General features: G+C 44.0%; 1 protein-coding gene across 1 annotated transcript; it reads left to right on the forward strand.

The window, feature by feature from the left end:
- Nucleotides 1–13,733: 13,733 nt before the first annotated feature.
- On the forward strand, nucleotides 13,734–53,493 carry SLC15A2 (solute carrier family 15 member 2). Its single transcript, XM_075029361.1, has 22 exons — nucleotides 13,734–13,865; nucleotides 17,207–17,294; nucleotides 17,920–18,061; nucleotides 19,933–20,025; nucleotides 21,123–21,222; nucleotides 26,372–26,462; nucleotides 28,603–28,680; nucleotides 31,298–31,380; nucleotides 32,622–32,708; nucleotides 33,040–33,129; nucleotides 33,473–33,517; nucleotides 35,699–35,731; nucleotides 36,808–36,896; nucleotides 38,914–38,995; nucleotides 40,967–41,092; nucleotides 41,890–42,054; nucleotides 44,717–44,763; nucleotides 46,422–46,532; nucleotides 47,943–48,039; nucleotides 50,507–50,653; nucleotides 51,695–51,799; nucleotides 52,674–53,493. The coding sequence occupies exons 1-22, from the start codon at nucleotides 13,734–13,736 to the stop codon at nucleotides 52,848–52,850; spliced, it is 2,208 nt and encodes a 735-aa protein (XP_074885462.1). The 3' UTR covers nucleotides 52,851–53,493.
- The last annotated feature ends 377 nt before the right edge of the window (nucleotides 53,494–53,870 follow it).

A 53,870-nucleotide genomic window follows, 5' to 3' on the forward strand; every position in this document is an offset into this window, starting at 1 on the left:
CATAACATGTTTTTTAAGTTATGCCCTTCTGTTGATCCCCTGTCTGAACAATTTCCAGTGGTGCTTGCTCTGAGCTCAAAGGTATCTGCAGTCAACCCCATAATGGTATTTGAGGAGAGCACTATTTCAAAAGGCTGCCTCTCCCAAAGCGTGCTGTATGTTTAAATGTGACAGGCTACATGAGAGGACCTGAGACATTTGAGAAAGCTTGGGAACTTTTAATCCTTGAGCCTGAGCCCAGCCATACTTTCTGACTTTGGTTTGGGAGCCTCTGATTCAAACACACCCTCTTCACCTGGCATCCAAGCCTGGAGCAGACTGTGTCCCCTCTCCTGTCCAGAGGAGGCTAGAAGTCTTAAAAAATCAAATTCTGTCAGAAGCTTTTACCTCAAAATGAGTTCTCCAACATGGTAAGAATGACTGATCTTGTGAGATTTCATAATGGTGGAAATCTTGTGAGACTGTCCCCTACCTTTCTTTGAAATGCTCCCCCACCGCTGCCCTCCCCCGTCCCTGGGTTCCTCCTGTGCACCCAAATCCCAGCCTCAGTCTAAACTAAGCATGAAGTTGCAGCCACTGCTTTGAGCCACAGATAAAACCTTTCATACCCCTCTGTATGTTAAGGGCATTTCAAAAAGAGAGGATAAAAATATCTACAGAATCAAGCATGGGAAGAACTCAATTTGAGATAAGGAAGAGTGTGAGTTCATGAGGTTTGGGTCTTCACCAAGTAATTATGGGATAATTAATGAGATACATCTGTGGACCCAGCTGAGCTGTACTTCGGTGGTGATGGTGAAAGGCAGTTTAAAAGGCAGCATGTCCCACTAGTCTGTCTGGGCAGTGTTACTGTGGTGGTTGGAGTTTGCTGAATGCTCCTCAAGGGTGAAGTCATCGGCTTTATGGTATAAGGGTTAGTAGTTGTTTCTCAGAAGCACAACAGTGCTGTTGTAGTGTGATTGCAACATGCATAAGAGCTGCTTGCTCTCTAGCTGCTTCTAATTATCCTGTTGCCCTCCTGGTTGTATTTGCTATGCTGCCCTTGAATGCAAATACTGTGAGTTATCAGTAGACAGGGAGTCCAGAGGTCTTTGCTAGGTTTTTTGGCTTATGAGCACAACTGAAGCATGTTTGAAGGACTGGTTTGTATGATAAAGAGGGAGAGAATATAGGTTTCTAAGTTCCCCTTGTATCACAGCTTGACAACCTCTCCTTGCCTTGTAGTCCCTCTGAGAGATAAAAGAGTTAATGGATTCTCCAGCATCTTTATCATTCCTGCAGAATAATCACCGTTTTAAAGATGCCTGCCTTGATATTACAATGTAATAATCTGCCTGACTAAACCCTAAAAATCTGGTGGGTGGTAGATAAAAATCATTGAGAATGATCGTTTCATCTGAGGCATCAATAACTTCAGCAGAGCTGTTAGGACAACAGCTCAGCTGCTCAGAAAATGGCAATGAAATTTTTTTGTGTGTGTGTTAAGTAGCTTACTTTGCTTGCCTTGCAGACTCCAGCTGAGGCTCCTGGGGGTCAGATTTTCTGGAAGTGGAAATCCAGTATTGAATGTCTGATGGGGCATCAGGGCTAACAATCCTGCTTGTGAGACTGTGTGAAAAGATAATATGTGTGTTGAGAAGTAAAAGCACTGACTGAATGATCGTTCGATTGTGGAGTTGTGGGCCCAGTTCTTGTATCTGTGGCTAGTTTTCTGCACAACCTTGCGATGGTTGCTTTTTCTCCTTGTCCTTACATTGTCCCAATTGCTGGACCAGTCTTGCAGTAGGTGGAAGAGAGCAGGAGAGGTTGGACCTCCCATCTGCTTCTTCAAGCGGTCTGGACAGCCCACAGCTGGCAGGGTTTCTGCCTGGAGTGACTTGAGTCAACCAAGAGCCGAGGCAGCAGGGCAGTATGATCCCTATCTCCATGTGGGCTGTCACTGTGCTCCTGAGCAGCTGTAGCACCAAACTGGGCTTGTGGAGCCATATGCCATGCTGGAGATGGGACTTGCAGGGACTATCCTCAAAGCACTGGTTTTCCTTCAGAGCTTTTCTTTTAGAAGGTGGATAGTCCTCTGTCACTTCTTCCCTGCCTGGTGGCAAAGTTACTTGAACTAACAGCCCTCAATTTGGAGGCTGATGCAGGAAGACAGGTTGGAGTGAGCCTGTGTTTGAAGGGGTCTCTGTGCTGGTTAGGGTCAGATGCTGTTACCATAGGGGCAGTTAACTGAGGGGGTATCAATAGACAGCAGACCATCTCTCCCTCTAATTTTCCTTTCCTGCCTGTTACTTAATAAAACTACTGAGAAGGTGGCTGCATTAACTTTACTTTTATGTTTAATTCTGTGACTGCAGTAAAAGCCAGTATTTGAGAAGTCACTGAATACAGGATAGAATTGGTTCTGTAATAATAATAATAACAACTTGTTTTCCCTCTTTGAAAATAAATATGGTCCTTAGTAGAAAGATTTACCCGTTGCTGGCAGTCAATCAGCCAGGACAATTTGGGCTCCGAGTACTTGATTAGAATAACTTTAAGGAAAATTGCCTTCCTGAATCAAGTAAGGATCCATTAACCTGATGAAACAGGGGTTTGCTTATCTGAGAGGTTAAGACTCAAAACACAGCCTGGGCTGCATTAGATGACGCCTCTTTTAGAATGGCATAAAGACGGAAAGTAATAAAAACACCATCTGTCATGTCTAGTCAATCAGATCTAGTATAAGAGAGGAATTATTCCTCTGACTCTACCGTTATAAGATTGTCTGTTTGTTAACAATGGGAAGTGTCAGGAATGCTGAAAACTGGTCTTATTCCCTCAAATTTTTTCTAGCTGTCTTTATCTTGGAGAGAATGAATATTAATCTGAGTTTATACAGCAGAGAAATATTTCTAGATGAGTACAGCGCTAAGGCATTCCATGTTGAGTCTCTTTAGTGATTTATTGTTAGAGGTGAAACTGAATGGGAGATGGAGAAAAAGTGCCATGTACACTTTGCTTCTGAAAGTGATTATTTCTATAAACAAATCTCTTGCAAGTTGCTGAGCTCTCAAAGGTTCTTTGAAATCAATTGAATATATACCTCTCGAGTGGCCCTCTGCATCTGAAAGGACTGGCATGGCTAGATCTTCCCATGTAGCCTAGGCATTGCTGGGGGTCATGGAAAAGGTGATTGCAATTTTTGGCATGGATTTATTAAAGCTAATAAACGTTGGCACTAATGGATTTCTGTCAGTGAATACCAGTGTGCTCTCCTCTGTATACTAAGGGCTATACAGGAGCACTTGGAGACGTCTACAGGCTGAATGCCAAACAAGCAAAGACATGCCAGCTGTGGGTACAGGAGATGGAAGGGGTGGTGGAAAGTCTACACCAGCCTATCCCCAGCACCGCTGCTCATCACCTGGGTGGAAATGCCATCTCCCCTTGTCATGCACCACAGATGAGACTGCAGTGGATATATTAACTGACCTGAATGGGCACATCTTCATCATCTGTCAACTCTTACCGTAGCTGGCACATGCCTGTGCTATGTCACAATGCATGTGCACCATTCCCATCCTGCTATTGCAGCTGATGAGCTTTTCCTCGTTTGCCAGGCAGATGTGCTCTCCAGAGAAACAGGTTTAAGAGAGCAAGTGCTGGCACTAGTGAAACCTCTGCTAGGTCTGGACATTTTGCTTTGCTCAGGTACAGATGGGATTGGCTGCTGGTGAGTAATAAATGTAAAGAAGGACCAGATCAATAGCTGATAGCTCACCACCAGGAAGTCTGCAGAGGGTTTGTATCCTTATAGTGTACACATGAGGAACTGATTAGAAATAGATTAGGAAAGCAGAAGGGCTGGAGGTGAGTGTAGTAACCTGAAGAGTGAATGTGCCTTAATCTGACTTCATTAAACCTCCTGCTGTTGTATAGGACTCATGCTCCGAGTCTGTGTCTGCAGTCACTCAAAATGCATGGGCCGACTCTGCTCCTGGTGAAGCCAGCAAGGCTCTGGTGGCCTGCAGGTGCAATAAGAGCAACATCCATCATTGCCTGCTGCTTGGGCAGCTGCCCTGCATGTTCAGCACTGCTCTGTAGATTCTGGGTGGCCACAAACTGGAAGACACCAGAGGTGGTTTATGTGTGCCCATGGGAAAAACATTTCTGTGTTCAGGGTTGCTGTTTGCACAAATGAAGCAAGTAGAGTGTTTGCAGGTATGTGATGCAGGACTCAGCTGTTGTGTGATGGGCACAACCCCATGCAAGATCCCAGGAGGGAGACAGGCTGGGGATAGAAGAGGAGGGTTAAAGCAAGTGCCTGATACAGTATTCAGCCATAGCCAGATGTGCTTCAGTTAAGCTACTGAGACAGGAGAGGTTATTTCTGGGAGAAAGGCATGTTGAGCAGAGGGAAGTTAACATGTGCTGGGTGGGTGGCATCTGGGAAAGGCTGAGCACCCCTGGTTCCGCTGATAGCAGGTAGATCAGATGCCACTCAGCTCCTAGGAAAAGTGGACCTCTTTGGGGGAATTAGCCTAAGGAGAAAGAGGCACAGATGAATTTTTCCTCCTATATGAGTGTAAACTTTCTCCCCACCAAACTCAGAGGGGACTTGCCACGAGTGCCAGTGGAGAGCAGACTGCCCTGGGCACAGGATGGCCAGGACAAAATGAATTGTGCTACAAAGTGTCAGAGTCCCTGGAGACCCAAAAGCTGTATGTTTGGATCAATGTTTTAAAAAAAAAAAAGGCAAAAAAGGTCTCTAATTTTGTGCCAGTCCCTCTGGGACCTGATGCAGGGAAAACCCACGTGACTGCACTTCCTGCTGGAGCTGGTGAGAGGTACTCACGCTCACCATATTAACAAATTGATCCCCATGGTCGCTGCGGGGGGAGGCTGAAAAGAATGGATGGCACTGCAAGCTCGTTATGAAAATGCAGAGAACCAGAGTTAATGAATCTTGGATGAGCCCCTGATCCGCCTGGCCCTTGGTGTGGCAGTGGAGAGAGCTGGTCAGGGAGGATCTGATTAACATCTCAGTGGAAATGACAGTCCCTAGAATGCAGGTCATATCATATCTGTCTGTGCTTGCATCTGGGAGAGGTCACTGTCGGAGAGCTGAGATCTCTCTGGATTAGATCTGCAGGGTTTTTTATCAGAACAGAGGTATTTGGGGGATTTACATGTTCTCTGTCCCTGGCAGCTTGCCCTGATGAAATACTGATTACACAATTGCAATCTAACTTAAACTGTTGTCAAAAAATCAGCTGTGTGCTGGGATATGGTGAGAATACACTCTCCATGGTGGAAAAGATTTAAAATTGTGCAGTCCATTATGTCTCCTGACACAGAGAAGCTTGCAAAGAATAAAACAATCAAGCTGTTTACTGTGGGTGCATGGAAAAAATCGAAAAAGCTGAAATTAATGCCTTCTCTGAGATTCTCCTAGTCCTGTAGCCGGATTAATGAGTGAAACCATTTGCCCTAGATGTACAGGAGATTAGTGCTGCTTGACTCTCATTTTACAGCCAGTGGAGTTAAGGTTAGGAAACTTGAAATATGTGCTCAAGGTGCTTGACAAGTAGCATAGTCAGAACTGAAGCCGGGGGTCCTGCTGCCACATCCTCTAGCTGTGCCCTCTCCTTCACTGCGCGATAGACCCCCGGTGCCGGGCATCCCTGTGAGCTGGCTGTGATGAATAGAGTAGTTAGAGGATTCCTGCTTTCTCATTACCAGCTGCCACTCGCTGAAGGAGAGGCTAGTAGTGAGTAAAAGCAGCTTTCTACTCTGGGGCTGGGTGGGAGCGGGTGCAGGTCTTACCACCAGAGAGGAGCTACTGGCCAGCTGAGGGGTCAGTGCAAATAGGGAAATTCCCAAGGCAGTATCTGTCCCACAGGCTGGAATTGAGCATGGAGAGGAGGGCAATGCACCCAAGGGACGACTGAGACACTGGATGCCACTGTCTTTCATCATTCCTCCAGACCCAAGGCTGCTGCAAGCTGCAACGTCTTCAGTAGCTGAGCTATCCCTCAGACCCTGTGTCAGAATAAATCAGTAGCTGGTTTTTCTTTGCTGTGATAATACTACTGGCAGGGCAGCTTAATGGATAGACTGCTGGGCTGGCATGCAAGAGGTTTCAGCGGAGTCTGCCTTCATCAGGATGTTTTTTTCCCTCTTTTGCTCATCTCTGAAATGGAGATACTGATATCTGCTCAGTGAAATGCCCCCAGACCTGCTGCTGAAAGGCACTATCTAAGATCCTGCTTCTGATACCACCAGGAAGAAAACGTTCTTGGGACACCAAACAGTCCTCAAGTGCTTTTCCAAAGTCCTGCCATACCACATCCATCTTTCTTCCAGCTGCAGGGACCTCCCACCTTCTCACTCCATGAAGGAGACAAGCCAGCCTCAGCCCCAGGCAAGTGGACAGGGTAAACCTTCAGTTCTTAATGTTTCCATGCTCTCCCTGTTATTTGGAAGTTTTGGACAGAGAGCCTGAGTTATGCCTCAGACAGACAACTGTGGTGTTGGGTGTGTGAGGGGCTAGCACACTAGTTTGTTAGGGCCATAAAAAAGGCATTCAGAATTGATCATTTACACCCTCGCAAATCAAACAGCACTGACTAGTGTGTTAGAAACTGAGCTCATGTTCCCTTTTACACCTATCTTGGCTCTCCTTTTCTTGATTTGTTTTTTTCAGAGCACTGTCTCTGTTGCTGACTTTATATACCTTTGTGCACAGTAAAACTATCTATTGTATTAACTAGGGACTGTCTCTAAGAAGCGGACAACATTCCTAAAATTCTTTAAATCACTGTAATGGGAAAACAAAGGCCAAGAAGGAATGGCAGAACATAGAAATATCCCAGGGACTGGACATGTTCCCATGGGTCCATGTTCCCTGGGGCACCTGGATGTCCATTTTCTCTGTGTCTTGAACGTACTAAAATCTGTGCCAGCAGTCAGCTCTGAGTTGGGGGCATGGTACCTTATCCCACAGCATCAAGTACAACTTAGAACTGGAGGGGAAAATAGCTGGAAAGGAATTTAAGAGGTCACTTAGCCTGTCTTCTTACTGACAGCCTAAATAGTTAAATTATTCCTGATTTTCTATGCAAAATACAGATTCCTTGGTATTTGCTTACTGTTAATCAGTGGTCTGTTCTGAAAGAGCACAAGTCTTATTCTGGAGCCAACTTCCAATTTTTTGCAGTAGTTTTGTGATACATCTTGAGAGCCTTGACAGTAATTTAAATGTGTGGTTGTGTTTTGTTTGTGCTGGGTTTTCTTCATTTCCTGCTTCAGCTGATCAGCTCTATCTTTTCCTGTGTTTTGCTTGGACATTCCCTCCAATGAAGAGAAAAATCCTAATTTTCCCATGCTATGATAGTCTCTTAAAAAGTTGTTCAGAAAGAAAAGCCCTTTCCTGCTGTGTTCCTCCCCCCCCCAATCTTCTAACAGGAGTCACAAGCATTACCAAGTAAAGCTTTTTATTCTCCCCCAAAACTATTCTCCCTCCAGCTTTTCTTCTCTATTGCATTGTCTGGCCTGTAGTGCTCATACTTCTTTTCTGCTTGTTTTTCACAGTGCTTGCCCAGAGTCTCGTACTGCTAGGTTTGCCATGCTGTGCTTTGTACTTATCTATGGTACATCTTCCTAAAATATGACTAACACTCCCTGGATCCTGGCCATACATCCTACATTCTGGATTTAAATCCTTCTTACCATCTATCTTTACTTTAATATATCTTGTGTGAATAGCCCGCTCTTTTGTAGCCATAATTAAAGTTTTGCTTTGTTCCTCCTTTCACAAGCCACTTAGAATTTACCATCATCTTTTTATGAGTTGTTTGTGCTGTTCTTCTTCCTTTCGCTTCAGCCTATGCATCCCTTGTTGCTCTATCAAATGACTCAACACCTGTAGGATTTTATTCCTCATTTCATTTTGAAATTTGATCTGCGATCGGCTTAGGCTGCTTGCTATTGCACATATATGTAGCTATTGCTGCATGTTTCTCTTCACTGTAAAGTTTGGATGTCTCTCACTGTTTCCCTAGTGCATCTTTCTAGTCCTCCTGCCCAGTTCCACTGGGTCAACTTTTGTTCAGCTAATAGCAGAGTTCATTAGGAACTACGTATCTGTTTGTAGCCTTGACTGTATTTTGTGTGTTGAGCCTTAAGGTATTTTGTGTGTGAGAGACATGGGGCCATGAAGCAGGTTGGACTGGGATTTCAGTGCAATGAAGAGGGGAAGGATGCAGGTGGCTTCAGGGGCATGATGTGTGATAATGGAGACCCCATTTTGCTCTACTGCTGAACATACAGAATTTCACTGTGAGCCATTTCTGTATCTGCAGAAAATATCTAGGGTTTTCCACCGCAGAGGAGAGCCTCTCTGAAAGGTAGTCACAGCAGTTTAGAGGTGGTTATGGGGAGAAATCAGGAAGAAATAAACAGCAGAAGTGTGGTAGAAAAAATGTTGATCCTCCTTCAGGAAGGTCATGGCTTTAAGGTGTAAAAGGGTCTGGGAGAATGGCATGCCGATGTTATGTTTGCATTCCTGTGTGACACATGAAGAACTGGGAACTGAAGTCAGTCTGTCAAAAGGTGATGAAACCCTGTGTCTTCTCACAACCTTAAGTACTAAAAGACATGTATAGTTAAGGACAGCTCTGTAGCTGGTGTACAGTGTCAAAAGTTTGGATTTACGGCCAGCTGTAAATCCTGTCGAGTCACAGGTCCAGTCCCTGTTCTCATCCAGAAGTAGTAATTTTAATGAAAGATAGTGTAGCTGCAGCACAAAGTGATTGATCATGAGCATCCTTGAAAGATGCCATACAGCCTTAGTTACAAGCTGTATTCAAGGAGAAAGGCAGATTCCCTATGACATCTGGGAGCTGAGCCGAAATGACTTCAGTTTCACTTCAAGATCAAAAATAAACGAAAGTTTAACTATTTTATTGGTGACCAAAGGACTGCTGTTGTGAAGTGAAACATTAACAACAGGGTGAGAGCAAGCCAGGATTGCTCAACAAGGTTCATCTTCAGGTGCAACAGACCTGGCATCGTTCAATGCGCAGAAAGCAGCAGACATGGCAGAGGGGGAAGGCATGCTGCAGGCTGCAAAGGAAGCCCAAGCTGGTGAGAGAATTTTTTAAAGATTTCTTCTTGCTAATCATACAAGAAGCTGAAGGCAAAAAGGCACCAGGAGGGGATGAGAAGTTTCTCTGATTGTTACAGGTTGACTAGTGGCCAGATGACAGGCTCTTAAATACAGATTCAGTACTTGATATTGTTAGTGATATTAATCTAAATACCTTTACAATTCTGAGTCTCCAAGGGCTGGTGAATAGAGCAGAGATGCAGGTCTGAAAAATTCTGGCATATTTTCCTTGTTGTTCAAGTGATTTGGTACATCATTTTCTTAAATTACTTTGAAGTTTGAGAGAAGTCTGCAGGCAATGGAAACCAGTCTTGATCAGTATAAATCAGTTAAGCCATGCTCTTTCTTGTAATCAAAGAATTGGAGAAAATAAGCCAGAAGAGACCTGGAGAGGTTATCTCGTCCATCCAGGGCCAGGTCATTAAGCCCAAAGTGTTGCTGGCACAGATTCACCTAGCTTCTTATAACCTGACCTTGGAAAGAGAGAAAGAGGAGAGAAACACTGATATGGTAAAAGGGCTATAAAAATATGGCGAGTGTATATGAATTCAAAACAAGACTCATTATTAAGAGACCAGTGGGGCTGAGCTGAAAATCAAGAAGGGATTGTACCACAAGATGAATGCAGATAAAAATGAGGAGATCAGTTGAGTATAAACAGATTAACGTGCACAGTACTGCAGCAGGAAGCAGTGAGAATCTGAGGATTGTAAATGCAAAGGGAAAATGCAGATTGTCTTCCTGTGGATTTGGAAACCAGAAAAAATTAAATGATGAAATGAAAGTCATAGAAAAATGTATTCATGGGAACTTCTGGCTATGCAAGGCATCTGGTAGCTGAACATTACATTTAAGCATGAATCATCCTGCAGATTCCCCACTTGCATAAAGGATAACTCAGAAAAGAGGAAATTTTACAGAAAGCAGTCCTTGCTTTTGTGCTTACCAGTTGAAGTTGTTTAGCACATGATTTTCATAGAAATTCAGGAGGGCACCTCATCCACCTGCCTTCTCTGGGACAGGACCCGATATTTAGCCAGTCCCTAATACGTTCTTACATCACAGGCATTAGGGATTGCCTGAATCCTGCAGCCCCAGCCGCACCGTCTCTGTTCCACTGCTCACCTGCCCTTGCAGAAAGGGAATTTGGCCAAAAGCAGCCCCAAATCTTTTTTACTGAAAATAAAGTCAGTTGTTTTTTCTCACCTTACCCTCAACAAAAATGGAGAATAGTTGGTCTCTGTGGCTGCTTTTCCTGTCAATGGGTAAGGGTAGCATTTGGTAGTCTTCTTCCCTGAATTTAATCTTTTTCATTCCAGAGCCACAAAGTGGTTTCTCGCATTTAGCAACATTATTTTGAGTTCATACCCTGTTCTCCTCTAGGCTTGCTCCATCCTGGTTTCAGACACAAACATGAGCAGCACGCTGGCTGTGCTGATGTTCTCTTTGCTCATGGAAAAGCTGAGGACCTGCGTGTTTCATAGCCTCCTAATCTGATGGAAAATCATTGACAGCTACTCTGAGAGGGATTTCGCAGTTGCCCACTATATGGGTATTTCATATGGACCCTCTTTTCCTTGTGAGGCATTAGAGACACTAGAGGTAGGATACATCACATCCACAGCTGCTCTAGCAGTTACACCACTTACCCTGTCACCCAAGAATAAAACAGTCTGGCTCGAGAGCATTTCTTCCAATCCAAAATGGTTGTTTGTAATCCTTATTCTCCTTTTGGTGTTTAGAAGGGATTATCTGATAAAGTATCTCTCTGGTTATGGAGGAACAAGCCTGGGTTGTCCTTACCTGCCTTTTTGAAGGCAGTGGTGATGCTTGTCCTGCTTCTGCCCTTCACGAGGGAAGTAGTTCAATACTACATTCAGCACTTGAAGGTGAACTTCATCAGGCTCTAATGATTTGAGCACATTTGAGATATCCAAATATTCTTTAAGCGTTTTTTGTCTCATTTCACCCATATTCCTACTAGTTCATTTTAATGGTGTTACATATCTTGTTGCAATTTATTTTTTTTAGTGAAGACAAAACGGACACAACTTTTCTGGCTTCTCTGGATGAGCTTTTATTTGCTCATTTTCTAGTTTAAATAACAGACTTCCATTTTCCTTCCTCTTTCTCCAATACTGACAGCATTTCTAACATCTTTTCTTATTGCCTTTTGTGTCCCCCTGCTAGCTGTAATTCGTTTTGTGCCTTAGCTTTGCAGCTTCTGTCACTCCATGCTTGATCTGTTTGTTTATACTTGTCTTCAGAAATGCCACCTTATTTCCATTTGTGGTACAATTCCTTCCTGATTTTCAGCCCAGCCTCACAGGTCCCCTTCTATCAAGTGTTATTCTGAATTCATTTGTATCTGAGGTGCTTGCAGATTTATTCTCTTTAACTTGTTCTTGCCGATTGCCATGACTTACCGTTTATTACCAGCCATTTGAATTCCTTTTCTCCCTTTCTGTCTCAGAAAACCTTCTGGCAGCTAATGGCCTAAACATCTCTGCAGTGTATTTGACAAGTAGTACGTTAATCCCACCAACTGATACATTTTTTTCATGCTAGTATTAAAAAAAAAGTTAAAAATAATCGTTTAGCTTATGTGACGCACAGGGCTGTGTACACACTCAAGAAATATAGCTGCAGGATGCTGAAAATATTAAGGAATCACATTGCAGCAGCGTGGGAGCCCTGTGCAAGGGATGGTGAAACCTTTTCTGTCTTCCTTTTGTATTACTCCTTTAATAACTTTGCTGCTGTGTTTGCTCTGCTCGCCTGTGCGTGGCAGAATATAGCAGGTTTCTACTGGGAGTTGTCTAGAGATACTTAGGGTGGTAAAAGACACCGCCAGAAGCCTCAGAAATATTCTTGCTGCCTCTGGCACAGGGTCAGACTTGCAGGACACGAGAGCACATGCTAACCTGGTGTGCAGGTGACAGGACCAACGTGCACAAGTCCTGTTCCTTGCACTGCCCCCAGTGTTGGGTATGCTATTGAGTCACTCTTGCCCATGAAATGGGTTTAACAAACCCTAGCTCCCTGACGGCTGTTTGTAGCACCTGAGAAGGGACCTGGGTGAAAAGCAAGGTTGTGCGGGTGTGCAAATCACCGGCAGGGCTGAAGATGAGGAGCTGGTCTCTGACAGTAGGGGGGAGGTACCAAACTGTTGCTTGGCCACTGTAGAAGAAAAAGGGAATAAGAAACAGTAGACCTTCCCGTCCTCATCTGAAGTTTGGGCTTCATGTTTAGCTGCCCAGTTAGCAGGAGTGAAACAGCATCCCCGGGGATCTTCAGAGGAAGCAATGCACATGAGGGGATGTGGAGAGTAATTATCCTTCCTCTGTGCACTCTGTCACATCTGAGTCCCTTATCTGTTTTCCATGTCTTGTTAGCAATAACTGCAGGCAGATTAAGGATCTGTGGTGTGAGTGAAAGCCTCTTTCCTGGTTTGTCAGCTGCAAACCTGATTCCTGTGGATACCATACTAGCAGCAACTCAGTATTGGAGGTAGGGATGACTTTATGGAGACTCCTTGTACTGGCTGCAGATTCTGGATGTGGTCTGTACTTTTGCTGATAAGAAAAGGGAGAAATATTTGGGAAAATTCTTTGAACATTTGCCTTTTAAAGAAGCCAAATGTAAGGGGAAGAAAAAACCCCTGCACTGTGCCGAGAATGCTGCAGAACCACAGCCACTGAGGATTGTTTATGGGAAGGTTGTGAATTTTGCTCTGTAATTACAACTGGCACTGGAAGAATACAGATGAAGAGCTCCTCTATTCCTGTGGGAAGGGCATGGAAGGAGTGACAACAGGGTACCTGCAGGGACCTGAGCCCACATAGCTGCAGGGGGAATCCAAGACTCCCAGCACAGCGTAGGATGCATTTGCCACCTAAGGAGCCCCGAGGTGGCCTTTTGGATAATCGGAAGTAGAAACAGGGTTTGGGGCTGCTCCTGGGTGCCAGCTGTGCTGTCCAGATTAAACTGTCCCATAGGAAGAGGCAAGGTCATTCCAGGGAATTGGTGCAGCAATGAGCACTGGGTCACTTCACTCCTGGGATAGCAAAGAAATAATTTAACACAGTGCAGGCATCCGTGACATCCAGTGTCCAAGGGTTTGGCATGATGAGCATTTTAGTAGTTATGACTTTGGATGAATGTGTGACTTTTCAGTGGAATGAGATCCCTGCAGAATAAACCTGTCATTACTGCATCGGGAGGGAGATGCACACTCTGCTCTTAAATCTGCAGGCTGTAGGGGTATCTGGGACCTGGGATTTTTACTCAGCTCACATCTGTTCAGCATACAGTGTTGTGCTGGCTGGTGCACGTACGATAGCTGGGGGCATGCCAAGCAAATAGGAGGTCCGTGCCATGAAGTGCTGACAGCCCCAACCTGTGAATGATTTAGGCTGCGTTCCCTGACTCTTCTTGAACTCTGGAGTTGTCTTTCCTGGTAGCATCTCCCTCCCCTTTCTGCCCTGGCTGCACAAATGTGCTCAATTAGGGTTAACTCAAACTGAATCAAACTTCATGCCCGAGGTTGGAAATCTTCCCAGTCAACTCACCACAGCCACATAGCATGGTGGGAGACAAAGCAAGAGGGGAGATGAACGCTTTTCAGAGAAACGAATCCAAGGAAACTTTGTTCACTTTTATTTCTGCAGGAGATGATCCCCCCAAAGGAGATTTCCCTGTTCAGAAAAAATCCCCGGTGAGTGTTACAGCTGGTTTCCTTTTCTTTGCTTTCTGCTCAGCTTGCTCTAAACATTGCAAGATCTCTCTGTTCTTTCCTCTGTTGTGCTCTGGCTAGAGACAAACACCCTTTCTTGCAGAGGGTTGAAATAAGCATTAACAACTCAAGGCAAAAATCCCTCCACTAACCAGATTAAGTTAAGACAGTGCCTCTTAAAGGGAAAAAATGAACTGTCTGAATGTTCGGGAAAAAGGGTAAGGGTTTTGATTGCTGCCTTTTTCCTGAACACTACTTTCCTTGTGGGAAAGGACTTACTTCTCAGAAGTGGAGGGGGATGTTGTGCGTGGGAGGGAGGGAGGGACCTGACCTGTGCATTTGCTTAGTTTGATGAAACCCACCAGGGAAAGGTCCCCAGATGCTGCAAAGCAGAAGGAAGTACAGGGATTGAGGACAGGCCGCTGATGTGTGTTACAGAGCCCAGCTGTAGTGCCAAAGTCTCAGGTTTACATCTCTGGCTCTGATTTAAAGCCAGAGTCAGGTGAATATTTTGTTGCCTTGCAGCTTTGATGTTTGTGCAGGTTTTCAGGCTAATTCTGGTTGAGTGCTTGACCCCTAAAAACTGTACACTGTATTGACTTCAGGGAGAACAGGACTTGCGTTGCACCTGCTTGGACTTGCAGGAAAACATGGTAATACTTGCTCTTAAAGCTCACAGTCATGTCATTAGCAAGCCAACTATTTAATTCCCAATTTTAAGTACTGTGCAGACATTAACTGTTGTATATCCAGAGCTCCTGGGAAATACTAATCTTTGTCCCATTTTGCAGCTAGTCAGCAAGGAGAGGTGAAAACAAATGTCTCCTGTAGCTGGCACTTTAAATGACCTTTCTTTTTTTCCAAAGTCACAGGCTACCAACTTCCCCAGTATCTTTAAGAGCTGCATAATCCCGCAGATCCCAGGTTTACAGTGGTAGTTAAGCACAGCAGACTATCTGTGTGCTCATGAATCCAGGCTTAGCCTCTTTGCTTTTGCTGGGGCTCTTTGCTAAGCAAGGTCCTCCTCCACGAAAGCAAGCAAACTGCATCTGGCTCTCCACATGGATGAAAGCTGCCCACTTTTGGAAGTCCAGGCAGGCCACAGGCAGGTCAGTGATACAGTGGAGAGAATACATGAGGATTTCTGTGTGTGCTGATGCCATCTTATGACGTACAAGGCAGATGGAAGTACCCCTGCTTGTAAGTTGTTGCTCTGTGTTTGTAAGCACTTACTCAGGGTCCTGGCTCTGGCGCTTGGGGAGGTTTAGCTGGGAAGTCACCGCTTCATGCTCTCCTTTCCCTGCTTGCCCCTGCTTATCTGTAGGCGCCCATCCCAGAGCAGGAGTGGCTGAAATTGGTCACTGCCAGGTTTTCTGTCACTGCAGGTCACAGCATGGCATGTGATACCTTAAACCACTGCAGCTAAATCCAGCAGGGCTTGCGCATCTGGTGCTGGTTCAGGCAGCAGGGTTCCTGACACCTGGCCATCTGGGTTTGAACAGTCACGCTCTGCATCTCCATCAAATGTTATTAAATCTCATGAGTACTGATCGCAAGGTCTATGGAAGAGACGAAGAAAAATATCCCTGTTATACAATTTTACTTCCAAATTCAGAAAATGTCTCCAAGCACCCACAGGAAACACAATTTGCCTCTTGCAGCTTTTCTTCTTTGTTATGAAAAACTTGTTGGAGAAAGGTATTCTGTGTGTGCATATGTTTGTGTGTTTGTGCCTTTACAGCTTATATATGCCACCAATTTTAGGCTAGTCTGAAAACAGGAGGCCCCAGTGTGGTTTCCAAGGGAGCCCACTCTGTCTTACAAGCCATATGCTAAGCTTGATGGTTTCAGAGTAAATAATAAATGAAATGGATAATTACATATTTACTTTAGTAAAGCAAAGAGGCCAAGGGTTTCTTAATAAAAAGGCAGCCCATAAATAGCGCGAGAAAAATATATATGAAAAAAAGGACAAAAATATTTGTCTTTAGAGATGCTGGGTTAAGTAATGGAAAGTGTTTTTTGGTTTGGGGGGTTTGGTTTGGTTTTTTTTTTTGGACAGCCAGGCCCTTCTCTCTTGTTGCTTTTGTATATTGTTGAGCATGACAGCATCATTAAGCTAGACTCTTCTAAACTTGATGCCATTGCTTTGGGAATCCAGATAAGCTCAGGTCTCTTGGTGGTGAAATAAACCTGAATAAACACATCTGTTTTGGTATCTGTATTTGCATTTGGGACTCAGGGAAGAAATACAGGAATTCATTATTTCTGACACGAGGCACAGAAGTGCGTGTGAAGAGTTCATCTCACTTCACTGGCCCATACCATGGCTGTGTAAAACCATAAATATAAATGCAGCTGTTAATATCACACTCCTGCCCATCCCTCACGAAGTGCATGGCCAGCCCCTCTCTCCTACTAATTGGCAGAGGCTGGGCAGTGCTGTGAAAACCTGCTTTCCCTGTTGCGAGGCAGTGGAGCTAAGCAGCTGGAAGCTGCTTAACTCGGACTGCAGTGAGGTAGCAAGAGGGACGGAGGCCCACGCAAGGTCATGCCAAGACTCATCTGTTTAAATGCTTTGTATTTCACTTGGAAACTGCTGATTTTAGCTGGAGTAAAGTCAGATTCAGTGAAAGAGTGGCCATGCTCGGACAGGTTTGACAGTCCCACTGCTGTTTTGTTTAGTTTTGATTAATAAATTGAATTATCCATAGCTATGCCAGCATTCTTGGAATACAAAAGGGATGCCATGCCTGAGGGAGTGCAGGACACAGGGCTGACACTCTGCTTCAGTGAACGTGGTGGCACAGTTCAATGCAAGTGAGGTGCAGAGATTGGGGGCAGTTGTCACACAGGAGGGAGCAGCTTCACACAGAAGCAGACAGTAGCTCCCTGGGGACTACCAGCTGCGGAGGCAAGGTCTGGTACTAGGACAGGGAGCAGTTTTGGGGCAAGGTAGTAGCTTTATGTGAAGTATAGGAGAAAAGGCATCTGAAGGTAGTTTTGCATCTCAGTGGGTTTTTGCATTGCATTGGAGAGGTGGTAGGATCCTTCCACTGGAGTTCCTGGAGCTATGAGCATGGTGGACTGCTGACAGTCCACGAATTCCCATGTTAGTCAAGCTGATTCATTGGGGATCCTTAACCAAAGCAAGATAGGTGTGGGGTCCCCCCCTCCTTCGAGTCCAACCCACAGGCCAGTCAAGCAGCAGTGGGCGCCTGGTTTTTGCACTGGACTCCTCTCCACCACCCAGGCATTGTGGGGATATGTTGCTGCAGTGAAGACTTTCACAGAGTTGATATGTTCTCATTTGTCTCCTGCAGAAACTCTGTGGCTCCAACTACCCCCTAAGCATTGCCTTCATCGTGGTGAATGAGTTCTGCGAGCGTTTCTCCTACTATGGCATGAGAGGTATGTGGCCTGTGTCTGGGAAGTGACTTTCCTGTCCTGGGGTTTCTATACACACTAGCCTGGTGTTCCAGGGCTGTGCTGTATGTGGTCTCAGCTGCCTTTCAAAGTAAATTGGCATTTTGGGATGCAGGTATGAACAGTGTGCCCTAACATTGATGCTATACCTGCTATGAGCAGAAGTTGGGACTAGAGAGCTCCAAATGTACCTTCCAGTCTAAATTTTTACATGATTCCCTGTATCAAACCTGATTTTTCCAGTGTGTGACATCTTTCATAGTTGTGTGCAATCAGCATGTTTGGGAATTGAATCATACAGGCACCTAATTTGCAAATAGAAAATGTGCATAAACAGAACTACAGGTTACAGGAAGATAAGCTAGAAAATATATTTTCTAGCTAAACATAAATGTTTATGAGCAAGGAATGCCTGATACTCATATATCTCATTTTAGCTTTTCTTGTGTTGGGGATTATGAGGAACAGGTCTGAAAGCACAGATCTTTCCACAACAGTGCTCATAGCTGCTAGACAAATCAGTGGTTGTCTTGCCACCATGATGTAGTTTCCTGCTTACCTGCAGAGATACACATTAATTATCTGATGTGATTTGCTTGTTTCCTTTTAGCTGTCCTGACACTGTATTTCTTAAGCTTCTTCCACTGGGATGAGAATCTCTCCACTGCTGTGTACCATGCCTTTTCCGCGCTATGCTATTTCACACCTGTCATTGGAGCCATCATGGCAGACTCATGGCTGGGGAAATACAAGTAAGTGAAGACATCTCTCTAATTCACACAACATACATCTACACCATGCAGCCTGTGCAAGGGCAGTGCTGTGTGTGCTCCCAGTTTTGAGCTAGCTCAGAGTGCAGCAAAGACACACTTGCGAAGGTCTGCTCCTCTCTGTTAACAGATGAACAGCTGATCTGCTTGCTCATGCTGTTCTGTGCTCCTCTTTCACCCCAGGGCCAATAGGCAACAAAGTTGGAACAAATTAAATGTCACAAGCACACTTTTCCTCCACTGTCCTTCCCTATCCACCTTGAGGAAGCTGAGGTGTAGGGTGATTAACCCTCAGCTTGCCAAGATCTGCTTCTGAAAAGGATTCAAAGATGGTGAGGAAGTGGTGTCATTCTCTAGATCTCACAGTTTCAGATGAAATATCACTAACTATACTATACTTACTTATGCTTTGACAGCATAGGGAATGTGTGAGGACACCCATTTTTATACCAGAGAAACCTAGGTTCACTCAAATCATCTTCCTCAGCACATAACTAGGTAAGCTCTCCCTGAGTAAGTTAGGCAGTCTTCCCTTCCACTGATAAGTTGTGGGGCTATCATCTGCCCCAGAGTGGTGGTCAGCAGCTGGATATAGGGCTTTCTTTGCCTTGGCACTGTTTGTTCGATGTCTGAGGAGTCTTGACTGTCAGAGTGATGAAGTGCAGCTGAACCCTTCTCTCTAGGACTAAGCACATCTGGCAGAAGAGTCTCAACAGGAAAAAACAGCTGCCATATGCCTTTCCAGCAAAAAGGTCTTAAGGAGATATCGATGTTCTTTTTTATTTGTGCTCAATTTTAGTCATTCTCTTGTCCCTTTGAATGAAGAAGATAACAGTGGGGGTTTATTAAGTTCATTATTTAAGGTCACCTAGCAATGTTCATTGGGATTTGAGGGTATCTGTCTTGCAGCATGTTGTTGTGAGAAGGTAAAGCCTTATGCAGACTTTTGTGCGTTAGGTAGGAGACTTTCCTTGGAGTAATCCCTATGATTTAATGGGAGGTGGCTTTTGCTGTAGTAGCTGGACCATGGCCAATACCAAGGACAGGATAACAGATTAGAGGGGCTTTTAGGAATGATCTGATGTGGATCTAAATTAGCTGTTGCAACCAGGGTTTGGATGTGTCGAGTACTGCTTCCATACTCAAAGCTCACAGGGCTTCTTCTACTGCCTCTGTCCTAACAAGTCCTTCCATTCCCTCTGTCTGTGTCTAGTCTGCACATAAATACATAGACATCTCTTAATCCTGAAGGTGATGAAGGAATTGAATACACTCAAGAGCCTGATCCTCCTAGTCAGGTTTCTCCTTCTCCCTCACCAAGACATGGGAGGCAGATAGATGAGCTCAGTCCTTCAGAGGTACTTGGGATCTAAACCAGACTTGTAATGGGGAAACCACACTCCTAATTCAGATGTGTTAGTCAGGTGGGTTGAATGTAGGCAACAGTCCTTATAGATGCCTTCCAGTCAAGGGATTCACTTAGGCAAATGCTACAAAATGTCAGTTATTAGTAATCTGGAAACTGAGTTGGACCTAAACAGTACTCTTCTATTTGCAGCCTTCCATGCATGACAAGACAGGAACATTTTTAGTTTATCCTGCTCAGCAACCTCTGCAAAGAAAGCAGGGGCTATCCCTCCTTAACCTGAACCCATTTGCCTATCTCTTTCTTCCAGTGCACTCAGTGTTGACACAAAAGAGTTATAGCTGCCTGCTATACCAGTGGTATGAACAAACCAGTTCCTTGTGTGTCTGCCAAGTAAACCTGCTGTATCAGGAAGCACAGGCACACTCTGTTTTTGGATCGTACATCACCCAGCACCTTCAGTCACTGCTGTTTGCTTTCCTCACAGGACGATCATCTACCTGTCCATTGTGTATGTGGTTGGCCATCTGATAAAGTCAGTCGGTGCAATTCCATCCCTAGGCAACCAGGTGGTTCACGTGTAAGTAGCTGTTGAAGCCGCAGCGCTGTAGTAAGTTGTGATGGTGGTTGGTTTACCCAGGACTGTCATTTGTTTCACTTCCATCAGGCCAGCAGTTTGGGGGCTGTGCATGGGTTGCTTTTATCAGGGAAGGGTTTGGGATATCTGAGTAAGAACAGAAGGGTGGATCTAGAGTGAATGCATCAGAAGGAGTTGGAAACCACCACAGAGACTCTAAACCCCCTGAGATAGGGACCTCTGATCACCCCTCTATGTACCATGCTACTGGAGTTTGGTCTCTTCCATCCAACTGCCTGCACCAGGCTCATTCCTCCCTCATTTTCTCATCAGTATAGCTGCCCAGCTCAGCAAGGTTCCCCTGTGTGTGTGGGAACACAAAACCAAAGATATATTTTCTGATGTGACAGAGGAAGGGTCTGTCTCCTCCATAGGGTGCGACCCTTCTTGCCCTCTAGATTCTGAACTGATAGGGTTGTCAGAGTAGTTCCCCAGCTGGCATCTCTGAAACCACCAAGCTGTTTTTGCCTAGGCGGTCATAGCTCTAAAAATATACACATGCAGGCAGGAGCACATCTCAGTTACAGAACAGTTTCCTTTTGTCCAAGACCTGGCCAGTCCTGACACTCCTGTTCCCTACAGACGTAATCTGTTGGGCCAACAGTGGTATTTTGAGGAGCACTGGGAGGTAGACAGCACCCAAGAATGAGCCTAATTCAAACAGGTTGTCTGTGCTAACGCAGGCTGGAAGGCTGCAGGAAGAGGCTTTTTTTTTTCCTTTTTTTTTTTTTTTTTCTCAATTGATCTCTGCAATCTTTTGTTCTCACATGAGTGAAAAATAATCCCATGGATCTTTGATGTCTAGTATGTCCATTGGGCCTCAGAACAGCAAGAAACTGACAAAAGCAGTTTGGTTAATTGACTGGTAAGGAATGCAGAAATGAGGATAATTAATTTGTTTTTACACTTACCTGGCTCATGATCACTACCTATGTGCGAAAGACAATGATACCAGAGGAATCGTGGTTGGGTGACACTAAAATGCTCTCATAAGCACTGGAAAGGTTCTGCAATGGTGATATTTTTGTTCTTGCATGAAGGATCCTGTCTATGGTTGGTCTGTTTTTGATCGCCCTTGGAACGGGAGGTATCAAGCCCTGTGTCTCTGCATTTGGTGGGGACCAGTTTGAAGAGGAGCATGTAAGATTTCTTTTCTTTCCTAAAATCTGCAGTGTCTGCTTACTTTATGAGGATGTTTATGTGATCAAATCCTGTTGTACTAGAATAAGGGCCAATTTGCTAGGAAAAGATGTAGTAAGATGTGAGGTAGGATGGTTTGCATAAAACTTGAGAGAATCTAGATGCTTCAGGAAAGGAAGATGACAGCAGAACAGGACTGATATTGGAAAGGATAGGTCATAACTGCATCAAATCATCTAAATGTTAATTGGGCGTCAGAGTTGTTGGAAAATCCCGTATCATGTATCATGGAACTGTAGCTGTTTCTGAACCATCTTAACATGAGTGATTATAATGCACTGCAATGGAATACAGCAAATGAAAGAGAAAATTGCATCACCAGCCTATGCTTCCTTGAGAATTTTCCCTCGATTCAGTCATAGTCTGTGTCTTAGGTTTGTTCAGAAAGAACCGTAGGAAATTCCAGTCTTTTGAAAGTAGCGCTGGTACCAGATCTACCCAGACTGTTTTCTAGATATTCCAGAATGGAGAGTTTTGACGAGTTGAGAAAATGTTTCTTTTTAGCTCTGTTTGTGCTCTGCATCCTGTGAATTGTAGTCCAGTTGCTTCATGTCCTCATTCTCTATCATGAGTGCTTAGCTCCTCAGCTGTGCTAATCTCAAACTCCCATTATGCAGCACAGTGGCTCAACCAGGGATAAGGTAGTGCTTAAAGAAGTGAAGCAGGTTAGGAAGTACTAATCCTCAGGCAAAATGCATAATTTTCAAATTGACCTGAAATTAAACACTTAGATTTATGTTGACCTAACACACAAATAAAAATTTCAGTTTTCTCAATGGCAGTATTCAGATCAGCAACTTCTGTGCATGGCATAAGTCCTCAAATATGTAGAAGGCCACTGCTACAAGAAAGTAAGTAAGTATTGGGGTCTGTGATGAGTAGGCTTAAATTCAAGGAGGATTATTTAGGACTGACCGTAGGAAAAATATTCCAGAAACAGATCTAGAGAAGTACTGTAAAATATTAGGACCTTTGGGAGATGGAAATTCCCATCAATGGAGGCATTGAAGAAGGACATTAGACTAATGGTCTGTCAGGAAAGGCAGTGGTAGAGTTGGACAAAGGATGACACCTTGGCCGTGGACTGTAGGGCAGTTTGCTGTTTGTCTTCTGCAATGCTCCAGCACGTAGTCAGCATTTAATGAATGAATAAAATAGACTAGAATGTTTGTTAAAATTTTGGGAAGACTTGTGCTTTCTGCACATGAAGTGTGTGATGCTGAAGTGATGAAACTTACGGTTACTAAGGAGTAACAAAACACAGGATTTTTCATGGTCACTTGTTCAAAGCAAATCCTTCTGCAGGCATGTCCATCCTGTGCTGTTAGTTGTTCCCAGTGCTTTAGAGGATGCTGCAGAAGAGGGAGCAGCAATCATCTGGTGGTCACCAGCCTCCCCAGCTGGCACAGCTCTGACCAAAATCAGGCTAGCAGTACAGCACTCACGCTCTGGGAATACGCTCTGCAATACTGGCATGTAGGCATCCCAGCTTGCAGTGCCAATAGTTGTCCCAAAAGGATTCTAACAGGTGTTACAGCAGCATTTTCAGAAGTGCTACTTCTATGAATATTAATGATTAATAATGTTTATCCAGCATCTTTCAATTACCACCTAATTACAGTATGATAATATGTACCACTTATCTTCAGAGTGTTTCATAGACTTCAGCTAATGAATCTCAGCACCCCAGTCAGGCACATACACACTATTATTCGAAACTTACAACCACAACTGAGTTACAGAGAAAAACCTGAATTGCCTGTGGTTGTGTGGGCCTGTGCCCATTCTCCAGCATGCAGACTACACCTCTGCAACAAATTTATCAAATACTAAGGCTCAAACATTCACCTGTGTGTTGCCTTCAAGAAAAACTAATTTAGAGAAAGAAAACTGTAAAAAGCCTTCTGATAAGGACAATGCGTTCTGCTCTATTCATTCTTTTCAGAGTAGAAAGTTTTGTATTTTACCATTTTGAAATTACTTGGCCTTTCAGAAGAAAAAAGGTTTTATGTGATGTGATAGGAAATTTAAGTCTTCAAAACTGGAATGAGAATTTTTGATTTTGTAAGGAGTGAAAGGTTTGCGGCCAACCAGAATATTTCTCCCCTCTGGAATGGTGTTTGAGAGGACTTACCATGTTTTTCATCTTCCACTCCAGGTAGGATGAAATAAGTTTTGAAAATTCCCAATGAAATGAAGCATTTGTTTCCCTCTCAGTTTTCAGAACACCAATAAACTTCAGCTGAGCCCTTAATGCACAAGCTTAGTTGTTCCATCTGGAAACTAGGGATGCCATAGTTCTGTATATAAAATGAATAAGTAAATTGCCCCTGCTATTCCCACATAGAGACAAATTTATGTTTTGAGGTAAATCCACACCATTGTTCTGGTTTTCTTTTAAGTACTTTATGAGTGTAATCGTCTTGAATCTGCCCCTTTGAGAACAGTACTACTACAGACAGTGATGGAGACTGATTCAGCAGGAGGTCAGATAGGGAAAGTAGATTTATCTGCAGGAGATTTCCAAGTGTCTTTGTCTATGGGATTAGGAGTCCAAGCTAAAAATATTGAACAAAATTATATTTATGATATGTTATATGAAAGCAAAGGCTACTGTGCATATTAATTAAGGACCAAAGCTGCTTTCAAACAGTGTGATATGGTGTTAAAGGTACTAAAGAGCTTTCTCTTTGTTTCTTTACTTTCTGGTTGCCAAGGAGATCAGGATTATCATGTACGGTACTTTTTCTCAAATTAGCTAATCCAAATCATGTTGCTAATGTACGTCTGATCCAAAGATTAAGAAAATAGGGAGGGAATTCTTTTTCCCAATCAGTGTAATTTGCGAGCTGCTGGGTCATTATTTTTGTACTCACTTCTGCTTTTCTCTGACCATTTTTTTTCCATCACTAAAATCTGAAAATGTGTGAAATAAGATGCTCCAAATTCTTTATGCATCACTACTCTCTTCTCTTACCAGCCCATTCCTTTTGGTAATTTTTGCTCTACACTTTATCATGTTGAGAGCTGCATGCTTGCGTTTTTCTCAACTCTCAGAAATTCTGAGTTGCTCAGATACAAAGGGTTAGATATATGGCATGAGAATTTGGCTAGAAGAGGGCAGGACTGCGAGGACTCTACTGTACCACCCATGTCGAGCCATGGCAGGGCTACTCTGGGAGCGGGAGAGATTACTGAGGCTGTTCATTTCTCTAGATTTCCTTATGATGACAAATAACTAGTCACAAAGGCAGAATGAAGAAGAAAATATACTTTTACTAGCCTAGCAACAGAAAGTTCCAGGTAATCAAAAACACTGGTAAGGACAGAAATGGAGTATAAGAGATAGTAAGACCCAGTGCTGTTTGCTATTAACCATGGGAACATGCTATAGAGATATTATTATAAGGCTACGAACCCTTTAATCCAGGATAAATCATTTATGTGTAATGTATGGATTAGATTGCCTGGGACATGCTAGGAAATAAAATAGTGGAAGAGCCAAAAGCTCAAGTTGATGGGGTCTTCATAACTGTGCTGGGGCAAGGCAAAAAGCCCTTAATCCAGGTGAGGGGACCCCCAGACCTCTTCGTGGGAGGCAATGGGGCTCTCACCCTCACCTTACCAGCACCTGCTTCACAAGGGGGCATAAAGAAAATCCCTTGCCCACCTTCCCTGCAGTAATCCCCTGTGATAAGAGGCTTCTTGCTGTATGAAATAGCAGTATTTCCTGTTGGCTGCACCATCAGTCACGGGAAGTTCAGTTACATTTTTGGATCCCAGGCTTCATTCCTTACGAGCCGTCCTCTTTTAGCTGCCTGCAATTCTTCACATTTTCTCCTGTTTTCTAGCCTTGTGAATATTGTTGTCTCAGGGAGCAGAAGGAAGCAGGACATATTAGAAGGAGAGGGGATAGAACCAAGCCCCTGAGGAGATTCCTCACACTCAGCTAACTTAAAGCTTCTCATTCAAATGATGCTCAAGTCATATAGGTGTAGCTCAAGGTACCCTAAGGAGCAATCTGCCAGGCACTAAGCCATGTCCCAAGCAATTTGCCCACTACCTTTACAGGGTCTGGTGACAGCTGGGAGTAAAGCCTAGATACGTATGGAGTATATTGGCTGCCTGGGCTTGGGCTGTCCTTAAATGCTGGTTTCACTGAATCAGGTGTCCCATAGCTGGTGATACAGACGAGTGTGGGCTAGGTCAGGTAGCCTACTCTTCTTTCTCCACTCTGCTGGCCCACCCAGGCAGAGGGAGGAGGTTTAGCACTGTCTGTGTGCGTGCAACTGTGCATGTATGTCTCCCCCACAAGCAAGGAGAGACTGCTCCCAGTTGAATGCCCTCACACGTTGCTCCTGCAAAAAGGACCAAACCCTGCATCAAGTTGTTGATTCCTTCCAAATTATGAATTATGCAGGAAGAAAAAAGATCAAGAGGAATCCTTTGACTATGTGAACTATAATATGTTACAACATCAGTTAAATTCTGAACTCTTAGAGTTCATCTCTCCATCAGGCTCTTGAATTTGCTCCTTTAGATTTAGTTTACCCTATTAGTTTGAGGTTGACTGGCCTCAGCTTGGTAATCTCCTGTCTGATGGATACCTCTCATTTGCTGGCATTTTCTCATCTATGCTGTCATTACCAGCTCCTCAAAATACACAGGTTTCTTTTTCTATTTCTACACAGGAGAGAAGGTGTGTGGGGGGGGAGAGCTCAGACATGGGAAGAAATGATGAGCTTGTCAAACCATGCCAAATTGGATTGAATTAGGTGACAGAGGATCTGAATTATGCTACCTGTTCTGAATAAGTAAATGCTCTCCCCTCCTTCCAATCTCACAACACTCTCGAAGCAGTGGCTTTTCCTCTGAAATGCCGAAAAGCCCCCAAGCACTTCTCAAGTAATGTGAGCTGATTTGTGTGAGCATTTACCATCACCTGAACGCAAGCTTGTTTGCTTAACATTTTATGCACTGTGTGTCAATATTTACCCAGCCTTCCTAACAAAAGAATTGATAGTGTTCAATTTGCAAGCCCAATGCTGTGCATTAGCTGTGACATTGATAATGTCTTCTCTTGTTTTAGACCTCGGAGAGAAGCAAGTTTTTTTCCATCTTCTATTTATCCATTAATGCTGGAAGTTTGATCTCCACGTTTGTAACTCCTGTATTAAGAGGTCAGTGTTGATTTAGAATAAGACAATAAATTAGCTGCCCTCTGACTACTCTGCTGTGCGTAGTTGGGCTCTTACGACAACTGAATGGCAGAAATTACATTTTCTGTGGAGTGGCCAGTGTATTGCATTTACGCCTTGTTAATCCTGCTGTAACAGTGTAATAGATTTATAGTACTAGCAGACAAGTCACAAAAACTATATTCCTGGTTGTATTTCAAAGCCAGCCTGAACTGTAGAATTAAAATATGAAAGGTGGAAGGACCTACATGGTCATCTAATCCTCCCCATTGCCAGTGAAGGATTATTCCCCAGTCTTGCCTGCAGGTAGCCAGTGGGTGGGAACTGATCTTTGCTGCCCCGTGCAGGTGTCAGGGCTGAAAAACTTAGCAGGGCTGGTTTTGAAGTCCTACCTTCTCCCTCCCACAGGGTGCTGCTGACTTCTGGAGGGCTCTGTCCTGGCACCCAGGGGTGTCTGCGTGGGTCTGCTTGCAAGATTGCAGCCCTGAGCAGCTAGCCTTGAAGACAAAGCACAGGCCTGTGCCCCACTTAAGACCTACTTTACATTCTAGGCAGCTTGCACAACCCCTCTTAGTCCCTCAGTCTTGCTGCACTTACTTCATTGTATCGCAGTGCCTAGAAGCCAAGGGGATTGGCATGCTCTAAATACAGACACAGAGGCAGAGCAGCAGGCCACAGGAGATAGGGATGGGGAGAGGGACAAGGTAGCCTTCACACTTAGTAGCAATTCTTTTCATTCCGTCCCGTGGCCTCCAGGAAGCTTTCTTTGTTCAGAGTGGTTATTTTAACAGGCCATTCATTTCATGTCATATTTACACCATGCATATGGCCAAAGACAAATGCTGTATCTCTTGTTCTTTCTCTCACTGGTGTCCCCAGGTCAGCATTCTGTTGGGAAGGGGCTTTTGCTCAATGAAGTCAGTGGGCAGATGAAAATCCAGTCCCCTTTGAACACCAAAACTGTGCCAATATAGCCTAGCAATAAACTAGTTGCAACATGGAAATGAGGTGGAGAGGATGGGGAAAGAGTAAAATTTCTGCTAAGTGTGAAAGCTTTTCTTGGAAGAGCAAGAAATGCAGTTCGTAGACATTTGGCAGAAATGTGGAATATATAGTTCTAAGTGGAGAAGTCCAACTCATTTTGCATGTCAACAGTTCAGTGTGCCCATAATGTCTCACTGCCAGCTTTGTTGGATTTCAGCTAAATTGCTGAAAATAAGTAAATAAATGCTATGCACGCACACAGCTATGCGGCTGACCATGACGGCCCAGGGACAACAAACAGGAACAACTGAAGGCTTCATGGGTTGGTTTCCTGTTAACTATGTTGGCTTATTTTAGCCATTTTGTTATTACTCCATGTAAGAACGCAGTAATTTGTAGCCATCAGCATACAAACACAGAGCCCACTGCTGGCTTGCTGTTTGCAACTGGACCTCTGAGTTCACGTGGTGCAAGAATTGACCTGGTCCAAGAGGCACAGGGTTTCGGTTAACCATAGCTCAGATCAATCAAAGCCACCCTGTAACAAACCTGGCTTCCTGATGGGTTATTGCAAGAGCTGACATTTGGAGCAGGCTGCCTCTAGTGAGATTGGGAAAGCAGCAAGAAAGGGAACCAGATTTTTAAGACTAATCCTGTGCTTCTACATATATAGTAGGGGTATTGGCTTCCACTTTGTCCACTGCAGGTTGCTGTGAAATCACATCCAGGTTTTCAGCTCAGTAACTCATGTGGCTGGCACAAATAATGTGGAAACACAGTACTGGTTATTTAGATCTAGGCAAATACAGAATGGCTTTAGGTTATTTTAAATGTTGCGTCTTTTTTCCCAATCACAGTTCCTACTAGTTCTTTCTACCTATTTGTCTGCCCCCTCCCTTCTACCATTCTCATCAATATCCCATTATCAGCGGCTTCTGCTGGCAGACACTAACCCTGCTTCCAAATTGTCTTCAAGGGAGGACAACTGTTTCAAGGAGATTCAATTCACAGTGTCAAGCACCAGTAAAGAAGATTTAAAGCCAGGGGAAGTGACTGACTTTGGGGAGGCAAATCAAAGACCCCCAGTAACATAAGTCTGACTGTAATGAGGTGCTTTTATTTCTGACTTCTTTTTCAGGGGATGTGAAATGTTTTGGAGAGGATTGTTATGCACTGGCTTTTGGTGTCCCAGCAGCTCTGATGGTGTTGGCGCTTGGTGAGTGGAAACAATAATGCTTGTAATAGGAGTTACCATTTTTGAGTCCATGGATAGATGAGAAAATGCACAAATTCACTAGCTCTGCATGGACACTGCAGTGGGAAACTCAAGGGTTCAAGGTCATCCAACAATTCCACGGTTCAGAACAGCAAGAAAAACCACTAGTTCACTTAGTGGTGGGCAGACCATGGTTTTACTACAATCCTTTATCATGATACTGATAAGAGGGCGGTCTGGTGGATGTTTCACAATACAATTGCCTTACTTTATAAAGCAAAGGGAGGCACCAAAATGATTCTCCTGATGGCTTGCAGCTTTGCCTATGAGCAGGCTTGGCCTTTGAACTGCAATTGAAGCAGTCCTCAGAGCTCCCCAGCTTATAGAAGAGAAGCTTAGCATGCCACTTCTAACCTTTCCACAGGCTCTTTGCAGCTTGGGGCCATCTTTAATGGCTCAGACTTTTGCTTCAGAATCTACGCACCACAGAAATCGCAGAAGGAGCTGAATGAGATGTTAGTTTATTCTGAGCTGTCTCACTTTGCTTGGCTGAAGTAATTCCCACAATTACGGTGACAACTTAGTATTATTTTGCAATAAAAAGCCCTTATTGTCCAAGTGTCAGAAGGCAGCTGCAATCACCCTGCTTCCTAAAGCTTGCATCTTAGCCCCATTAATGTACTTGTCAAGATTTCTTCTTCAACCCTTATAAAATACTCAGCAATTTCCACACTCTTACTGTTACTCCTTGGTAGCCAATGCAGAGGACACACTATTAGCTTTAGTTTCACAGTTGCAAGCTGCTGAGGGGAGCAGTCCCCTTATTATGCTGCATTTGAGAGGTTTTGACACAGCATGGGGTAACTTCTCATTCAGCTTGTTAGCTTAATTGAGAGACCAAGCAATTGTGTGATTTCACCACAGCATCTGTGATTTGAAAAGTTCATCCCCCAGAGAATGTGAATGTTGTTCTCTCCCCTCAAACTTCCATCAGAGAGAAGAATCAGGACACTGGAGAAATGTCACCAGGCCACAACTAACGTTACAGCAATTATTTTCAAAAAGTGCATGGTCATGGGCCTGAGAACCTTCTTTTTTCCCCTGTGGCCTGTTCCTATCAGTTTAAGGCAGCACATGCTCCTCTGTGCACCATTGTGTGATGAATGTTTCTAGCAGAGTGGTAGTTGCCCAGGGGAAAATGGACGTGTAAATATTGCAGTTTCAGTGAGGGCATCAATCGAAATGTGTTTTTAGCTAGTGTCCTGCTGCCAGATTCCATGGCCTGCCCGGCAAAGCAGCTCTGTGTTCTTTTGTAACATGCTAAAATGCTCTTGGAAGTAATATATTTGACTATGTGAGCAGCATGCAGAACTGGAGAAAATACCCTTTCAGCCCTGACTGGCCCTCTCCCTGTGATGATGGAAAGCAAGGATAGGTATAGAGGCAGAATGGAAATCAGAATGGAGCAAGATTTTCTGGGCTGCTTCAGTTTCTGAAAGATGGGGGAGGATTGATGCTATTTAATTCCAAATGCCAAACCTAATGCAGGAGCCTCAGTTCCCAAAGGAGGCAATGGCATCGCCAGAAGGTATTTCAGCAAACCTAATGAATCACCTTTTAGAGGCACCAACAGGTCCACAGGGAGATGCTAAAAATCAGGTAGTGCAACTACCCACTCTGGGTGACTTTGGACAAGTGTCTTTCAGTGCGACTCACCTAAACTGACTTCAGAGGTCTCTCTGACAGTTCTGCAAGTCAAAACTGGATGCAAAGGGTCTTCACAGTCAGCAAAGAGAAATGTTGAGTTCCCTGCAGTGTCCTAGACCTCTTGTGTTAGGACAGAGGTGCCTGCTTTTCTCCACTGGCTGTGGACAGACTATATGGATTTCACACTCAGCTTTTATTGTGCTTCTTCCTGCTAACGTCTTCAGAATTGCAATGTGCTCAGAGGCTCTCAAAAAGCAGGGCAAATTATATGTAATCAGATAGCCCCATCTCTGACAGGATTTTGAAGCCTCGGTCCAATATTCTTTGTGCTTTGAGGGAGAAAGCCAAGACAAAACAATATCTTAAATTGTATAACCCTTCATGGAAACCATAAATGGAGATAATTTCTGTTAACACCAGTGTGTGATGCAGTGACCTTTGTAGCAGTTTCCATTGAAATGTGTGTGAGATGCAAGTACACAGAGCCCACGTTGGATCTGGATTAATCCTCACATGGTTGCAATAAGTCAGGGGTGATTTCCAACATCAGGTGCAGCAATTCAATGTGGATTGTATTTTAAGTTTAGCCTACAAAAAGCATAGATGGAGGGAATTTTCAAAGCTTTGATTCCCAGCATGAATTAGATGTGGAGATGCCTGTTGTGCCAGAGCTGATCATGAGAAGATGACAGTGACTTCCCTAGGGATTATACTGCCTCTTGTAGGATGTTGCATTTTGTTCCATTCAAAGGCATTAAAGGAGTCCTGTATATTTATTTTGTTAAAAGTGCAATCCTGTAAGCCCCAAGGGCAGAGGATTTCTGTTGAATACAGGGGTAGGGCATCATTCCCAGAAGGTAATGCAGGATTGAGTCATGTGAACTCCCATTTGGATTATAATATTTTTCAGTTGTGTTCATTGCTGGAAGTGGACTGTACAGAAAAACACCACCACAAGGGAACGTCTTACTGGAAGTGTGCAAATGCATTGGCGTAAGTGTGTGCCATTCTCTCTTTTTCAAGCATGACTCTGAGGTTGCAGGTCAGAAAAGAGCAAAGGGAAAGGGGAGGTGACATTTGGAGTTCAGTATGCTGCACCTGGATATCTTGCTGATGAGCTGTAAGGAGTAAGAAACAGATTTAGGTCCTAGTTTATTCTTTCAACATTTTAATTGCTTTTCCTTAGCTCCATGAACTGTTCAGTATGTCAGTAGAACCACTAGTGGCAGATGCTGGTGGAGACTGAACTGAAAGGAAAATTCAGAAACTCACAGAGTATCAGATATATGACTCTATTTTTTTCAGCTGAATAATTTTACTGAAGTTTATCAGTTCAGGAGACAGTAATAGTACACATTCATATTATGCACATTCAGCAAGTTCATGTAAATGCAAGAGACACCTGCTGAAGTTGCATTATAGCCTTATCAATTATTTTTCATAGTGTGTGAGCTGAATATGGTATGTGAAAAGATAGTCTCTTATTATTAGGTAGATAATGATGTTTCTTTTTCAGGAAGCTGTTGCTAACAGCAGATGTTTTCTTTTTACCTAGGTCAATCCTGGTGACAGATTTACCTTGGGGAAACAGGCCAGATCTTAAAGATAGGATTTCTATAAGTGAGGTCTGCCACTCTTTTTGCCAGGGTGGCTGTGTTCAGTGACTGGAGCACACAGCATAAACAAAAAAGTTATAAATACAGTGTCACTGATTTCTCCTCCAGTGAGAAACCAACTCGAAAGCTGGTCTAGGAGTGAATGAGGCACGGGCTGCACCAGGAATATGCAAAGAAAGGTCTACAGAACAAGAAGGAAGTGAGAGTTCTGGTTTTGACATTGCTTTGGGTAATGAGGCATTTCCTCCCCAGCACAGCGGTCAACCCGACAGGTGCTTTTTGGAAGAGAACTGAAGAAATTATGTTTAAAGCTTTATTATGTAGCAGGTTTTAAATCAAACATGAAACACTCTTTGGAGGCTAGTGTCAGATTTGTCTCTGAAAGACAAGCCTAAGAGGTAGTTCATTCCCACATCATACCTTCAATCAACCAATGTCATAGAAACTTCCCTGCAGAGAATTGCTCATAAAGCATCCAACCCGAGGTTTGGAAGTGTCTAGCAAAACCCCAGCAATTCTCTGGTGCTGCTTACATTTAGGGATGGGGAGGGCAGCCTTGAGTTAGGAATGTGGCAAGGGCAGGTAGGCCACAAGGGAGTTACCTGTTTTTCTCCCTAGTTTGCTATTAAAAACCGGCTGAAAAACCGCTCCCGTCAGATTCCAAAGAGAGATCACTGGCTGGACTGGGCATCAGAAAAATACTCGGTAAGTGATGCTCTAACTGGCAGGTTTGGAGGGGGAAGGGGGAAGATGGGCAGACAGTCAGGGGAGGCAGCAAGACTGGCCTGGCCACACCACTCCTCACATGCACCGGACTCTCATTTCCAGTCCCTTCCCACATCTGTACTCTCCTGACCCTTAATGGACAGTTTAGGTGCTGCACTGAAATGCAGAAATGCAAATATGTCCAGCATCATGAATAAGTGCAATGAATAACTGCCATGCAGGAAGAAATAGGAGCTCTCGTGCTTCGAGACTTGAATCACCTGTTGGCTTTTCACCCTCATCTTACCTTTTTTGCCTGTTCCCTTTATAGAAACAGCTGATTGGGGAGGTTAAAATGGTGACGCGTGTTCTCTTCCTCTTCATACCACTGCCAATGTTCTGGGCCCTGTTTGATCAGCAGGTACAGTACAGTGCATTGCAGGTCTGCCTGCCGACTTGGGTTTGCCCCCTTGTCCTTCCAGGATAACACCAAACCATCCTGGGGATACAGAGCGCCACGCTCCTACCAGGTGTCCAGGGGCTTGCTAAGGCAGTACCCACCATCACTGCTGGCCATCCCTTCGCAGTCCTGCTGGGTGTCTGGCACGGGAGGGTGAGAAGGAAGAATGTGCCCTGTCTACTGGCAGGTGTTACAGGGAAGGGAAGGAAGAGGTGGGAAAAAGACCTCCAGCACTGTCATCTTCTCTGTCTTCATGTTTTCTAGTCCCATAGGACATCCTGAAGGCTCTCTGTTTTCTCCTTAGGGATCCAGGTGGACTTTGCAAGCCACAAAAATGAACGCTGATTTTGTAAGTACTTAATGTCACCAGGGCTGGTAAAACTAGTAGTAACATCACTGCTGTTGCTTTTTAACCAGAGTCTTGCAGTACTAAGAGCATCTGCTTGATGAGTCTGGGGGAGTGAGTTGCACTTTTGGTGCTTAGAAGCGAGAGGCTCTGTGCAGCCGTGTTCAATTCATCACAGCACATCTTGGCAAGGAGTGAGCACTGGGGAGCCATCAGCAGCCTGCAAGGTCAGAAGTGCTGACCTACGGGCAACCAGTTGCTCTGTGACCTTGAGCAGGTAGGATTTCCAACCTGCTACCCCCACTGAAGACAGAGAAGTCATGGAAAGTTCACACAGCCCTTGTAAGGTGTAACTAGAGCTGTTGTAGCTGTATATTTCTGCTCTGGCTTACTTGGTGATACACTAATGAAGCCTCTCAGAACCAGCAGGAATTCTGTGTATAGGGTAAAGATGTGATGAGGATTAATTAGTTAGTAGCCATAAAGTTCTTCAAAGATGTGAATGGCAAATGGTACAGGGTGCAGTGCCAGATAAATGTGTATCAGCCATCTACCTAAAGATACCACCATACAGGGCTGGCTTCCAGACATATGTGTTTTAACAGGCCATCTTACCTGTGGATGCTCACATCAGAATTTAGGATTGTAAATGCCCATTTTCCAGTTTAAAATTGACTTAAAGCCCAAAATTTGAGCCCTGCTATGTCACTCCTGTTAAAAATTGGGCTCTCAGCATGTGATACTCATTAGGCTTAATTAATTCAAATGAGGCATGAAAAGGACTACACCTTGGGTAATATTTACCCACCTCAGAAAGACAAAGCAATGAAAGTTCATGCGGTCTTTGTGATGTCTATCTAAAAACTTTGTTTTCTGCTGTTTTGCTCACATGCACTTAGTGACCCATTAGCAGAAGATATAGCAGAATCACCAGATGTCACTTACTAAACTCTCCCTGGTGGAGAAGGATATATTCAGGGCTTTTTTGTCACATCAAGTTGGATAGTTTTTTGGCTTATGTTTCAGTCTCATCTGCTCTCCACTGGTGAGTTGTCCCAACTCATGAAGGTGAGATTTAACTGCAACATTGGGGTGATCCCACCATTAGGCTTGTTGGAGTTCATGTTTGTAATATTCCATGCTTTTCCCTTCTGCAAAGGGCTCAGCTAGGAAGTCCGGAGTTAAACAGGGAATGATTTAGTGTGAGATGAAATATTTGCAGGCTTGTTTCCTAATGGCACATTTGTATAGTGTGCACAAAGTAGCAGGAGGGGATATTTGCCTGATATTTTTAATTGTAAGACTCTGCTGTGACCAGCGGTTTCCACTCTCCCAGGAGGCAGCTGCTGGCAGGCAGGAGACAAACCCCCACAGTGCTTTCTTGGAAAGATATTATTTCCTTCTTAATTTTTCCGCCTCTTCTCTTCATCTTAATTTCAAATGAAAAGCATTGTGTGGAGTTCAGACTCCAGTCTCTCCCTGGAGACAGCTCACTGGTCCCTTTTGGGGACTGGGTTCCCTCCTTCCATCCCTGTTGACCTTGCCTGGTTGTGGGTGCTGGGTACAGTGATGCAAATGTAAGGCATCTCTTATAGTCTTGAGGACTCTTGGCTCAAACTGAGAAGTCACAGTTGACTAAAGCCCATTAGGTGCCCTCGGCAGGTGGAGGGAGGAAAGAGGTGTTTGTGCAGACTGCTGACTCAGGGATGGTCTTTAGTTATCCTTTTGGTGTGCTTGGGAGAATTGCCAACGGAGCTCAGAGGGTCCTGAAGCTTGAGAGAACTCACTTGTAGGATTTGGGTTTTTCCTATTACAGAAGCAGGGAGGGAGGAAGCTCTAAGCCCAAATCCCAACTTGGGCACTAACATGCCCATTCTTCCCCAGTCACCTAGTTCATAGCTCAAACAGCCTGAAAGGTGGGTCTCAGTACCTGTAACAGGCTGTGTCCCAGCTGCCATATATCAAGGACTGAGTGCTGCTTCCTTCTGCAAAACGATTCTCATAAAACACTGTGTCCTTAGATGACAAATGTCAAGAGCACAATATCAGCTGCTAAAGCCAACATAAACCATTTGAGGAAACCACGTTTGCTACTAAGGCCCCTACTGGACTGGTTGGTTATTTGCTATATGCACTGTTATATTATGGTGTTTATGAATCACTTGGAATATCTTTTTGTTTCAGGGAATATATGTCCTTCAGCCTGACCAAATGCAGGTAAAAGATACTATAGGGTATCCCTTATAAATGTATTTTCTTTTTCTTTTTCTCTCTCATTTTTATTTTTCTCATGGGACCAGTGGCCTTTCTCTGCTCCTTTTGAAGGTAATAGCAGTGCTCCTGCTGACTGCTGTGGTGTGGACTCTGTCTTATTGCTCACTAGCTGTTTTGCAAGCTTAGTCTTGGGGTTCAGAAGACCCCAAGGATGTCCTAACACCGAGGTTGAATCCTGCAGAATAATGCAGAGGTGTGGGGAGACATGCCACCATAATAGTTCTTGAACTAGTGCTGGCATGTGGAGGATACAAGCTGCGTCTGCTTTTAACATGCCCCTGCGCTGGTTTGAGTGTTGTACCTGAAATATGTTTCCTTCCTTCCTTTCTGCAAGGCAGATGAAAATGTGAAGTCTTGAAGACGGTGCTGTGTTGTCACAGTTGATTACAATTCTTACACTGAACAGCTCTGGAGAAATTCAAAGCTGTCCTGTTCCCTGAAATCTTCCTTCGAAACTGAAACAGCATTCCTCTCTGCTTGTTCTCCATCACTCTCAATTTTCTTGCTCTGCCACTACTGGCTGGCAGACAAGCTCTGGCCCTCCCAGGAGAAATTTAGTTCCTGGGGGATTACCAAGCTGTGTGGAAGTGCGAGAAATTGCCAATCTCACAGAATAGTGCCTGTTTCTCTGGGATTTTGCTGAAATCCCAAGATGTTTCCATTATTGCTGATTTGTTGTAAGGTCCCACCACAGCACCGAAGGTCATCTGCCTCTATTGTCAGTGGGTTTTGTACTCTTCAAAAACATAATGCTTCAGTTCTCTCTTCAGGGAAACTGGACTAGTGCTGCTTGCTTACCTCTTGGAGGGGAGGATATGAACAAAATGTATTCGTGCCTGTGAAAACTAAATAGCAAAAGCTGTCGAAGTGCAAACTATGATTATATTTTAAAAGGAGGTTTTTAAGTGTTTGTTCATGTCCTTTCTGTAATGGAATTATTTCTGGAGGACAGTGCTTTATGAGTTTAATTACTCCAAGTTGCTTTCTAGTCACTAAACTCCCATTCTTTTGTATTGCAGTTCTTAAATCCACTTCTTATTCTTGTCTTCATCCCAATTTTTGACCTTGGGCTCTACCCCCTGATAAACATGTGCAAATTTAATTTCACGTAAGTACTTGGGGATAATGCAGATGCCTCAGTGCTTTTTCTTTTGCAGCAAGTGTGCAGAATAGCTTTTGAGGAGGAGAAACATGAATTTCCATTCACCCTTCCCAGTACTTGCCTTTAATTCAGCCCCAAGAGGCAACATCACCCTCTTCCATAGGCCCTGGAAATTCCAGAGGGGAAAATTCAGTGATATTGGATTCTGCTCTGTACAGATTTTCCCTGAAAGCGGATATGAACTGTCCTTCTTTGAATTTGATCAACATGTTCTTCACCTTATCTCCTGTATCACCCCTAAATAATTTCCACCTTGAAAGGTCCCCATAGGGCTAAATTCACCATCCCATGTGGGCTACATGTGGTGTTGTGAAAGCAGATTCCACACTAGGATCTGAACCAGTGAGTACGTAAGGGAATTTCCATATGGCCCAAGCATTTTATCCCTAGTCTATGTTAGCAAAAAGTGCACTGTAATAGGAGCAGACCTCCAGGTTGGCTCTGAGGCGCACTTTATGCATTTTGAGGGATTTTACTTTGGAGTGTCTGTAGTCTGCCTCTGTGGACTGATGCTGTTTAGCAGTGGGAGTATGTTATGTGTGCTCATGGAGTGCCTCTGCCAGTGCAGTTTCAGCTGAAAGGAACCACGTTTCCATGCTCCAGCACCACGTCTCAACATGAACCACAGTGTGGGAAGGGGCGATGAGTGGGAGATTGGCTTAAAAAGCGTGTTCCTAATCCAAACTAAAATGCTGGATAGACAAAAGCACATAAAATGGGGGTGGAAGGAGCCTCTGAAGCCTATCCCTTCGCCCTGCTGATCCTTTCCCATCACGCTGAATTACCTGCACCTAAAGACATACCAAAGACATTGTCCAGCCCTGCAAAATGGTGCCCTTTGGAGGACACACATGGGAAGCTGTGCTTCCCCATGCTACCTCAGTGTGAGCCCATGCCCCGGACTGAGCCCCGACTTGACAGAAAACCTCCTGCCTGATGACCAGTTGACAGAGTAGTTGACTCAGCAGCACAAACTCATGCACCACTCAGGACTGAATGCCATGCTGTTTCTGTCCCCTGGATGCAGGGTACTAACAGGCTTCTATCCAGTTTAGCTGTAGAGGTGGCTGTGGAAACACTGTAGCATGCAGGGTGTTAGCCTGTGTGGCTGCAAAAGTTTGTGCTACAAAATCCCAATGCAGCGTTGAAGATGAAACTCATTTGTTTTTGTTACAAGATATGCAAGCAGTAAATATTTTCTTGTCCCAGGGCATGTAACTGAGAGACAGAATTTGGGTTCCTAATCTGGATTTCCCACAGCCCAGTCAATCTGGAATGTGAATCCAGACTGTTACAAAGAGTGGAGACCACTGAATCTCGAACCATGTTGATTTCAAATCTTAACAACTCAAAGTTTGGACCTGCCATTCTGGACCTATTTTATTCTGCTTTATATCAGATTGTCTCGTGTAACTCTGGTAGAGTTGCACTAGTTTTGCTCTGAGTTCAGAAGCAAGCTCTTTATTCTCTAGAAATGTAAATGTATTGGCATGAGAAATAACCCAGAATGATGCCACAGATGGTCAGAAACATTGATGACACAAACTACACATTTTTCTGCTCCTCATTCCTGCTGCTAAATAGCATGCTACTTTTCTTCTGCCTTTCCCAAAAGGGACTTGAAGATATATCATTTCTAGTGCTCCTTCCAACATCACAGGTTAACATAATGGCATGAGCTATTCCCACTAGAAGAGCTAGGAACAAGATAATATGAAACTTGCAAGCAAAGACCTTTTTTTCATGGCATATCAGTTTTAATTGGCCTCAGTGCTGGCCTCATACAGAATAACAGAATAGTTTTAAGTTAAATGATTGGCAATTTAAACAGCATGTCATCCCCAGTGCCACCTGTTGGACGGTTTATTACATGGTTTTGGCACATCTTTGGCTCTGAGGAATGGTATTCTACATTTTAAATGACTTTTTTTTCTTAATGGCACCTCTTTCATTTGCTCTATAGACCTATTAGGAAAATGGCAACAGGTATGATCCTTGCAGGAATGGCGTTTGGACTTGCAGCTGTTGTAGAACTCAAAATAAATGTAAGTATAGCATAAGGGATTCCTCAGAAATACTTTCTTTCCCTGGGGTGCTTTTATTGATGCCTGTTAGATGATCCTTTTAACCATCATCTTCCTTGATCATAACTTTTAATGTGTTCTTTACAATTAAGCACACTGATCCAGTTGCTAATGATAATTCTTACTTTGTCTACCTTTCCCTCTCTTTGTCTCTGTCTCTTTCTAGTCTTTGCAGTTTTGCTGTGCTGGTCATCTGTATTGGTCTATATTCTAGATTTCCATCGTCAAAGTGCTTGACAGACATCTAGTTAATGCTAGTGATTAATTCCCAAAAGGTAGTCTGTTCTCTTTCCTATTTCTTGCTGTAGCTTGCCTATATTTTACTGGTTTGTTGTTGGGTTTTTTATATATTTTTTTTTCTCTCTGTGTGTGTGTTGGTTTGGGGTTTTTAATTTAATTACTTTCCTACTTTAGGGTGGGGATGTGGTTTTTTACAAGCCAAATTGTTTCTCCAGTGAGGCAGGTAAATGCAGTCATTTCTGTAGTCAAAGGCATCAGGGACTGCCAGGCATCCCCAGACAGGATGGCAGCAAATCTCTTGTAAATTCGATGTTAGCCCCTGCAGATCTCTGCCATTTGTTTCTGGCCCATGACCAGCCTTGTGCAGACTTTGGCTAACCTTTGTCTCACAAATGTTACTATAGGATTAATTTTTAAAGCTTCCATGTATACTTAAAATGTTCTGTTAGAGTGGCTGGCACACAGCCCTGGATTAACATCTGCTGGTTCGTCAGGTGAATCCACTGACAAGTGCCCCACTGAAATGAGACTTTGTGGGTTCAGATCTTCTTTCTGGTCTCTTTACATGAGCAAAGAAATGCTCTCATTGCCACCACCAGCAGCTCTGGCCGAGCACTGAAAGTCTGCTGTGGCTGTGGCTGACTTCTCCAGGCAGAGGCAAGATGAGTTAGAGGTTCCCCCTGCCTGTGCATGGAAATTTTACCCTGAAGGCCACTAAAAGCTCTGGCAAAGAGGGGGATCGGATGGCCCACCTTGGCTTGGCTCTGGGTTGCAAAGGTGAAAAGCCATAGTAATGGAATTTGCTGGATAACATTAACAGGCTTGTTGGTCCAGAGCAGCATATGGGTACAGGGAAATCAGTGTCTCCCTATCACTCTGACAGTATGTCTCCCCACTGAGTTATGTTCAAATTGCCCTGCCTGCAATACCCAAATTACAGGATGAGATAGAAAAAAATTAATGTCTCTGAAGCATTGCTGGCAGCTACTTGAAAATAAAGTGAGAAAAAAAGAGATGTTTTTTACAAAAAAAAAACCAACCCTCTTTTTAGATCTGCAGGTAGTACAAGGCTGACATTGATTGATGTACTCTTTCTAGGAAATGATTCCTGACAGAAAGAGATACTTCTGTGCTGAAGACATCATCTTTCCTTTCTCAGAAAACTGGGAATAAGATCTATCCAGTCAGCAGTTAGATAGCATGGTGTCATGTGATGCAAAGGCACCGATTACAGACATGGAGCTGGACTGGGATTTTCAAAACTGCTTAGCTTCTGGCCTAATTCTTTTCCTAGTCACTGACTGCAGTGGGAAATAATTATTCTGGTCACTGCTTTTGAAAGCTAAGCACAATTTTTTCCAGTTTGATACGGCAGTTGGTTAAATCCAGGCACTAGGGAGCTGTATAATGAAAGCAATGACATTGTTCTACCTACCCAGCAGTTGTGTAGCTTGTACGCTTAGCAGTATGAAGAGCAGGTTTTGGGAGGAATGATAGGTTGGCTATTGAGCTACTATGAGGAAACCTCCCTAAATAAGATTTATGTTTAGTTTTCTCTCAGTGCAACTTCTGATGAGGAAGGGATGGAAAAGTGTCATTACAGAGAGGAAGAGTATTATGGCTAAAAATGAAGAGATATTAAAGTGCTAATAAAGCATACAGATGGCACTTAAAGCCTTTTACTTTAATTAGGAAACTGACATGCCTCAACTTGTCCCAGAAGAAAGTTTAATTCGGGTCCTGAATTTGGCAAAGAACCCTGTTCAAGTGACAATCCAAGACCGGGACCTATTTCAGCAGCCCGTGGAGGCTTTTCAGGTAAGCATATATGTGGGGCTGGAAGGCCTGACTTGTGTCCCATCAAAGAAACGGTGGGCTTTTTTTCAGGCATTTTCTAATAAAGCCCACAGATGCTAGAGCTTGTTCTCCTCCAATGCCTTAGAAGTGCATAGGAACAGTTTTAAAAATGGAGCATATTATCTCTGTTGATGAGACAGAAATGGAAAGTTTGGAGACATATTTCCATGGCAAAGGAGGAAATGGCTAAATACATTCACCTATAATTAGGAATAAAGGATAATTGTCCTGATTTGAGCATGTAGGACATTCAGTTCATATCTCTCAGTGCTCAGACCAGGAATTTCTGCTGGGATCTGGATGGCATCTGAACAGTTTTTACCTGCAAAGGAGGAAAGAAATGGGAAGGCAGTTAACTGGGCATGGGCACTGGGCTGTTTCCTATTTCAGCTTCCAGATTACTTTACAGGTCAGGGTGGTTTGGGACTCAGTCCAGTAGTCCATTGGCCACCAGCAGCCTGCCATGTTTTAGGTGTGGTCCCATTGGGGCAGAACTGGGCCAGGAGAAAGGGTAGCTGTGTGGGCAGAAGGGGTTCCCTGACCTTAGGGTTGCATCCAACAAGGGAAGGTACTCCAAGCTCTGGCTTGACCGCCCAAAGCCTATAGGTCAACATAGGTCCTTTGCTGTAGAAGACAGCTCTGACTTTTAACCTCTCTTTACAGGTTCCCTTGAAGAGACGGTAGGGTTTCACTTGGTGGGAAGAGCCAGGTCCTTTCTCATCTGAAGGAAGTGTAACCAAGTTTGTTTTTTTCCACAGAACCCAGCTGAGTACTCAAAATTAATATTGAATGGAGAGCAACAGAGCCTTCGCTTCACCCTGCAACATCAAGGATTGTCTCTTGCTTTTAACTACACTGTGAAGGAGAAATCAGTATACAGCTTAATTGTTTTTGAGGCGGAAGGAAGCCTATCAAGCCGCTTAGTGAGTGTGGGAGTGAAGTGTAAATACAGTATTAATTCAATGGCTGTGATGATACAATGGGGTAATAGGCTCATTAATTCATTTGCTCAGTTGCAATGTCTGTCTGATTGCTCTCAGATGCTCTAAACCTGACTTCTTAGCTAGCGGCACTGGATCTGTATGCGTTTCTGCTGGTTGATTAATAGAGCCGTTATGGCATCTGAGAGTTTCTGGGCACACTTTAATCCAGTGAATGCTGCAGTGGGAGAGCAGAGTCATGCCTGCTAAGGAGCAGAGCTTGAGAAAGCTGAGGAAACAGAGAGCCAGAGATTTTCCCCCAAAGATGGTTCTATAAAGCAAAGATGTTAAAGAGGCTCTAGGGCTGGGCACGGAATAATAGCATCAGAGGAATGATTCTGGGTTTAGTTATTGCAAGTGTTTAGTGAAAATGCACAGAAGGCCCATTTGTTTTGCTGAACAGAATAAATGATTAAGCTCATTTCAGGCTCTGCAGCAGAGCCGGCTGCATTTGGACTTTTGTGTATTGCTGCAACAATCAGAGAGAGGCATATGGGATGTATAGGGCTGGATTCTGATATCTTTTATGTGTAGCTGTATCCTAAGAAGCTCTCTTGAAATGAATGGTGTTATTGCACATTGTGGCAGGTTTGCAAATGCCATCAGAATCTGTCCTCATGCTAAAATATCAATTCTCTTTGCAGTTCCTCCACCTCCTACCTTACAGGGTTGCCACAGCAAGCATTCAGTATTGTAAAGTGGAAATCACACAACTGTTTTTAAAAATGAGGAGTTTTAAGAATTTATTTTTTCCTAACATTGGGTTTTTTTGCCGCTTTATGGTTTAGAGCCCGGGGCTCATTATCACACAATGTTGTTAAGTTTTCTTGTGACCCTGATGACTGTATGCTCTTACCTTAAGAAATGGATACTCATACAGTGATTTTCATACAGTCCTTAAGAAGTGAAAGCCTGCGACAGGCTGGAGCAAAGCAATCTCTGAGCTTCAGTACATCTGTGTTCTGCCCTAGCTATCTAGGCTGTGCTTAAATTAATGCCCACCCTGGCACGGGCAGGCTCCCGTGCACTGGGGAACAGCCATGCTGTTGGGTGATGCTATTGACCTGTCATTCTCAGCTCTAGATAAGAGAGGTGTGGAAGACAGTGTGGTAAATGATCCTCACTTTTCCAGCATTGCAACACAAGGAAGGCAATGCCAGCATCACTGCTGTGTTGCAGGGCTTGCCCTGGGGTAGCCATGGCCCACGCCAGCCTCCCTCGCTGCTGGGTTTGGCCCCCTCGCTCAGGTGGGGATGTTTTCCTGGAAGGATCCAATCTGAAATTGGTTTCTTCTCCTTTGTGGGCTGTTGAGTAGGCAGGAAATGAATTTGAGAGCTCTGGGGATCATTGATGAAAGCGAGTAATAATTTGGCTGGCCTGTCTGCAACGAACTAGAGTGTTAATCCCCATGTGTCTCCCATGGAAAAAATGATGTTGTTGTTTGTTATTTATTGCTCTGACATTTATTTTTCACTGTGGCTATTTATTATCTAGGGCATACATTATTTGTAGGTCAGCATATCACACTGAAGTACAATAGACGTTTTATAGGTATACTGAAATTCTGGCTCCTTGGTCTCAGAAGCTCAGTGTTTAACATCAGGAAGAAAGTGTGGAGAAAGGGCTAGCAAATGTTGAGAGAAAGCCAGTTTCTGAAAGTAGATTCAGTCCATTTGGCTTGCCTGGGTTCTGTCTGTGGGCAGCGCAAACTGAAATTGCCCTGCCAGCTTAAATGGACATGGCACAGCTGTGGATTTCTACCAGCCAAGAACCTTGCTCTGTATTCTTTTTGTATGACATACAATCTTCAGGGCAGGGTTGTGCCTTACTGTCTTTTTTCAGCGTTGTACACCAAATAGGCTCTCCTTGAATGAATGTAGATCATGTTAACTATTGAGCTGATGCTCTAGCTGTGATTTCCAGGAGAGGCACTCTCACTCCTCAGTGTGCTCAACCAGGTGGCCATTTCAGGGATGTGTCTGCAGAGACTGTGAGTGCAAACAAGCTCAGTGCATCTTGGTCTCTCCTGCTCTCTGTCTGCACCACACAACAGTTTAATCTCTTGAGTATTGAGGGTCAGGGGAAATATGAGTGATACATGATGATCAGAATCCTAGTGGATCCTCATGGCTTTAAGCTTCTGTTAAGTCTATGAGTATGCCAAGAATCAAGGTCTGAAGGTTAGGTGGTTGCAGGTTTTGTAGGAGTAAGGCACTCATGTTTAATTGTAACTAATTGAAAGAGGCTAATGTGGATCATGCTCTCTTGCTATCTTCAGATCAAGACAAATACTTTTTTGAAGGGTGTTACATGCCTCAGTAGAAGGGTGACTGGCTGAAACTCTGTAGCCTTTGTTACACAGGAGATGAGGAAAAAAAAGGTATGATATCATCTTAAGCCCTTGGTGGAGCTGAAATTTTGCTGTTGGCTTTATTGTACCAGGACTTCACTTCCGTGGCCTAATGTAAAGCTTATGTGAGAGTCCAGCTGATTTCTATGGGCTTTGCAACACATGCAACTCCACAGACACTAGTATTTTCTGCTACACATTGTTATAAGACAGCATTAATAAATTTGTTTGATTTTTTTTTCTTCCCTTCTTTAGATTACAGACTTGGAAGCAAAGCCAGAAAATGGTTTGGCAGCTGTTAGGTAGGAATGACATTTTTTGAGGATTTGGAGGTGGTGGGGTGAGGGAGACTGCTTTTGTCTAGTGCAAACTGTATGTAACATAATCCAGATGTTCTCAGGTTGGAATCTAGTCCATACTTCTCGTGCAAGACTCAGTTGTCAGCTGCGGAGGCTTGACAGCGTGTCATCTCCCACACTTGCCATGCAGAGCTGAGCATTATTGCTGCTTACTGCCTAGGATAGTCTGGGCTGAGATGGCAACATAAAAGATCTCCTTTGGAAGAATGGTAAATTCATCTCACTGCATCCCACTTTGGGAAAGAACAGAAAAAAGCAATCTGGAAAGGAGCCATTGCCATTTGTCCTCTGCGAACTGGCCAACCCATGACGTTCATTTATCTCACCCAACCTCATGCACAAATGCCTGCTAAATTGGTTACAGCAACAATTTTACATCCTTGTAAACAATTTAGCTGGGCATTTGGCTCTGTGTAAGCAGCTAGTCTACTTTCCTAATTTGAGATAGTCCATGAACAGTCCTGTGCCGGTCTGTGCTGAGATGCCATCTCACTGAGGTCACAGTTACCTCCAGCACCACTTTACCAGACCTATGTGAGGCTGCTGAGATGCAGAAGAAGCAGATTTGCCAAAAAAAAAAAAAAAAAAAAAAAAGGATGATGATTCTAGCTGGACTTTCTGGAGGATTTGGGCAAGCTGCAATTTAAAACCAAACAAATCCAAACACAACCAAACGAAAAAACCCTCAAAAACTTTAGATAGTATAAAACAATGTCCAACTCCCTTATCTGAAAGCCTGTGATGACAGTGCAGGACAGCAGTATCTCTTCATAGCCCTGTGCTTGTGAAGGCTTCTACTGACTAAACACCAGCTTGAAGGCTTGATTAATACCTGCGGTCAGTAATGTTTTATATTTTCCTGTGAACATTTTTGACAAAATCCCAAAATTTTCCCTTCAACAACTTGTGAAGAGGTTTCACTAGGAAGAAACTATTTTTCCACTAAAAAGTTACTTTTGCTAAGCACCCCCATTTTAAGAACTGAAACACAAAATATTTTAAAACATAATCAGATCAAATGAAAAGCATTTGGTTTTGCTAACAATTTTTCAGTTGTCAAAAGGAAGCTGTCTTTTGTATGTGAAAAAGCATTTAAATACTGGGTGAAAAAAACCTCAAACCTGAACATTCCCATGAAAGTTTTGGGGTTTATGAAAATACCTTATTTTTCTAGAAAACTCCTTCCCACTGGTAGAAACTACTTGGAAAGTATGCCAGCATGGTGCACACGTTCATCAAGACACCCAATGTTATAGTTTCCTGGGGTGGGCTGGGGCTCTGTCCTCTCAAACAGCCACGGAAAAATCTTTGAAGGTCTTTGAGAAGAGATTGCCTCCAAGTCCTAACCCACAAAAAGTGAGGGTCACTTTTCACAGGAGAGAGAGTAAGAGGGTAAAATTACACAGCAGGGAAAACTAATCTTATATTGAAAAACTGGGCAACAAATCAGGCGAATATTTTGGTAGCTTTCAGGAGAGGCTGTCATAACCCTATGGAGTTACAGAATGCTTTGGGAGAGAGAGCACACTTCTTCTAAGGTGTCTGATATTATGCTTCTCCTGCCCTGTCTGACAACCCAATGAAATATGCTTTCTTTGCAGATTCATTAATGGTTTGAGCCAAGATGTCAACGTCAGCATTGACAGCAAACGGTTCATTGCTGTTCAGAAAAACTACAGCGCTTCTGAGTACTCACTGCTAGAGAGGGACAAGTAAGTTTCCCTTGCTGTGCTGAAGGTTCTTGCTGAGGTCTTTCCTTGGATACAGTGGGGCTTTTCTTGGGCAAATAGCAAAACCTTCCTTGCTGTTGTCTTGGCATTTGGTTGTGGGGGCAGATGTTTGTAAAAAAGCAGAATTACCGGCTCTGCACAGAGCAGGTGCTCCGGGCCACTCGTGTGTGCAGAAGCGCCACACATTTAGTCTGCAAAGTGTCCAAGCCAAAGGACAGCAAATCAGTATCTCTGTGTGTAATATGCAGTTGAATAGATTCAGCCTCCAAACAGTGTCTGGGATAGCTCCCTTCCCATGGCTGTTACTACTTTGGTAAGATGAAATCAGTAGGGACAAAGCTTGGTAACTTTACTCCCATGACATGAATATAATGAGATCCTAATTTAGGCCATATTCCGAGTTTTCTCAGTGTCAGGTCAGGGGAATTTTGGAAACCCAAAAAGCCTTTTGAAGAAGTCCAGATACAGCACTTACTTAACTTTCTCTGAGCTTTTATTCACATTATATGGGAGCCTGAAGGGAAGAGACTGGCCATTCCTGTGCATCTGTCAGCAGACTAAGGTGGGGCATGGTGAAGTCCCCTCTGCCATTTGATGCCTGCTCTATTTTGATATTCTCTTAGGCCCAAGCAATTAGTGTTAGGGTGCTCTCAGGGAAAGGCCAATTCATATTCCACACTACAAAGCATTGGTATGTGGGCTGGTAACATCAAGTAACATTAAATGGCTTTGCAGGCTGGGCTTGTTAGACAGGGGCTCCATATGGCCTTGGTTTGGCAGCATTGGAGTTGGCTCTTGTAGGGTATTTCTGGCATTTGCAATGTTTCAAAACTAGCTTCGTGGCTTTCCTCTGCATCAGCTCCATCCAAAATATTTATTGCTGCAATTTAGTAGGATGCAGCAGCCATTGTGGCAATGCTGCTGAGCCTCTGTGCCGTCTCACACATCCAAAATCGGAAGAACAAATATGAAGCCTAATTTGCTCTACTGAAAGGAAACAAAGTGGCTTGTGGGTGCATAATTCTGATATCCTGAAGGCTGCTTGAGCCTGGCTAACTTGGTTGGCCCACAGTGCCTGAAGGAGTGGGGAAAAGTTTGGAAGGAAAATAAATGTGGGGGGTGGGGGCGGCGAAATCAGTGCTGGGAAGAAGCAGAAACCATTAAAAAATGTTAGCAATAGCCCAGGTCATTAGGTGAACTCCAGTCAGTGCCTAAGTGTTTCTGGAAGGAAAAGATGACAAGAACTCTAGTGATTGTCTGACATAAACATTACTGCAGCTTTACGTCATACACCCTCCCTACTCTATTGAAGGGGCATGTTTGATAGCTCTGCTCTGTGCTCTTTGTCTGTGGGACTAACTGGGAAATACTGTACTTCATCATTGTATCTAGATATAATAATGGAAAATGCATAACTGAAATGGGAGAATTCACCCTGGAGCTAGGGCTGCTCGACTTCGGTGCGTCATACACCATTGTGATAACTAACGTAAGTGTCCCTGTGACGGTAACGAGCTCCTTCTGTTCTAGTCTTTGGCAGTGCTTTTGTTCTTATATTTGTGACTCTCACTTGCTTTCTCCACCCTGCAAGACCTGGGCAGTAGCCGTCTGAAGGCAGTCCATTAGAAAAGGGTTAGCAAAAAGTTTTGGCGCCTACATGGGCAAGGTGGGTGGGTACTCATTCCACCTTACACTGTGACCTTGTCAGATCTCATGGGTTAAACAAGAAGATCTTTTCCTTGATGAAAGTCCTCCATGGAAAATCATGTGATCTGGGGTTCGTGCTGGTCTCATGCCATCCTTGTTCGGTTAACGTTGACCCAGCGCGCTGCAAAGAGCTATTACAGTCTGCCAAGAGCTGACTCTGCTTGTGTTCTTTAAAATACTGGACCTGGTGGCACACACACCTGAAAAACTCTGCAGAAACAGTCTGCTGTATCCTCATGTTTAACTTACTGATCTAAAGGCTGATCTTCCAAGACCTGTGGATTATGCATGGGGGGGAAGAGGGACGGTGTTGATGGAGGAGGTTGGTGAGATGATTGTGCATCTGTTTTTCCTCCTCTCACTGTCCGTACAGCTCGTTTGGAGCCTAGTGTAAAGTCAAGGCATGGTTCTCTGAACAACCTAGCCCTGATGTGGCATGAGCGCTGCTGAGAGGGTGGATTCCTTTCCCTGCCTGCCAGCCTCTTAGGCACGCTGCTCCAACACTGGTCCAGCTGGCAGGAGCCACGGAGATGAACGTGATCAGCTTAGTTCCCATTTTAACCTTTCCACTGCACAGGCACACAGACAAACCAGGTCTGACAGGACACACTTCTAAGCTTCCCTCTGAGACTTTGACTACTGTGTTGTGATGAGCAGAGCAAAGTGCTGTCAGCTACTCCCTGGCAGGAACATCTCCCTGTTGGGCAATTAATGGGAGCTGTTCACGTCTGCAGAGTCCAAATGCGTAGGGGGAAAAATATAGCTGCAAAGCACCTGGCATTTTTTTTTAACTCCGGTAGCTGGAGTGGGATGCACAGTCCTGGAAGGGAATGGGCAGATGCTGCCATCTGTGAATGCAGAGATTTATGTACATAAAACACATACGCACTTGAAGTAATGTTGGCCAGACCCATCCTCCATGGCTGCAAGCCTCTTTCACCAGATGAGAAACCAAATAGAGAAGTTGCATGAAGAATATTACGCTAAGAATATTGCCCCAGAGCCTCTGGTAATGCAACTGCGTCAGGGCCAGTTGAGATGGATATGTCCCATATCCCTGTGGGCAAGGATTCCAGTTTGTTGTCCCATCTGCAAAAGTCCCTGCTGTAGCCATGGCTGCTTGGGGGTGGCTCTGTGCCTCAGCCCCTCAGCCCTTCTGGACCCTGTGCTAGTCTTTTAATCTTTTTGACCCTCTGTTTTTCCATCTCTCTCCCTGTGGTTTCCTCCTTCCATAGAGAGTTAGTTTGCTCTAGGCCAAGATAATTTTTAATTATTGCAGTGATTTGTACTGAGCCCTGCTCCTTTGCCAGGAGTGCTATATAGAAGAACCAAGAATGCAATATATTAGTCTGCTAATGTGGCTGAACTGTGATACTTAAATCATGGGGATGCTGCCTTCTACCCGGCCTTCCTCAGTGTGCAGTTATAGTATGGTGCTTGTGACATTTCTTTATGGGCTAAAGAGCAATGCACAGCTCTCCTCTCACCCTTTTAGCCTGCTAAAATACAGTCTCTTGATTTGCCTCCCTGTATGGTGATTAAGTACATCTCGTAAACATCCCTTGTATTTTCTGAAGTACTCTCCTTAAACACGGGGTTTTCTGCCTGAAGTCATTTCAGCCTAGTGTTTTCCTTGCTACTTAGTCAAATCTCTCTCTGCCTCTGAGCATCTGTGCATCAGAGACAGTATTAATTACACCTGGGAAAGCAAACAAAAAGAATGATGAATACAGCTACCGTAACTATCTGAATACATCTGATATGAGGCAGTCTCTGCCACCCTTGGTGTTCCTGAACTGGATTTGTTTGGGTTTCACTGTTATAGTAGGGGATTTGTACAGTGCTGATGAAATGGGAGCAGTGGCCACATGGCTGCAATGAGCATTTATCCTCTTGTTCTGTTCTGACCCTGGGGACAGCAGCAGGTCACAGGCCCTGCACAAGTACCACACAGGCTTTTCCCAGCCCCACTACAGAAGGCAACTTGTTGGTTTGCAATAACTCATGCGACTCTTGCAGCGCATGAATGAGCTGGGATGCTTCCATCCTCTACGCTGTGCAGTAGGAGTCAGCCTGTTTCCAACAGGCTTGGAAGTGGCAGGGGTCAGACCCAGAGTTTTGCTTCCAGGGCAGAGCTTTGCTTCCACCTTTACTTAAAACTTCACTTTGGTAAAGTTGGTATTGGAGTCCAGGCTAAGAAGGATCTGATCTTTGAGCAGCTAATCAACGTACCTTTATTTTCCTGCTAGGTTTCTGGAGGTGATGTTAAGACATGGAAGTCAGAAGACATCAAAGCCAACAATGTCCATATGGCTTGGCAGTTACCACAATACTTATTAATATCTGCTGGGGAGGTGATGTTCTCCATTACAGGTCTGGCCTTCTCCTATTCTCAGGTACTCCACTTAAAGAACAGACTTTAGATTAGGCTTACAATTAGACTTCAGGATGTATTCCTGCATCTGTCATTGACTTGTAATATGTCCTCTGGCATGATGCTTACTGACAATGTTATCTGTGGTTCAGCTAGAAGTGGGATTATAACACAGATTGCTGGGTGCCCTCAAGCTAAATTAATTCATACTCTGAAGATACCTGTGCTCAATTATATTTAGGAAACTCCTTTTCTGGTAAAGCTGAGAACATAGAACAGAACTGGATAGAAGCTTATTTTAATGTGAAAGCTCTGAATACAGTAATACCAGGTTTTTCTCCCAGTGAAATAGTTTGTGGTATGTATTTTCCAGTGATAAAAAGGCAAAGGTACCTCAAGGACTACAGGGTGGCATGGGGGCTTGGAACCTGCTTTAAGCTGAGAGACTGAAGGGGTCTAAGCCTACATGAGTCTGTAACAAGGGAGCAAGAGGTAACGAGTGTGCAAGGGATGATTTGATTGTTGTCTGGGGAGAAGGTTTATGAAAAGAGGGGACTGAGACATTACAAGATCAAAAAGCTGAAGCTACTCAAATTTATCCTTGGAGTAAAGTCCAGGTGTTTATTAATATAAACCAGTGGGACAATCTGTCAATGAGATCTGGAAAATTTGTCATCAGCGGGAAGTTTAACATCAAGATCCAGTCTCTTTTCCAAAGGTGTACAGCCACATGGCACCAGACTCCAAGCTGCAGGGCTTTTCGTGTGGCTCCCTGAAGTTCCTGATCGTACAATTTCAGGCGATGCAGGTTGGGGATGATCAGGATCCAGCTCTGCAACCACAGCATCTCCTCTTTCTTCATGTGTCCTCCTGGAGGACATGCTTTGAAAACTCCTTGTATGCAGCTGTTGAAATTAACCACGGAGGAGACTGTGCAGAGGAAATTCCACCATCTCCTCCTAGGCTGAGCCTGGTGACACCTACACCGGGCAGGACATCACAGGGTAAACCAGGGCAGAAGGGCACAGCGTGTTACCTACTGACCAGGCCCTTCTCTTTTCAGTCTCCAGCCAGCATGAAGTCGGTGCTACAGGCAGGCTGGCTGCTCACAGTGGCTGTTGGGAATACCCTTGTGCTCGTTGTTGCACAGGCTGCACCAATGGCACAGGTATGGTTCGGCTCTTAAAACGGAGGTATTGCTTTAAAACAGGCCTGGATGGTGCTTCTGAATGTCCGTGTCCTGGAGCCACAGCTTCTCTGCACAGCCCCAGGCTCCTGCAGCGGTGTGATGGCAGCCTGCACCGAGCTGCCTCCCAGCCAGGGCTCTGCTTTGCCCTCAGCGGTGTTGCCCTCTGGAGCAATGGCTCTCCCTAAGCCTCCCAGTGACAATAAATAATAGTGACCTGCACTGCAATAATGTCGCTGGAGCTCAGCTCTAGCCAAGCAGGCTGTGCCTGGGCCTGGAGCCTGGACACGATGCCAGCCACATGTTGCAGTTGCTTAATGAAAGCAGCTTGCCTTCATCCAGCTAGCCCAGTGGGCAGGTAGCATCCTCAAGCGTCTAGTTTGGGACTCCTTCAGGGCCAGCTGCCTCTGGCACCCCTGAGATGTCAGGCTTGCATGGGGAGGTTGTGGCGCAGAGCTTGTTTAATTCAAGCTATCAGACTTCTGGGCTGATGGCATGAAGGTGTGAAATGGGTCTCATTTCTGGCTAACATGAAACTGCCTCTCCCAAAGGCATCCTGTGGGCAAAAAGCCCAGGCAGGTATGTTCCAGTCAGGACAGATTTGTAAGAAAAGATTTAATGAAACTAGCCCAATCTAAAACTGGTTTGTTTCAAAGTATATCACATATTCACAATTACATAATGTGTACCTGAGTTTACCAGAAAACAGGATGAGAAAGTTTCTATCTTGCGAGCAATTTCTGAAGCTAAAAAGTAATTTTCACCCAGCTCTTCAAAAAGCTCTTGGAAGTGCAGAGAAATCCTTTGGACTGAAAGTCTGGGGTCCCCTGACCTGCTGTTCTTTTTTCTTTCCTAGTGGGCTGAATTTGTCTTGTTCACTGTTCTCCTCTTTGCTGTGTGCATTATTTTCTCCATCATGGGATATTTCTATGTCAGTGTGGATCCAGAGGACCTAGAAGAAAAGGAAGAGAAGAGAGAGACCTCAAGCAGAGGAAACATGATTAGTCTCGTTACTCAGAAAACAAAGCTCTAACACATGGGTTGGGATTTTTTTTTTTTTTTTTAAACACAGTAGATGGGAGGGTAAAAGAAGGGTGGGGACAATGTTATTATATTTTATAGCATTGCAGTCTTTATTACTCAAAATGTAGCCACCTTCTAAATGGGACCAAATAGCCCTCTATATAAACAATGGGGGTCCTGAAATCAGAGCAAAACTCCCTGGGAAAGCTCCCCTGGTATTAAAAGCCCTTATAAGTAAATACATTGTAATTTAAAACCTGCCCATCATTTTAAGCATGGAATGCTTTCCTATGATTTTGTTTTAAACATATATTTAGGGCAGCAGGGAGGAAGGGTGGAAGGAATGCCGTATGACAGCAAAATTTGGAGATGTTGGGAGAAAAGAATGAAAACCCAGTATAGGAATTAGGGAAGAATAGATGTTACTGACAGAATTTTTAATGCTATCATCAAGAACTGGAAGTGTTACACAGAATCCCAAAGGATTTCATCATGTAACTCTCCTTATGAGTATTTCACCCTATTACTGCATGTTATGAATGGTCCTGATTTATGACTTTCACCTCCAGGCTCAGAAGTAATAACAGGGAATTAAATTCTGCAGGCTAAAATATTCCCAAAACACTACTGAAGAAGATATGCATGCTACCATCTCTGATAGCCATTTTTCCTAGAAGTTTTTAGCAAATGATGGTGTTCTTTGATTAGACATGATTAAAGAATTGGTTTACACTTTCTTATTTCAGAAATCCAGGCAGTTATTTGCCATCTTCCTATATATTAAGCCTTTATTGGGCATTTCCTTTTACAGCACCTGCCACTGCAAGTTAGGATATGGCTGATTTCTTATCTCATGCTTCAATTATTCCCCACTGGGAGACATGTTGCAGCAGTTTCTATAAAATTCCAGGCATCCTGCAGTGAGTTAAACAAGGATGCACTTTATCATTTTTTCAGTCTGCAAGAGGACACCATGGCATAGGAGATTTTTCTTTTTCCTCCCTGTTTTTGTGTCTCTCTACCAAACTTT

This window comes from Buteo buteo, chromosome 5, assembly GCF_964188355.1.
Source record: "Buteo buteo chromosome 5, bButBut1.hap1.1, whole genome shotgun sequence".
In the NCBI taxonomy this organism is placed as follows: domain Eukaryota; kingdom Metazoa; phylum Chordata; class Aves; order Accipitriformes; family Accipitridae; genus Buteo; species Buteo buteo.

What these genes read in the sequence shown, in the direction of transcription:
- SLC15A2 (XM_075029361.1), top strand. Translation starts at nt 13,734, where the DNA reads ATGGTGGGAGACAAAGCAAGAGGGGAGATGAACGCTTTTCAGAGAAAC. An exon ending in GGGCCCTGTTTGATCAGCAG is followed by an intron (nt 33,130 to 33,472) that starts GTACAGTACAGT and finishes TTTTCTCCTTAG; the next exon opens with GGATCCAGGTGGACTTTGCA. An exon ending in AGCCCGTGGAGGCTTTTCAG is followed by an intron (nt 41,093 to 41,889) that starts GTAAGCATATAT and finishes TTTTTTCCACAG; the next exon opens with AACCCAGCTGAGTACTCAAA.